Source organism: Juglans microcarpa x Juglans regia, chromosome 8D (assembly GCF_004785595.1).
Source record: "Juglans microcarpa x Juglans regia isolate MS1-56 chromosome 8D, Jm3101_v1.0, whole genome shotgun sequence".
NCBI lineage: Eukaryota > Viridiplantae > Streptophyta > Magnoliopsida > Fagales > Juglandaceae > Juglans > Juglans microcarpa x Juglans regia.
In genome coordinates this window covers 11485563-11557651 of record NC_054608.1, presented here as the reverse complement: position 1 = coordinate 11557651, position 72089 = coordinate 11485563, and the positions used below count along the sequence as shown (strand labels likewise).

Here is a 72089-nt window from a genome sequence, read left to right as displayed (position 1 = left end):
CGAGAATAGTCCTTAACGATTGTTAAAAAATATTTGGTGCCATCATACGCTGTAATGGAATGGGGTCCCCATATATTGCAGTGTATGAGTTCAAAAAATGGTTTTACTTTGATGAGTACTATCAGGAAATGGGAGGCGATGATGCTTTGCAATTGGGCAAACAAGACAAGGATTTTTATCAGAAACAGTAGAAATATGATTACTAATGCAAGGATCTTTGATTACATGTATTTTGGAAGTAGGTGTGTGATCCAACCTACAATACCAGTGATCAGAGATCAGATTTACATCCTTGAAAATTGCTGAAACAAAAATGTTTTTGTGTAATGAAATGGAAAAGTGGTCGAAAAGGGCTGAAGGAGGAACTTGAGCAGGAATCAAATTGTAAAGTCCAGCTTTCATCTCACCCATGATTGTGTGAATTAACCAAGGAGTGTGTGTGTGTGAAGGTGAGGAGATACCATTCACGGTGGGTGAGTGTGAATAATCTGCTTGGACATTATTGATTGCATGCGTAGCAATGGAGGCCTCCGTTGGTTGTAGTAGAGCCAACAACTTCTAGTATTGATCCTTAGTGAGGGTCATCTTGGCATCTGAAATTTCTTCTTCTTGGTCAAGAGAAGACATGTTAGTAGATGCATTGTATTGCTTGGTTTTGCCATGAAACTTGTGCCCTGGTGGGTACCTTTGCAGTTTATAGCACTTTGCAGCTATATGTCCTGTCATATGACAGTGGGTGCAAGTTGGGGGTTGAGCATTTCCAGCTTTGAAGCAAACCTCAAGAGTGTGGCCTTGAATTTTGCAATGGGTACAAAATGGTCTTTCTCGTTTGGATGATTGGAGAGATTGAGGTAAGGGTTTGTATGATGAGTAAGGTCGGTTAACAGCAAGCGCCATAGTTTCAGTAGAAGGAAGGTTCGGCACCATGAGATGTTGCATTTCCTGTTGTTGAACCATAGAAAAAATTTTGTTGATGGGAGGTAAGGGGTCCAAGATCATAATCTGATCATGAGTGGCATTGAATGAATCATTAAGGCCCATAAAAAATTGGATTACACAATCCCTTTGATAGCGATCAAGAAGAACAGCTAGCTTGCCACAAGAACAGTCAGGCAATGGATCATACAGATGGAGCTCATCCCATAGAGTCTTAAGTTTGCCAAAATAAACAGAAACATAATCATTGTCTTGAGTCAAACCTGTTAATGCCTTCTTGAGTTGGAAAATGCGATGACCATTAGATTGAGTGAATCGTTCTTGGAGTTCTTTCCAGACTTGAGCAGCATTGTCCACCAAAGCAATGCTGGATTTGAGAGAGGAATTTATGGAGTTATGCAACCAAGAGACCACCAGGTCATTGCATCGCTCCCATGCATCAAAAAGGGGGTCTGAGGTTGATTTTGGTTTAGGGAAAGTGCCATTAATAAAACCGAGTTTATTTTTGGCACGGAGGGCCCTGCACATGGCTCTCGACCAAGTAGTGTAGTTTTCAGAAGTAAGAAGATCGGGGACTAAAGGAAGAGATGGATTATCTCCATGGTCAAGTCAGTAAGGATTGGTTGGGTTGGAGAAATCCAGAAAAGGAGATTTGGATGTGTTGGAATTTTCACCAGCCATTGAGAAAAAAAAATTCTTACTCTGTATCGAGCTCTAGTACCATGTAAGAATTACAGGAGAAAAAGCACGAAAGAACAACTGAGAAGAATTGCTGAAGATGCTATCGCGTAAAAATTGTATTGCTCTGTACATGATGCCGTTGCGTTATACATGAATGAAGCAAAACAAATCCTAACTAACCAAAGAATATTCTAACGTTATACAGCTATCTTAACAACCTGTAAATTTACATAATAGTACAAAATACTTCAGCTATGAATGGGACTATTTAGTAAATTGCCTGAACAATTATCATATGAGATGTGTCCGTTGGATATAGGATCTGGCTGCATATCAGCATCTTGGAGGATGCCACAAGTTGCTGCATTTGCATGAGATAAGTTGATGTTGGACTGCTCTAATAAGAAAACCGACCATATGTAGAAAAGTAACAAAAATTTCTGAGAGTCTTCTGCGAGAGATTGAATGAGATGTAAGGGGAACTGTAGCCACCTATACAAAAGAGGAAATTGATGGTTGTAACATATGCCTTGAATGAGAAATTAATCCCATAATCTTTCCCACCTATGTTGTTAAGTTCCACTTTGTTTTCTTCTTTCTTTGATTGACAAAATGGCATGAAAGTAGTAATCAATTGTGACTTTGTGACCAGCTAATATTTTTTCACAATAGACTGCATCATTTGCCTACAACTTGCAAATATATGTTACTTTTCAATGTTTCCACTATTGCATTTTAGTACGTGTACTAAGGATTGCCACCTTGGATTCACTTCCCATCAAAATATGTTACTTGCAAGTATGGTATCAAAAATATGTTTCCACCATTGCAAAATATGTTACTTGCTTTATGGAGGCAGATTGTGGATGTTAAATATGGGAGGATGTGGGTGGAATTGGTGTACTATTGAAGTAAAAGGTGTGTATGGGGTGGGTTTGTGGAAGTACATTCGGTTGGGATGGGGTTATTTTATCAGAAACATTAATTTCAAAGTGGGGGAACGGGACAAATATTTATTTCTGGCTGATACGTGGTTCGGGGATTTAGCTCTTAAATTTGTATTTCCTAATCTTTTTAGGATTGCTAGAAACAAATGGGCTGCAGTGGCTGACTCTTATCAGTTATATAATAATATGTTGCATTGGAATGTGGAATTTACTAGGGAATTACAGGACTGGGAAGTGTGTGAAGTTGCTGATTTCCTTGTAAAATTTTATGATTCGAAGATCGATCAGAATAGGGAATATAGGCTGCTGTGGGTGCATGATTATAATTCGAGATTCTCAGTGAGATCTTTCTACAAGGTGTTAAATAGTCACGGTGATAAAGTATGCCGCTGTAGATACAAGGGTGCCTAGTAAAGTTGCATTTTTTTGTTGGCTGGTGTCTCTTGAGAAAATATTAACCATGGATAATTTGAGGAAGCTGTGGAACGAGAATTTTGCAAGGGTAGGCTTTGCTTGGGTGATGCCTTTGCATGTGGTGGACTTTTTGGCTAGCTGGCAAGGTTCAGTGGGATGTGGAGTCAGTGCAGCAGCGTGGAGGATGATACCCATGTGTTTGTTTAGGTGCTTGTGGTTAGAGAGAAATGGGAGGTGTTTCGAAGATTGTGAACAAACCATGGGGGAATTTAGGAATTTTTTCTTTAGCACCAGAAGTTTTTGGGTGAAGAACCTTGTAAGGGATGGGAATATTTGTAGTGTTTTGCCTTAGTTCTATTTTGCTATAGCTTGTATCTAGGTGTACTCACTTGTACACATCCTGTATACTTGGGCTATGCCTATTTACTTGGAATAAATTCTATTATTACCTATAAAAAAAAGTATGGTATCAATATCCAGCAAATTTGTTTTTTACTTATGTTGGGCGAATACTTTGGGTTGCATCTACTACGTGCACAGAGAGAGAACTTTCAGTGGTTTGTGACATAAATAGTAGAGAGATGGAGAGGGTACAAGAGAGGAGTTTCATTTACAAGGGTTAAGGGTCACGTAATAATAGTAAAGCTAGTGTCTACTTTGAGTTGTTTTTTTTTTTTTTTGGGTAGAGATATTTTGTGGGTCTCTGATTTCTGATTTCCTTGATCATTTTGAGCCAGGATAAAGCAGAAGATAATAATAATTGATTGAAACTTTTCTTAAAAAAAAAAAAAATCTGGGGAGCATCTAGATTATAGTTGTACTTGTGTTATTGAGACGATCAATTTACTGCTGTTGGATACTATTTATTGACAGTCTAATTATTTTTCTCAACGGTATCTTTGATTATGTTAATCATCTTGTAGCTAGAAGGTGTTAAAAGCAGTTGTACATATAACATGTGTTTGTGCACCTTATCAGGCTGCTTGAAGCTACTTCCTCCCGAAGAACTTGAGCATCTGGATGTTCCTGTGGGTGAAGAATCCACCAGTCCTGTGAATAAAGTGTTGTACATATCAGAGAATGATACACTATCTTTAGTAGGGAACACTGCCCTGTCTCAACATCGCACAGAAGCCACACGATTTAATTTGTTTACTGGAAACCAAACTCTTGATCAAAGAGACAAAAGTTTCAAGGTTATAAGCTTCATTTTAATAGATTTGATGGCATCTAGAATAGATGCTCATAGTCATGTATAAGCTGGATTGAAATTTAGTTCTCTTGACTTTTCTGTAGAAACTGTTTTGACCATAAAGCCTGATGAATTTTTGGACCCTACACTTTAAACTTATGCTTCTCTATATGCTAGGCATTGCTCATTTTAGTTAGAATCTTGTTTCTTTCAGGCGAGTGAAACTCCTATGGTACATTGTGGTTTTTACAGTGACAATGGAGGCTTCAAAATTTCTAATGAAGACAAAGAGTACATGCAAACTTGCAGAGCAGTGGTGTCTACTTGTGCATTTGGTGGTGGAGATGATCTTTATCAACCTATTGGAATGTCAGAGGCATCATTTAGAAAGGTTATGTCTATTTTATAGAAGTCAGAATTAATCACCCTATTTGGATTGCCATTTCACTTTGCTTATATGTGAAATGTTTTGAATGGAAGCAGGTTTGCTATGTTGCTTTCTGGGATGAAATTACTCTGAGTGCGCAGGAATCAGTGGAAAATAGAATTGGTGAGAATGGCTTTATTGGGAAATGGCGCGTTGTGGTTGTCAGGGAACTTCCTTTTGCAGACCAAAGGTTAAATGGTAAAATCCCAAAGGTAAGAATTCCTAGTTCCTAACTAGGTGTAATCACATGTATACTTCCTGTGTAGTTGGGCTATACCTATTTTTATATCAATAAAATATCTTCTTACTTATAAAAAAAAAAAAAAAAAAATCCCAAAGGTCAGAAGTGCGAAAATTGGCTCCATTATTTTTTTTATATTTTATTTATAGAAATAAATTGTATATACATAGTTTCATTTCTTTGTTGATACCTGTCACTTGGATCTTCCTTTGTTTTTTTACAAGTAAAATCATCACGCTTTTACATAGCGGGGTCAAACTTCCTTTGTCATGTTTCTTACATTGAAAGGCTATTGAATATAATATCTGTTTATGGTTACAAACACATGGCCAAACCTTTTTTGTGATAGGTGAACAAAAGTTTATTGATAATGACAGTAGGCGTAGCCCAAGTACACATAATGCTTTCTATTCGGTGTTTCATATTTATTTCATTCCATCTGGTGCTCTTTTTTTCTTTTTTCATTCTCTCCTTCAGGAAATTGATATGCATATATTTAATAAATTGACACTCAGAATATGACACAGGAGTCATGAAGTAGTAAACCATATTCCCTATGATATGAATGTTTTACTGCATTGCATCATGCATTCCTGCTTTCTAAACCAGGCAATAATGAAGTTTATTGATCTTGATACCTCTCATTGGTTGGCTACATTTTTGTTTTTGGTATCAGTTGCAGAAACGGTTCTAGATATCAATTTATATTGTAACATTTGATGCAGCTTAATTGGTCTCAACTTCTTTATTTTTTGAAATTTTGTTAAACTTCTTCCCTTAATAATGCTTTTAAATAGAATGGAATAGGTCAACGTGTGCTGTCTTGTTAAAATCCATGGATAGATTTAAGTTTCATTCCTTCCTTTTCTCCTTTGGATCCTCCGTCTGCCTTTCTCTCTTCCTTTTGCTGAAGTGATGGCGGGTTGCATCTTACTTATAAGAAAAAAGTGATGGCTGGTGCATCTCTGCTTATGGTGTGTGGAATCCTTTGAGCATCATGATCCCAATCAAGTGTTGTTCCAAGTTTATGAATTTGGTTTCATTTTTCAATTATTAGAATAAATAAATAAATTAGGTTTTGCTTCGAGGGTTGTGCCTGTGACTTCTTTTTCATCCGTTTTGGTTTCCTTTGATCTGATTAGACTTCTGTATAAGGTAGAAATTATAGATGAATGTTGAGATGTGTCTATTTAAATATCTTTCTTAGGACCTTTTGTACTTCTGTTGTCTTCAGATGTTGGGTCATCGTCTTTTCCCTCGTGCAAAATACTCTATCTGGGTAGATTCAAAGTCCCAATTCAGGAGGGACCCTTTAGGTGTGCTGGAAGCGCTTCTTTGGCGTTCGAATTCGGTACTTGCAATTTCAGAACATGGAGCTCGCAGCAGCGTCTATGATGAAGCTAAGGCTGTTGTCAAGAAAAACAAAGCCACCCCAGAAGAAGTAGAGGTGCAATTGACTCAATACCGCCGTGATGGCTTCCCTGAGGACAAGAGATTTAATGGAAAGAAAGGTATTTCTTTTGTTCCTTGTTATAAGGGCTATAGAAATAGCAGCAATAGGAAGAATAACTATAATCTAAAAGGTGACTGAAATTTACAATTTCTCTTGGATGTTTAGATATGTTCAAGGGAAAAACAATTTGCAGTTTGTCTTGAAATTCCTTTTTTCTTTTTAACTTTTCCTTTTGATATTTTCCACTGCATCTACGTTGGTATATAGCTGTCTTCAATTTTCTTGCCTCCTACCTCCCTTTTTGCCTTTCCTCATAATTCAAGGTGAAAGATGGTTTCGACCCCCTTGGCCTGGGAGGCTTATACGAGAATACCTTAACATTAACTTGGATAAACCCAAACTGTGTTCTTAATGTTTGGGACCAATCTCTAAGAGCAAAAATCACCTGCATTAACCAAATTTGGACTCCAGAAATTTGAAACCCAAATAGTTTTTGTGCTCACTCATAAAATTATTCTTCTGATGCAGCTCTAGCCGAGGCTTCTGTCATTGTGAGAGAGCATTCGCCATTGACGAATCTGTTTATGTGCCTATGGTTCAACGAGGTTGTCCACTTCACATCTCGGGATCAGCTAAGCTTCCCATATGTTCTATGGCGGTTGAAAGTGCTCAAGAACATCAATATGTTCCCTGTCTGCACTCGCAAAGACCTTGTCAATAGCATGGGCCACATTCGCAAAGCTAAACCCTTGATTCATTAGTGCTATAAAATCTAGTTCCATTTACTCATTGTTAGCTGCATCCATTCCTTTTTTTCATTTCTTTCTTATTGAATTCCTTATTAGCAGCATTGGTCTTCCTACTACTTTTTTTTTTTTTTTTTAATTCCCACACCCCTTTTTTTTTTTTTTTCTGTTTACAGATTCAAACAAACTCATCTCTAGATTTGTTTATTAACTGCACAATTACCTCTTCTGGAGGACTCCTTGTTGCTTGGTCGTTCCCCAAGAGATTTTTCCCCCTTTTTGGGTCTGAGCCTCAGACTGTCTACAAAATTGGAACTAAACATAATGATGGCTAAAGAAAAGCCACTGGAATAGACGGTAGTTAGAAGGCTCAAAGAATAATTTTCTCTAAAATAATGTTATTTTTATCCTTTTTATTCTGAAAAGGCCCTTGATTCCTTACAAGAACTAGACGTGAATAAAATTACTTTATTTTAGAGTAGGTGTGCTTGTTAATTTCAACGGAGTTGGGGAAAAGATGAAAGCAAAATGTCTGTAACTATTTGAGATTTTTATGGATGGTATTTTCGCCCATTACAATCTTTTCTAAAATTGAAATTAAGTTCGACACTCTCCAGTTTGGAAAAAACATCTAATGATGGATTTTCTGAAAGCGTATGTTTTTTTAGGCTACGTTTGGATAGTAAGTTGATCTTAGATGATTTGTGAATGATAGTAAAAAAAATAATGATAAAATATTAACTAGTATCCAAACACAACCTTAATCTATTTTGAGGCTTGATCCTACTTCAATATATAAGAACCAAACAAGTCAAACAGCTTTTGGGCTATTTAAGAACTTTTTCATCCTTTTTCTAACAATTTTGACCTTGCTTTACTAAATTGAGCATCAATATATTATTTTTCCATCAACTAATACGTTTGAATATGTGCTAAGTGCTTTATTTTTGGTAAATTAAAAAGGACAAAATAGCCAAGCTTATTGTGTTGTCACTGCTTCCCAATTTTCCATCTCACAACTGGGTCAAGCATTTCTTTCTAAATCTATTTTTAGTATTTTATCTTTATCGATTTTTAGTACTTTATCATTTACTAAATCTGTTTTCATAATAGTTTTGGCACCATTGACCAATTTGGATGGAGACAATAAAGAAGATGAGCAACAGCAACAGTTTGACTCTTTGGAAATATTAAGAGATACAAATATTCCTAACTTTGTTTATATTGGAGGCAGATAATCATAGCATTGAGTGTTATATATTGATATTGTTGTTTGTATTATTATTTATTTTGTTTGTAAATTGATGCTTTGCATTGTGATGTAAACAACAATGTAATATGCAGTGTATTGTGTGTGTTGATGTTTATTATTAATTAGTTTGTTTTATAAAAATTTGAATGGTCAATAAAAAGTTTAAAATGCCTATAAAGATATTCATTATATAAAAAAATGCCTATAAAAAATAATAAACATAATGGCTTATTAAAAAAAGCCCTATAAAAAGTGTTAAAACATTTTTTTTTTTAAAAAGGCTTTTAAAGTCTTTAAAAGATATTTTTTTAAAAAAACAAAAGCCTTTCAAAAAGTGCTAAAAGAAATGTTTTTTTTTAGAAAGTGATAAAAAAAAAAACCGTTTACAAAGTCTTAAAAAAATAATTTAGGAAAAAAAGCATTAAACCGGATATTCGATCCGAATATCCGGACCCCAATTTGATACCTGCCCAAACTTTTCCTGAAATTATCTGGATGAATATCAGTCCGATTTTAAAAAGTCAGATCTGGATCTAGATATTCCCAAATATCCGGATCTAGATGCACAGTCCTGAGTCCCATAAACAATAAAAAATTATTCTCAATGTGCAATTGTCAGATTTTTTTATTTTTTTTTGGGGTTATTTGATAAGGGATATAAAGTTTTAGATATCAGACGTTTTTTTTTTTAATGTAAGTTTGGATAGCTAAATAAAATTTAGGAGTTATTTATTTTTGCTTTTTGGCCTTATTTCTTTCCGAACATCCAAAAGCTCCTTAAAAAAAAAAAAAAAAAAAAAAAAAAAAAATTCCCTTTTATAAAGAGTAACATTAAAATCAATCAACTTAAAAGCGATTAACTTCAAACTAAATGCGGTGAATATTAGGCTTTTATATCCTCCAATGAAATTTTGAGACGGATGCATTCTAAGAAGGAAATAATGGAACTGCACACCATGCAAACAAATCTTTTTTTTTTTTTTTTTCTCAACAACCAGGCAAACAAATCTTACTCTCTCTTTCTCCCCTCCCTCTTTCTCCCTTCTCTCTCTGCTTGACCGTGCTTTGTCTCTCTCCCAGCAAGGCATCGTAGCCCCCAAAATTGAAAACTCTCACGGTTGAAGCTATAAAAATTGTACAAAGTTGAAAGAAGAGAAAGACTTATATCCTGTTCACTGAATCGACTGTATCTTGATCAATGTTATTTGGAGTCCTGATAATATTTCGATGCGATTGTACAGTGATAATGCATTCGTCCATGACAGTAGATAGAACATAAGTGCAAAGAAAATAAATAGAGATGGACCAAAAAATTTACATGATTCAACACTATACCTACGTCCACGGAAATTTGAGGAGTGGAGTCTCCACCATAATATATTAGTTTACAGCCACTCATCGCCTCCACTGTAGAGAAAGTTGGAGCTCTTTCTGTTGAAGACATTATATTTTACGAGAGGTTGCTGAAGAAAAAGAAGAAGATCTGATCGAAATAGTGAGTCCTTTTGTCATCTGGTAGTAGGCTTTTTATATATCTTTTTGTTACGTATGTCGGTCTACAGTGATGGGACCTGACCCCTTTGCGTGTATCAGCTTCCCTTCTCTTCCTACTTTCCTTCTGACATTTGCATGCTCTCGTGTCCCTCATTGTCTCTTTCTGATTTGTCTTCTTGTCCCTAGTAATGACTTGGTGGGCTAAGCCCAATTATGGCTATGGTATTTTGTCCCTTCACACTCACTTTCATACATGTCTGATTTTGGCCTATCGCATCCAAAACCCGTCTTTCTCTGTTGCCAGTTGATGCTACAAATTCGTTTGGATGTGAGTTGAGTTGTGAATAGTAATATTTTGTGAATTTTATTGAGATAAGTTTAACATTTTTAAGTTGAGATGAATCTAATTTTTTAGATTAAAATGTATAAAGTAAGTTGAGATGAATTTAATTTTTTTATATAAAATTAAAAAAGTAGTGGATCCTATCAATAATTAATTTGAGATAAATTGAATTTAGTTCAACAATCAAATACAACCTTAAATGTGAAACTTCTGTTGTTGTTTTTTTTTTTTTATTTAAATAATTAGAGAATGTTGCTTATAAGTTGATCAAAACTTTCTCACAGGAGCAAAAAGGCTTTCGAACCACAGAAGAATTGGTTTTGGTTATTTTCTCCCTTTATCTTCTGTTTTTATACGTATTACTAATGAGAAAAAGCTTGCGCAGGGATTTGCTTGTTTGGTGTGCGGTTTTATTAGGATTAGTTTGTTTTTACAAACGAGATAGGATGTGATGAAATAAATTAAGATTAAAATTAAAATTTAAATAAAATATTATTAAAATATATTTTTTTAACATTATTTTTATTTTATGATTTGAAAATATTAAATTATTTATTTTATTTTATATAAAAATTTAAAAAAATTATAATGATTAGATTATATTAGATTAGATAAGATAAGTTAAAAATAATTATGAAAACAAACGAGATCTTATTTTTTTTAGAGTGTATACTTGTCGAAATTCTATTAAAGGGTGTAAAATCTCATTATCCACGTGTCCCGTCCCTAACCTCTCGAATAAAAAAGGGTTATGGTTGAACTAGAGGGATAAAAGATTACTTAAACGTAACTAATAAGTAATAAGCACCCAATAAGAAAGAAATGAATAAAAGTAATGCATACAGTTAAGGATGCTTGTTTGTTTTTATAATTATTTTCAATTCATCTTATTTTATTTAATTATTATAATTTTTTTAAATTTCTATACAAAATAAAATAAATAATTTAACTTTTTCAAATCTTAAAATAAAAATAATATTAAAAAAAATATATTCTAACAATATATTATTTAATTTTTAAGTTTAATCTCAACTCATCTCATTTTATCAATGAAAATAAACGAGTTATAAATGCTTATCACCCATATTAGATACTGTTTGGGTTGTGGTTGAAGTCTTAAAAAATACTTAAAAATAGCCTTAAAAATTATTTAATGATAAAATTAGATTGTTTGATATTTTTTTCCAAACCTGTTTTTTAAAATAATTCATAATGTAGTTATAATTTTAAGTTATAATTTTAAAAAATCTATGAATGAACAAAAATATCTATATAACTTTAAGATAATTGTAAGATAATTGTAACTTTTAAACTATTAAGATAATGTCATAATTTTTAAAAAATCAAGTAATCTTTTATGTTATTTTTAAACTATTAAGATAATGTCATAATTTTTAAAAAATCAAGTAATCTTTTATGTTATTTTTACTTCAAAATACAATTTTTTAATTTATTTTAAAAAATGTAAAATATTTAAAATTAAAAAATTATTTTAAAAAACCTCTTCCGGAAGTTTCCCGTCGTTTCTTTCATTCACCAAAAAGTTTGTTTTTAAATATAAGATTAAATAAAATGAAATAAATTGAGATTAAAGTTAAAAAATTAATTAAAATATTATTAAAATATATTTTTTTAATATTATTTTTATTTTGAGATTTGAAAAAATTAAATTATTTATTTTATTTTATGTGAAGATTTAAAAAAATTATAATGATGAGGTGAGATGAGATGAGATATTTCCTGAAAATAAACGAGGCCTAAGTCAATGTTTATCTATATAACAAATTTTACAATATATTTTATAACATATATTTTAAAACAGTAGTTTTAGGGGCAATCGGGGTTGCGTCTCCGCCTCGTCCCCATATGATGTGGCATATATCACGTCACCTTTTTTAATTAAAAAAAAAACCGAAGAAAGTGAGAAGTGAAATGAAATGGATCTCATTTTCGTACGAGAGCTACTGGATCCCGAGCTTCAAGGCTTCAAGCTCTCCTTGTCTGGTCTGTGGTCATCTTTTTTTCTCTTCGTCTCATTTTCATGCGAGAGCTACTGATTTTCAGCCACTGGTAAATCTATTTCCTTCGGCCGTTCATCGTCGTGGAGGAGAGAGCGACTTCAGCATCTGCTTTAAGGTATATTATTCGAACGAAGTAGCTAGATCCAATAGGTAGATCTGCTAAAATCTCACAAATGATTCTACATTAAACTGTAAACATCATGTGAGTTGTTCCCAGTGAAAGGAGACTCACGTTTGTTTGCTATAGTTTGCATAGATATTGTATAGAAAAATTATTGGCTTTGATCGATGAACAAAATGGAGAGAGATTGTGAATTGTAAACACCAAATGCTCGAGTCAAAATTCAAGAAAATATTCTCAAAAGAAAATGGGGTGCAGTGCGTACGAGAAAGAGAAAGACGAATAGGGTTTTGAAGTCCAAACGAATGAAGGAGATTACGAATAATTTTTTTTTCCCTATGAGCCACAGTAGCCGAGTCTTCATCAACGTGGGTCTTCGATGCCGTTGACTAATAGTGGTTGTCGTGGTTTAGTAGTGCTGCGGCTTGGAGCAGCAGTTCCATTATTTCAAATGAAACGAACTGTTTCATTAACCCTCCAACTAGGACACGTTTATGCATCGGTTACTCAAGTCGGTTGTATTCAATATTTTTTATTTTACAATAAAAGTATTTTTATAAAATAATATTATTTTTATAAAATATTTTGTTAAAATATCCTAAATTTTAAAATTTGTAAAAAGTGTAATGTGTAAAAAGTAATGTGTGTTATTATTTTTCATAAAAAAAAATTATATCTACTCTTAAAAAACACAATAGAAACGCGGGATGAGAAGGGTAACGATGGAAATCTACTAAATTTTTTTATTTGTTTATTTTTTATTTTTTTGATAGATTATTTCATTTGTTTATTTTAAACATTGCGTAGAAGTTGCAAAAATTACGGCACAAGATTTGACGACGCGTAACTGAACAGCTATTATAAAGTAGTATTAACCGACTTGGGATACAATTACGTGTTTCCACCGCCTTTCCTGACCGACTCCCCACATTATCTATAAATACCCACCTCTTCCCCATTCAGATCCTCGTAGTTCTAACTTTTTGGTTTCTTCCGTTTTAGGTTTTTAGGTATAAGATCCGTATTGGGGAAGATCTTCGTGTTGGGCTTTGTGCCTTGTGGTGCGACTCCGATCATCTTCCTTGTGAAATCCGGGTTCTTTTCTCCTAATTATTTTGTCCGTTAACTGAAAGGGAAGGTTTTTTTTTCGTTATAGATTTCTTCCAATACTTCGGTGATGGTTTTATGTTTCTTGCGCATCCGTTCCAATTCTGCGGAGAAGAGCGACGGTTTCATAGCCGTTCGGATTTATATTATGCTTTTGGATTGTGCTTTTATTGAGGATTGGTTTCGAGATTCTTGAATTTTTGAAAGGATGTGGTATTCTTTGCGTTAGGTTTTTTGTTGCATCGCCGATCATCTTTGATGTGAAATCCAGGCTTTTTCTTCTGATTGCGTTGTCCTTTGGCTGAAAGGGAAGAATTTTCTTTCCCGTTAAAGGTTCGGATTTTCCTTCAATACTTATCGTTTGTCGATGGTGTCGGTAATATTTTTTGCTTCTTGCTTATCCATCCTAATGCTATGGAGAAGAGCGACGGTTTCATAGTCGTTCTGTTGGGTTGTGTTTTTATTGACGATTGGTTTCGAAATTCTTGAATTCTTGAAAGGATATGAGCTTCTTCGTGTTTGGTTTTTTGATGCATTGCCGATCATCTCCGCCGCGAAATCTGGGTTTTCTCTTCTAATTGCGTTGGCCGTTGGCTGAAAGGGAAGAATTTTCTTTACCGTTAAAGATTCGGATTTTCCTTCAACACTTACCATTGTTGATGGTTTTCTTAAGATATCGTTTATCGATGTAGAAAATTGATTTCAGATGGTAACGATAAAGGTTTCTGTGTTTCTTGTTTTCCTTCAATCGTTACCGTGGGTGATGGTTTTCTTATGATATCGTTTGTCGATGAAGAAAAGTGATTTCAGAAGGTATCGGTAATTCTTTTTTGCTTCTTGCTTATCCATCCTTATGATATGGAGAAGAGCAATGGTTTCATAGTCGTTCTGTTGGGTTGTGTTTTTATTGACCATTGGTTTCGAAATTCTTGAATTCTTGAAAGGATATGAGCTTCTTCGTGTTAGGTTTTTTGATGCATCGCCGATCATCTCCGCTGCGAAATCTGGGTTTTCTCTTCTAATTGCGTTGGCCGTTGGCTGAAAGGGAAGGATTTTCTTTACCGTTAAAGATTCGGATTTTCCTTCAACACTTACCATTGTTGATGGTTTTCTTAAGATATCGTTTATGGATGGAGAAAATTGATTTCAGATGGTAACGATAAAGGTTTCTGTGTTTCTTGTTTTCCTTCAATAGTTACCGTGGGTGATGGTTTTCTTAAGATATCGTTTGTCGATGAAGAAAAGTGATTTCAGAAGGTATCGTTAATTCTTTTTTTGCTTCTTGCTTATCCATCCTAATGCAATGGAGAAAGCGATGGTTTCATAATTGTTCGGATTTATATTATGCTGTTGGGTTGTGTCTTTTGATGGATCGTTTCAGAATCTTGCATTTTTGAAAGGATGTGATTTTCTTCGTGTTAGTTTTTCCTTGATGCATCGTCCATCATCTTCTTTGTCAAATCTGGATTTGTCTCCAAATTACGTTGTCTGTTGGTTGAAATGGAATTTTCTTTTTCATTAAGGTGCTGTTTGGATTCAGTTGATCTCAACTCATATCATTTAATATAATTGTTATAATTTTTTAAAATTTCTACACAAAATATAATAAATAATTTAATTTTTTCATATCTCAAAACAATAATAATATTAAAAAATAATATTGTAATAATATTTTATAAAGCTTTCATCTAAATCTTATCTCAACTTACTATCCAAACCTAACCTAAAGATTGAGATTTTCTTTCAATACTTGTCATCGTTGGTGATGGTTTTCTAATGATGATGTTGTCGATGAAGAAAAATCGATTCCTGATGGTAACGGTTAAGTTTTTCCCTTTTTTGTTTTTTGCAGTTATGCTTCCCGCATATCCGGCTTGATGCTTTGGAGAAAGACTGACAGATTCATATAATACTTTTGGGTTGTGTTTATTGATGATTGGTTTTGAAATTCTTGTATTTTTTATTGGATGTGGTTTCTTATTCTTACAAGTGTTAATTTCAGCAATACGAATATTTACCTCGTGGTTAATGCGGAAGAAAGGAAATCCAATATGAGTATATATACCTCAAATCAATCCTGCCAATTTTTCCTCATCTTTAAACAATATGTTGATATTTACCTCATTGATATATCTTTCATGACTCCGGCATTTGGCATGAAGTCTTTCTGCATGTTTCGATAATTTTTCTTGGTTCATTTTGTGGCATTGGATTTGCATTTTCTTCTCTTAGGCCTCCGATTTTAAGAGGAATATATATTTATAACTTATTCTATGATTTGCTGACGGCTTTGGTCATTTTTGTTTGTAACATAATTTCCTTTTTGGATGCCAATTTGTCAGAGTTTGTGATATGGTTATGGCTGTCGGGGGCAAATCGTCTTATGGCATTGAAAAACAGGTTTTTGGTTTATTCATCTTTGATTGACATGAGTTAGGCTTTCAAAGGTTTGTGTCTGCAAATCACAACCGATATTTGCTTACATCATTCTTGGTTAGGTAATTCTTCTTACGTGTCCAAAGCTTCCACAATTCTCGATGCATTTCAGCACCAAGTAACCTATGCTTCAATATATTCTTGTGAATATTGCTTGTGGTTTTCTAATATGGAATTCTCGATTGAGTGCATGAAATACTATGTTCCTGATCCACAAGGCTGTTGAATTCATCAGGGTTTTTCTTGTGATTTGAGCAACAGAGCCCTATTCTTATGTTTATTTTTTCCTTCAAAATCCACTGCGTAGGAGCTGCAGAAGCAAGGGAACTCTAGTTTTTCCTATCATCATGTCACATTTGCTTGGGCTTTTTAACGTTTAAGAGCGGTTGCTTTATCACCTGGATTGCACGATTGCAGAAAAGCAAGGCGACGGTTATTTATCTGCTCTATTTCACATTCCGGTCAATTCATATTCACACTTCAACAGTAAATCTGTTTAGTATACGATCCAGCGAAGTATTTTTTGGTCCTGATCAATATGGTGCCCCTTCTACAGGATTAAAACTGAAACACACCACGGTTGGCTGGCTGGCTTGCAAATCTGCAACACTGAATTTTGCTTTATGGTTGACTGCCTTGGAAACCACAGGGTTAAAACTATGATTCAAACTACGGTTGGCTGGCTTGCAATTTGTATCGCTGACTTTTGCTTTATGGTTGACTGGCTTGGAAACCATGAGGCCAAATAAGTTCCTCCCAGTGTCTGCAGAAACAAGAAAACTGTTATTTACTGTGTTGGGTTCGAGCAAAGCTTGTTTGTCTAGATCAATTTTGTTTCTTCTAGAGGAGTTTAAATATATAGCTGTTCTTTACTTTCTCTGCTGCGGGTTTCTTCTAGTGGGGTACAAATAAATCTATCTCCGTCAGCCACGATAATCCTTGAATTAATTTAAAGTCTCTTGGTATTTAAAAAAAGTGGCGTTTCTGTTGTGAATGATTAATCCATTCCAGAACCAGTTAAAGTCAGATGCTTTAACGTGTTTTGTCTAAATTCCATTAAAGTGTAGGTTTGGATTTCCTTTCGAAGTTGCATCTTTCATGGAGTCCCCCATTCTTGATCTTGGGTGATAATGTTTAACTGGTACGTGTGATCTCTCCTGATTTGAGCTCTTAAAACTGTAAAGAAAATTGAATTAAAAAAAGGAGAAATTTTCTGCTTGTACATGCATTTCTTGCTGGTTTGCCTTGTAATTGATGCCGGTATTAAGAGGCTATTTCGTCTAGGGCTTAACAAGGGGTCATGCAATGGGTTTGAGCTAGCCTACATGATTTTATCTTTTATCTTCTCTTCTGCTTCTCAATTTCCTACATGTTTTTGAGTAGTCTTGCTTTTCATTTGTTTATCTACACTGTGTATGTTCTGCTCTGCTTCTTAATCTTTACATGCTTTTGAATACTATTGCTTTTCTTTTCATCTGTTTCTTTTACAATTACATTCCTTTACTTCACAACTACCATGAAATAGAGCTTGGATTTTTGTCTCTTTCAGTGAAATTTTGCAAGGAATTCAATGCGAGCAAGAATTGGATTTCCACTTTCATGTGATGCTCGTTTCTATGTTGTAGTGTCTTGTTGTATTGCCATGTTCTTCTCTTCCATATTCTAGTATTTGTGGTTTTATAGATAATTTATGAAATCCTTATGGATACCTGGTGGGGATAATGTTTGAAACCATCTCATTGGTAGTTCCTAGGGGCTTGTTTTGATACTATTTCTTTATCATTTTGTGGCGTTGGGTTTGCATTTTCTTGTCTTAGGTGTCATTTGGGAACACAAGCCATCTCATCTCAAAATTTCTCCCAATTTTCTTCTCGAATATCACTCAAAACAGAAACACTTTTCAATTTCAAATATTTCATCTAATCCTAATTTTTACAACTTTTCCCAACTTTTTCAAATTTCAAATTGTAACTTTATAATATATTTTTATTCAACTTTTTGTCTCATTTTCTAAAATTCAATAAAACATCTTAATTTAAACTATTTCATTATTATTAAATTTTCATTTTATCTCCTTCCCCATATATTCCCCTAGATATCATAGGGGAATATACAATTTTAATTTATTGCATGATTTTGTTTGTAATCTAATACTCTTTTTGGTCGGTAATTTCAGAGTTTGTGACTTGGTTATAGCTGCTGAGGGAAAATCGTTTTATGGCATTCATTCTTGGTTTATATAGAGGGAAAACCAGAAACCAGGTTTTTGGTTTATTCGTCTTCAATTGATGAGTTAGGCTTATTATGATTTGTGCCTGCAAATCAGAACCTCAAATATTTGCTTACATCACTCTTGGTTAGTGAAATTGGAGGGAAAATTGTCTTATGGCATTCAGAAACCAGGTTTTTGGTTTATTCATCTTTATCTTGGTTAGGGAAGTCAATGAGTTCTGATTTCTTATGTGTCCAATCAAGTTTAGTACTGGTCCAAAGCTTTCACAGTTCTGGACACATTTCAGCACCAAGTTACCTATGGGTATATATATATATATATATATATATATATATATATATCCTTCTGATTATCGCTTGTGTTTTTCCGATACGGAAGTCTCGATCAAGTGCACTCGAAATACTAAGGAATCTGACGAGCAAGGTGTTTGAAACTATGTTCCTGATAGGTCCATGAGACATTGAATTCGTCATGGTTATTCTTGTGATTTGAGCAACAGAGTTTATTCTTATATTTCTTTTTCCTTCAAAATGCGTAGGAGCTACAGAAGCAAGGGGAACTATTATTTGTTCCTATCCTCATATCACATTTGCTTGGGCATTTTAACGTTTGAGATCAGAGGGCCTTGTTTATCGTCTGGATTGCACGATCCCATAGAAGCAAGGCACCGGTTATTTTTTCTGCTCTCACTTGTCGCATATAAGTCTAGTCATATTTTCCCCCTCGACCGCAAACCTGTTTAGTATATGGTGTATCTCGTAGAATTTGGAGTCGTGCTACAACTTCTACTGCAGTTGGTTCCAGCTATGATTTCTTGTCCTGATCAATATGGTGCCTTCTACAGGATTAAAACTACACTATGGTTTGACTTGCTTGGAAACCATAAGCGCAAATAAGTTCCTCTTAAGTGCCTGCAGAAACAAGAAAACTGTTATTTTTCCTTCTCTTTATTCCACTTTTGCTGAGATGTCACAATGATGTTCCTTATTTGATTTATTTACGGTTGGTGCTTCACAACTTTTTCCCTTCGAGCAATGTTTGTTCGGCCAGATCAATTTGGTTTTCTTTATACAGGAATACAAATACATATCTGTCCTTAACTTTCTCCACGGCGGGTTTCTTCTACAGGGGTATTAAGATATCATCTGTCCATTACTTTCTCCACAGCTGGCATGTTAAGTATAATTATAAGTATAATTATAAGTGATGGTGTATTTGAAAAAGTGGCATTTGTATTGTGCATTTTTAATCAATTCCCGAACTAGTTAGAGTTGGATGCGTTAACGGGTTCTCTAAATGCCAGTGGAAGCGTATGTTTGGATTTCCTCTTCCGCATTTTCGAGTAAGAGTTAAGTTTTTATAGTTAGATCTTTCATGGAAGCCCTGCATTCTTGATCTTGGGTAATAATGTTGGACTGGCACGTGTGATTATAAGCTCACTGTATCATGTGATTTGAAATCCAGAACTGTTATTTTTCCTTTATTATTCCACTTTTGCTGTGATGTCACAATGATGTTCCTTATTTGATTTATTTATGGTTGGTGCTTCACAACCTTTTCCCTTCGAGCAATGTTTGTTCGGCAAGATCAATTTGGTTTTCTTTGTACAGGAATACAAATATATATCTGTCCTTTTACTTTCTCCATGGTGGGTTTCTTCTACAGTGGTATTAAGATATCATCTATCCATTACTTTCTCCACGGCTGGCTTGTTAAGTTTAATTATAAGTCACGGTGTATTTGAAAAAGTGGCATTTGTAATGTGCATTTTTAATCAATTCCCGAACTAGTTAGAGTTGGATGCGTTAACAGGTCCTCCCTAAATGCAGTGAAAGTGTATGTTTGGATTTCCTCTTCCGCATTTTCGAGTAAGAGTTAAGTTTTCGAAGTTAGATCTTTCATGGAAACCCCGCATTCTTTATCTTGGGTAATAATGTTTGACTGGTATGTGTGATTATAAGCTCACTGTATCTCGTGATTTGAAATCCTAATATTTTAAAGAGATCCTAATTAAATAAAGGAGAAACTTTGTGCTTGTATATTTGCTGGTCTTGATGGTTTGACTCTTAATTTGATGCCTTCGGTTTTAAGAGGTTTATATGTTAAGGGCTTAAGAAGGGGAGGGGTCATGCAATTTCATGAAATGGGTTTGAACTTAGGCTTTGTGATTTTTGTTCTCTTTTGCTACTCAATTTCCTACATTCTATTGATTAGTCTTGCTTTTGTCTATCTACAATGTGTATTGTCAGGTTGCATTTGCGCGGTTTAAATAAATAATTCCAAGGGGTCATGCAATGCCGTGAAATGGGTTTGAGCTAAGCCTACGTGATTTTGTTCTTTATGTTCTCTTCTGCTTCCCGATTTCCCACATGCTTTTCATTCGCTTATCTACTTTGCGTCTATTGTCAGGCTGCATTTGGGTGGTTTAAATAAATAATTCCAAGGGGTCAGGCAATGCCATGAAATGGGTTTGAGCTAAGGCTACGTAATTTTGTTCTTTGTGTTCTCTTTTGCTTCTCAATTTTCCACATGCTTTTCATTTGTTCATCTACACTGTATTGTCAGGTTGCATCTGCATAGCCTAAATAAATAATTTTAAGGGGTCATGCAATGCCATGAAATGGGTTTGAGCTAAGAATGCGATTTTGTTGTTTATGTTCTCTTCTGTTTCTTGATTTCCCACATGCTTTTTGTTTGTTTATATACTTGTGTATTGACAGGCGGCATCTGCGTGGCTACAGTTTGTTCCTTGTGATCTCTTCTGCTCCTCAATTTCCCAAATGCTTTTCATTTGTTTATCTACATTGTATTGGCAGGCTGCATCTGCGTGGCCTAAATAAATAATTCCAGGTTGTCAGGAAATGCCAGGAAATGGGTTTTAGCTTATGTGTTCTTTATGTTCTCTTCCTGCTTCTCAATTTCCCACGAGCTTTTCATTTGTTTATCTACATTGTGTGTATTGTCAGGTTGCATCTGTGTGGCCTAAATAAATAATTTCGAGGGGTCATGCAATGCCATGAAATGGGTTTGAGCTAAGGCGTTCTTTATGTTCTCTTCTGCCTTCTCAATTTCCCACATGCTTTTCATGTGCTTATCTACATCCTGTCTATTGTCAGGCTGCATTTTCGTGGTTTAAATAAATAATTCCAAGGGGTCAGGCAATGCAATGAAATGGGTTTGAGCTAAGGCTACATGATTTTGTTCTTTATGTTCTCTTCTGCTTCGCAATTTTCCACATGCTTTTCATTTGCTTATCTACATTGTGTGTATTGTCAGGCTGTATCTGCGTGGCCTAAATAAAAATTTGAAGGGGTCATCCAATGCAATGAAATGGGTTTTGAGCTGTTTGAGCTAAGACTACGTGATTATGTTCTTTGCTTCTGCTTCTCAATTTCCTACTTTACAATTTTCCACATGCTGTTCATTTGCTTATCTACTTTATATGTACTGTCAGGCATGGTTTAAATAAATAATTCAAAGGGGTCAGGCAATGAAATGGGTTTGAGCTAAGGCTATGTGATTATTTTTTATGGTCTCTTCTGCTTGTAAATTTCCCACACGCTTTTCATTGGTTTATATACATTTATTGTCAGGTTACATCTGCTTGGGCTAATAAATAATTTCAAGGGGTCATGCAATGCCATGAAATGGGTTTGAGCTAGGGCTACACAATTTATTTTTTTTTTTAATTTTATTTTTATGTTCTCTTGTTATTCTCAAATTTCCCACATGCTTTTCATTTGCTTGTATACTTTGTGTGTAGTGTCAGGCTGCATCTGCATGGCCTAGATAAATAATTCCAAGGGGTCAGGCAATTCCATGAAATGGGTTGTGATTTTGTTCTTTATTTTCTCTTCTACTTCTCAATTTCCCACATGCTTTTCATTTGTTTATCTACATTGGGTGTATTGTCAGGATGCATCTGCGTGGCCTAAATAAATAATTCCAAGGGGGCAGGCAATGCCATGAAATGGGTTTGAGCTTTGATTTTGTTCTTTTTGTTCTCTTCTGCTTCTTTAATTTCCCACGTGCTTTTCATTTGTTTATCTACATTGTGTGTATTGTCAGGCTGCATCTTGTTGGCCTAAATAAATAATTCCAAGGGTTCAGGCAACGCACGAAATGGGTTTTTGAGCCAAGGCTACGTGATTTTGCTCTTTATATTCTCTTATGCTTCTCAATTTCAGTCTTTTCATTTCTTTATCTGCATTGTCAGGCTGCATCTGTGTGGCCTAAATAAATAATTTCAAGGGGTCAGGCAATGACTTGAAATGGGTTTGAGCTGAAACGCTCTTTTTGTTCTCTTCTGCCACTCAATTTCCCTCATGCTTTTCATTTGCTTATCTATGTTGTGTACTGTGTATTGCCAAGTTGCATTTGCGTAGATTAAATAAACACTTCTGGGGGGTCAGGCAATGCCATGAAATGGGTCTGAGCTAAGAGTACTTGATTTTGTTTTTTTTTTTTTGTTTTTGTTCTCTTCTGCTTCTCAATTTTCCACACGCTTTTCATGTGTTTATCTACATTGCGTGTATTGTCAGGCTGCATCTGGGTGGGTTTGAGCTAAGGGGTCATGCAATGCCATGAAATGGGTTTGAGCTAAGGCTACGTGATTTTGTTCTTTATGTTTTCTTCTGCTGCTTAATTTCCCTCTTGCTTTTCATTTGCTTATCTATGTTGTGTGTATTGTCAGGCTGCATTTGCGTAGAATAAATATTTAATTCTGGGGTGTCAGGCAATGACATGAAATGGGTTTGAGCTAAGACTACTTGATTTTGTTTCTTTTTTCTCCTCTGCGTCTCAATTTTCCACATGCTTTTCATGTGTTTATCTACGTTGTGTATTGTCAGGCTGCATCTGGGTGGCCTAAATGAATAATTTCAAGGGATCATGCCATGCCATGAAATGGGTTTGAGCTAAGGCGTTCTTTATGTTCTCTTCTGCTTCTCAGTTTCCGACATGGTTTTCATTTGCGTATCTACTTTGTGTGTATTGCCAGGCTGCATTTTGCGTGGTTTGAATAAATAATTCAAAGGGGTCAGGCAATGGCATAAAATGGGTTTGAGCTAAGGCTTTGTGATTTTGTTTATGTTCTGTTCTGCTTCTCAATTTCCCACTTTCTTTTCATTTGTTTATCTACATTGTGTGTATTGTCAGGCTGCATCTGCGTGGCCTGAATAAATAATTCTGGGGTGTCAGGCAATGACATGAAATGGGTTTGAGCTAAGACTACTTGATTTTGTTTTTTTTTTTTCTCCTCTGCGTCTCAATTTTCCATGTGCTTTTCATGTGCTTATCTACTTTGTGTGTATTGTCAGGCTGCATCTGGGTTGGCCTAAATGAATAATTTCAAGGGATCATGCAATGCCATGAAATGGGTTTGACCTAACGCGTTCTTTATGTTCTCTTCTGCTTCTCAGTTTCCCACATGGTTTTCATTTGCCTATCTACTTTGTGTGTATTGCCAGGCTGCGTTTTGCGTTGTTTGAATAAATAATTCAAAGGGGTCAGGCAATGGCTTGAAATGGGTTTGAGCTAACTAAGGCTTTGTGATTTTGTTTATGTTCTGTTCTGCTTCTCAATTTCCCCCGTGCTTTTCATTTGTTTACCGACATTGTGTGTATTGTCAGGCTGCATCTGCGTGGCCAGAATAAATAATAACAAGGGGTCATGCAATGCCATGAAATGGGTTTGAGCTAAGGCTACATGATTTTGTTCTTTATGTTCTCTTCTGCTTCTCAATTTCCCACATGCTTTTCATTTGCTTATCTATGTTTTGTGTATTGCCAGGCTGCATCTGCGTAGGTCAAATAAATAATTCTGGGGTCAGGCAATGCAATGAAATGGGTTTGAGCTAAGACTACCTGATTTTTTCTTTTTGTACTGTTTATTGCCAGGCTGCATTTGCGTAGATTAAATAAACACTCCTGGGGTGTCAGGCAATGCCATGAAATGGGTTTGAGCTAAGAGTACTTGATTTTGTCTTTTTTTTTTTTTTTGTTCTCTTCTGCTTCTCAATTTTCCACACATTTTTCATGTGTTTATCTACATTGTGTGTATTGTCAGGCTGCATCTGGGTGGCCTAAATGAATAATTTCAAGGGATCATGCAATGCCATGAAATGGGTTTGAGCTAAGGCGTTCTTTGTGTTCTCTTCTGGTTCTCAATTTCCCACATGCTTTTTTACATATCTACTTGGCATGTATTGTCAAGCTTGCATTTGCATGGTTTAAGTTAATATTCCAAGGGGTGAGGCAATACCTTGAAATGAAATTGTGCTAAGGCTGCGTGATTTTGTTCTTTTTGTTCTCTTCTGCTTCTTTAATTTCCCACATGCTTTTCATTTGTTTATTTACATCGTGTGTATTGTCAGCCTGCATCTTCTTGGCCTAAATAAATAATTCCAAAGGTTCAGGCAATGCCACGAAATGGGTTTTTGAGCTTAGGCTACGTGATTTTGTTCTTTATGTTCTCTTATGCTTCTCAATTTCAGTCTTTTCATTTCTTTATCTGTATTGTTGCATCTGCATGGCCTAAATAAATAATTTCAAGGGGTCAGGCAATGACTTGAAATGGGTTTGAGCTGAGGTGTTCTTTATGTTCTCTTTTGCTTCTCAATTTCCCACATGCTTTTCATTTGCTTATCTATGTTGTGTGTATTGACAGGATGCATTTGTGTAGATTAAATAATAATTCTGGAGGGTGAGGCAATTCCGTGAAATGGCTTTGAGCTAAGCCTTTGTGATTTTGTTTATGTTCTGTTCTGCTTCTCAATTTCCCCCTTGCTTTTTATTTGTTTATCTACATTGTGTGTATTGTCAGGCTGCATCTGCGTGTCCTGAATAAATAATTCCAAGGGGTCATGTAATGCCATGAAATGGGTTTGAGCTAAGGCTACGTAATTTTGTTCTTTATGTTCTCTTCTGTTTCTCAATTTCCCACTTGGTTTTCATTTACTTATCTATGTTGTGTGTACTGTGTATTGCCAGGCTGCATTTGTGTAGATAAAATAAACACTTCTGGGGGGTCAGGCAATGCCATGAAATGGGTTTGAGCTAAGAGTACTTGATTTTGTTTTTTTGTTGTTTGTTCTCTTCTGCTTCTCAATTTTCCACACGCTTTTCATGTGTTTATCTACATTGTTTGTATTGTTAGGCTGCATCTGGGTGGCCTAAATGAATAATTTCAAGGGATCATGCAATGCCATGAAATGGGTTTGAGCTAAGGCGTTCTTTATGTTCTCTTCTGCTGCTCAATTTCCCACATGATTTTCATTTGCGTAACTACTTTGTGTGTATTGCCAGGCTGCATTTTGCGTGGTTTGAATAAATAATTCAAAGGGGTCAGGCAATGCCATGAAATGGGTTTGAGCTAAGGCTTTGTGATTTTGTTGTTTATGTTCTGTTCTGCTTGTTAATCTCCCCCTTGCTTTTCATTTGTTTATCTAGATTGTGTGTGGTGTCAGGCTGCATCTGCGTGGTCTGAATAAATAATTCCAAGGGATCAAGCAATGCCATGAAATGGGTTTGAGCTATGGCTATGTGATTTTGTTCTTTATGTTCTCTTCTGCTTCTCAATTTCTCACATTCTTTTCATTAGCTTATATATGTTGTGTGGTATTGCCAGATTGCATTTTGCGTGGTTTGAATAAATAATTCAAAGAGGTCAGGCAATTCCATGAAATGGGTTTGAGCTAAGGCTTTGTGATTTTGTTTATGTTCTGTTCTGCTTCTCAATTTTCCCCTTGCTTTTAATTAGTTTATCCATATTGGGTGTATTGTCAGGCTGCAGCTGCGTGGCCTGAATAAATGATTCCAACGGGTCATGCAATGCCATGAAATGGGTTTGAGCTAAGGCTACGTCTTTTTTTTCTTTATGTTCTCTTCTGCTTCTCAATTTCCCACATGGTTTTCATTTGCTTTTCTATGCTGTGTGCATGGCCAGGCTGCATTTGCGTAGATTAAATAAATAATTCTTGGGGGTCAGGCAATGCCATGAAATGGGTTTGAGCTAAGACTACTTGATTTTGTTTTTTTTCCTCCTCTGCTTCTCTATTTTCCACACGCTTTCATGTGTTTATCTACATTGTGTGTATTGTCAGGCTGCATCTGGATTGGCCTAAATGAATAATTTCAAGGGATCATGCAATGCCATGAAATGTGTTTGAGCTAAGGCGTTCTTTATGTTCTCTTCTGCTTCTCAGTTTCCCACATGGTTTTCATTGGCCTATCTACATTGTGTGTAGGTTGCATTTTGCGTGGTTTGAATAAATAATTGAAAGGGGTGCGGCAATGCCATGAAATGCGATTGAGCTAAGGCGTTCTTTGTGTTCTCTTCTGCTTCTCAATTTCCCACATGCTTTTCATTTGCTTATCTACCTGGCGTGTATTGTCAGGCTGCATTTGCATTGTTTAAGTTAATATTCCAAGGGTGCGGTAATACCATGAAATGGATTTGAGCTAAGGCTGCGTGATTTTGTTCTTTTTGTTCTCTGGATCCTTCTCTAAAAGTTTCAGCCCTGATGATTCTGGGGTTCTCTCGTGATAGTTCCGATGGCAACCTCCCATTAATGCCCACTAGCTCCGGCCATGATCTCTTACCTGTATATTGCATTAAAATGAGCATTCATCATGAACCCTTGTATTATAGACAATTGATCAGCACAAGCAGAGTTATATATATATATATATATATATATATGTAGTTTGTGCAATTGATGGTACAGTAATCTCACCGCTGCATGTTGCCATCCTCGCAGCTTCTCTCTTCTTTGCTGAAGCAGATTGATGTGTGTGGAATTGTAGTGACTGTACGATGTTGTCAGGCTGCATCTGCGTGGCCTAAATAAATAATTCCAAGGGGTCAGGCAATGCCATGAAATGGGTTTGAGCTAAGGCTACGGGATTTTGTTCTTTATGTTCTCGTCTGCTTCTCAACTTCCCACATGATTTTCATTTGCTTATCTACTTTGCGTGTATTGTCAGGCTGCATGTGCGTTGGTTTAAGTATATAATTCCAAGGGGTATTCCAAGGGGATGTGCAATGGCATGAAATGGGTTTTGCGATAAGGCTACGTGAATTTTGTTCTGTATGTTCTCTTCTGCTTCTCAATATGCCACATGCTTTTCATTTGTTTATCTACGTTGTGTGTGTGGTCAGGTTTCATCTGCGTGGCTTAAATAAATAATTTCAAGGGGTCGTGCAATGCCATGAACTGGGTTTGGATCAAAGCTATCATTTCAATTTTTATCATCTGTTTTGCTTCTTAATCTTACAGGATTTTTAAAACTCTTCCTTGATGATTATTTTACAATTATATTCTTTTACGTAACAACTACCATGAAATAGAGCTTGAATTTTTTCTCTCAGTGAAAGTTTGCAAGGAATTGAATGCGAGCAACAGTGGGGTTTCCACTTTCATGTGATTTTGGTTTCTCTTTCCTAGTGTATGGTTCTATTGCCATTTGCACAAAGCAACTTCAGTAGCTTTGCCATTGCTACAATTTCCTGCAAAACTTGACTGACCAGCCTTCATTATCCTAATATTTGTAGATTTATAGTTAATTATGAAATCCTTATGGATATGTGGTGGGGATAATGTTTGAAATCATCTCGTCTGTAGAAGGACTTGTTTCGATATTTGTTTTTTCATTTTGTGGCATTGTGTTTGCATTTTCTTTTTATAGGCATCTGGTTTTAAGAGGAATATAAATTGATAACCTAGTGCATGGTTTGCTGAGGGTCTTGGTCATTTTTCTTTGTATCCTAATACCCTTAATGGATGGTAGTTTGTCAATGTGACTTGGTTATAGCTGCTGAGGGAAAGTCTGTCTTTTGGCATTGATAAATCAGGTTTTGGTTTATTCATCTTGTATACGGTGTCGTGCTACAAGTTTTTACTGCAGTTGGTTCTAGGAAGGTTTTATCGTCCTGATGAATATGGTGTTGTCTGCGAGATTGATTTGGCTTTATTCTACTGGAGCACAAAGATGAACCACAGTCCTTCCCTTTTAGGTTGGCTAGCACATTCACTAAGAAGCACATTTGTCCTGTTTCATGTTTCTACCAGAATCCACTTGCACATTCACAACTCTTAGCATCATATTGCATGAACAAACCCATCTAACCTTAATGTTTCACAATTTGTCCTGTTTGAAACTTTCTCTGCTCCGACCAATGTTCATTATAACTTGCTCCGTCCCAACTTCATGTCAAACCCGTTGTCTCCTTTTATTTGATCGTGATTTGATTCCACTTCTGTTTTATTCTTATAAAAATACCTTCTTATATTTCTTTTATCCATTTATATATAATTAGCACTCGAGCTAAATTATTTTGGATATCTGAATCAAATATTTTTTATAGTTCTAAATATAACACTGTTTTTTCGTTTTGAGTGATCCCATTATGTAGCAATCCATATGGGATTTATTATGTTAATGGTCTCAGCAATGTCTGCCATACAAAACTAATTCTCTCTTCTACTCCAGTGTCCCTATCTAATCTTGCTGCCATGGCCCATCTCATCTGTTGTTGCCTTTCCAGCAACTTTTGATTACACCCACTCGCCTTCTTCTCCAATAAACGGTTGTTCTCTGCATTACAACCTCATTGGACGTTGGCATTTATCGGTGTTTGGTAGTTATCTAAGAGATTTGGATATGCTCAATTGTGATTGCGCTCTGAATGGGAGGATAGTATAGTTTCCTTCATGCATTCTGTATATGAGTTTGGGTTTTGAATTCAGAATGGATTTGAATTGTTGGATTGTGTGGGGATATAATGGTTTGATAAGACTTCAGAAAAACTTATTGAGGATAGTGACCTCCTATCAAGGATTTCTTGTACTGGGTTGCAAATATGGAGCACTGCCCTTATTTTTACTTAATGGTTGGCATGTTACCGATTTGTCGCAATTTCTTTCCCTTTACGGCTGGCTTGGTAACTACGATCACAGATATTGTACAGGAAGAACATATTGCACTCTTATGGAGGATTACAAATATGTAGCACTATCCTTTATTTTACGATGGAAGGTTTACTATGATCAGTTTCTTTTACTTTATGGTTGGTGTTATGATGTAGATGGTGTTATGAGAAGACTATGGGAAGAGCTTATTATCGTTGTGATTTATTGCATGGCTTGGAAATTCAAAATTCATTGTGTTTGTAGAGCTGTTCATGCATGTTCACAGCTCATTAGACCTTTAACATGATCAGTTGCACACTTTAGAAGCTGCTCACTTGGGTTCCATTCCTCCTCTTGTATTCTGTGTATGGAAGAGTTTGGATTTCGAAGTTGTATTGTTGGATTGCATGGGGGCATATAGCAGTTCGGCTTTCCTTTTCCGTGGTGTCCAATCTTGCAATTAAATGGTGGCTAAGTTTGATGGGAGGGACCTCTCCATCCCTTCATGTTCTCTCGTTCTAATATCTCAAGGATCATCTTTTGTTATGAGAGGCTTATTTATTTTGTAGTTTTGTGGTTCTGGATTTTCCTTTCAAATTTACATTTATAATTAGGTTTGGACTGCTTGGATCTCATCCGGTGCAATGGAATAAGTTTTCTACCGAGGCTGACTGGATTCTTATTTTTCTTGTTTAAAATTCCTTTTAACTGCAAGTTTATGAACTTTTGTGAGGAAATCTACAAGCACCCTTGTCCGAGTTTATCCCGTGAAAGATGAACAAGGGTGACTCAACGAAGCACTCTAGTGGGTCAACCTACATGAGCCCTACGCCTTCGGGTTTTGGGTCTGGTCCATCGCACACCATGAAACCATTACCATTTTGTTCTTTACTTTTTGTACCTTCCATAATATTCTTAGAACTCTCATACATAAGAGCATTTTTTTGACATAAAATTTAGTATAAGCATTTACAAATCCTTCTGTTTTGTACTTCAATTCAACTTGGTGAAATCGTCGTAAATATTTGCGAACATGTGGACAGATCATAGAACTTTTGCTTTCTACAAATTCCTGTTGTGTTTCTACTCACAATTATGCTTGCAATATGCGGACAGATTATGGTTGCAACACTTCAAATCAAGAGTAACTCTTGGATTCCAAATCATTAACTCTTTAATATATTAATAAAAGTAAAATATTTTATACACAAGGAATTATAAAAGTAAATCTACAAATTGACGTGGTTTAATGTGATATGTCGAAATACTTTCTCCGTGGATGCATGATAATCCTTGAATTAATTTAAAGTCTCTTGGTATTTTTAAAAAAATAATGATAGGCTTACTATCATATTACTACCTATCTATTAATTTGTATTTGATTATTTTTTTTAATTTTTAATTTTACTTAATGATTAAGGAAGTGATTATTAGTGAAGTTATATATATTTTTAATTTTTTTCTTATTGATTAAGAATGTTAAAAAAATACTTAAAAGAAAATGATAAAAAAATAAAAAATTTAAAATATACTTAGATTGTAGATGGGAAGTAATAGGGTAGGAAGCCTTTAAAAAAAGTGGCGTTTCTGTCTAAATTCCATTAAAGTGTAGGTTTGGATTTCCTTTTCGATGCAACCCCCCATTCTTGATCTTGGGTGATAATGTTTAACTGGTACGTGTGATGATGAGCTCTTCATCTCTCCTGATTTGAGCTCTTAAAACTTTAAAGAAAATTGAATTAAAAAAAAGGAGAAATTTTCTGCTTGTACATGCATTTCTTGCTGGTTTGCCTTATAATTTGATACCGGTTATAAGAGGCTTTTTTGTTGAGGGCTTAACAAGGGGTCATGCTATGGGTTTGAACTGAGGCTACATGATTTTATCTTTTATGTTCTCTTCTGCTTCTAAATTTCCTACATGTTTTGGAGTAGTCTTGCTTTTCATTTGTTTATCTACACTGTTGTCATGTGGATTAAATGAATAATTCCAAAGGGTCATGCAAAAAGGCTATGTCATTTTATGTTCTGTTCTGCTTCTTAATATGCAATGAAATGGGTTGGAGCTAAGGATACGTATTTTGTTTTTTATCTTCTCTCTGCTTCTCAATTTCCCACATGCATTTCATTTGCTTGTCTACTTTGTGTGTATTGTCAGGCTGTATTTGCGTGGTTTTAATAAATAATTCATAAGGGGTCAGGCAATGCCATGAAATGGGTTCTGAGCTAAGGCTTTGTGATTTTGTTCTTTATGTTCTCTTCTTGTTAGTTTTCGAGATGCTTTCCATTTGTTTGTCTACATTGTGTTTATTTTCATGCTCCATCTGCGTGGCCTAAATAAATAATTTTAAGGGGTCAAGCAATGCCATGAAATGGGTTTTAGCTATGGCTACACGATTTTGTTCTTTTTGATCTGTTTTGCTTATCAATTTCCCTCATGCCATTGCGCGTAGCTTGTATTTAGGTTCATCTCTTGTATACTTTATGTGTACTTGGGCCATGCCAAATTTGTGGATTAATAAATTCTTCTTACTTATATATATATAAAAAAAAATTTCCCACTTGCTTTTCCGTTGTTTATCTACGTTGTGTTTATTGAGGGGCTACATCTGTGTGGCCAAAATAAATAATTTCAAGGGGTCATCCAATACAATGAAATGGGTTTGAGCAAAGGCGTTCTTTATGTTCTCATGTATTTCTCAATTTCCCATGTGCTTTTCATTTGCTTATCTACATTGTGTGTATTGTCTGGCTGCATTTGCATGGTTTAAATAAATAATTCCAAGGGGTGAGGCAATGCCATGAAATGTGTTTGAGCTAAGGCTATGTGATTTTTATGTTCTCTTCTGCTTCTCAATTTCCCACATGCTTTTCAATTGCTTATCTACGTCGTGTGTATTGCCAGGCTGCACTTGCGTACTTTAAATAAATAAAATAATTTTGGGGGTCAGGCAATGCTATGAAATGGGTTTGAGCTAAGACTACTTGATTTTGTCCTTTTTTGTTCTCTTCTGCTTCTCAATTCTCCACGCACTTTGATTGTGTTTATCTACATTGTGTGTATTGTCAGGCTGCATCTGGGTGTCCTAAATAAGTAATTTCAAGGGGTCATGCAATGCCATGAAATGGGTTTGAGCTAAGGCGTTTGTTATGTTCTCTTCTTCTTCTCAATTTCCCACATGGTTTTCATTTGCCTATCGACTTTATGTGTATCGTCAGGCTGCATGTGTGTGGTTTGAATAAATAATTTAAAGGGGTTCGGCAATACCATGAAATGGGTTTGAGCTAAGGCTTTGTGATTTTGTCCTTTTTTGTTCTCTTCTGCTTCTCAATTTCCCCCTTGCTTTTCATTTGTTTATCTACATTGTGTATATTGTCAGGCTGCATCTGCTTGGCCCGAATAAATAATTCCAAGGTGTCATGCAATGCCATGAAATGGGTTTGAGCTTTAAGGCTACGTGATTTTGGTCTCTATGTTCTCTTCTGATATGGAATTCTCTACCAAGTTCATGAAATACTAGAGGTATACGGTGAGCAAGGTGTTTGAAACTATGTTCCTGATAGGTCCACAAGATGGTTGAATTCGTCGTGTTTCTGTGTGATTTGAGCAACAGAGTTTATTCGTTTGTTTCATTTTCCCTTCAAAATCTCCTTCATAGGAGCTGCAGAAGCAAGTGTACTCTTATTTATTCCTCTCTCCGTATGACATTTGCTTGGGCTTTTTAATGTTTGAGTAAGAGGGGTTTGCTCTAATTATCTGGATTGCACGACCCACAGAAGCATGATGCCGGTTATTTTTCTACACTATTTCACTTTTCGCGCACAAGTTTTGACATATTTTCCCCTCAAATGCAAGCCCTGTTTAGTATACAATCTATCTAATGGAGTTTGGAGTTTTGCTTCAAGTTTTTACTGCAGTTGATTCCAGCAAAGTTTTATAGTCCTGATGAATATGGTGTTGTCTTTATTCTACTGGAGCACAAAGATGAATCACAGTCCTTCCCTTTTAGGTTGGCTAGAGTGGTAATGACTACTTCAAAATTTTAAATTCAATTATTTAGTATGTGATGATACCAGAAGCACATTCACTAAGAAGCACATTTGTCCTGTTTCATGTTTCTACCAGAATCCACTTGCACATTCACTACTCTTAGCATCATTTTGCATGAACAAACCCATCTATCCTTAATCTTTCACAATGTTTCACAATTTGTCCTGTTTGAAACTTCCCCTGCTCCAACCTATGTTCATTATAACTCGCACTGTCCCAACTTCATGTCAAACCCGTCGTCTACTTTTATTTCATTGTGATTTATTGCATGGCTTGGAAATTCAAAATTCATTGTGTTTGAAATTGGAGGCTAAATGTGCACTGTTTATTTTTGTAGAGCTGTTCATGCATGTTCGCAGCTCATTAGACCTTTAATATGATTAGTTGCTGCAATCTGCATTTTGACCTTTTAGCAGTTCAAGAGTAGATTAAAGATTTGATCTTCCACTGATTTTCTTGAGAAACCGTTAGAGAAAGATAGGATTGACAAAACGTCCTGTAGTAAGAGTAGTTATGAACCATGTAGAGCATCCCCATGGGGGTGGTGAAGGGAGGGCCCCAAGTGGTTGAAAAAAATCTGCAACCCCTTAGGGTTTTACTGAAGCAAAATTCACCTAAGCGACCAAAGGGAGGCCCATAGATAGAATTTCTATAAAAGAAATGATATTTGCAATTGTGGAGTGCATAAGCGCCGCGAAATCTCTCTGAAAAGTGAGTAAATATGGGATCCATATGAAAAAAATTAATATTTTAATAGTAAATCCCACTCCTTTTCAAAAGGATTGGGTGTTGCTTGCGCACTTCACGACTGTATCTAGCATTACTCCCTACCTCATCTCAACAAGCATTACTCCCTACCTCATCTCAACATTTAAACACCATTCAAATACAAATATTTTTCAATTTCAAATTTTCAACTTTTTCACCCAATTATTGTCTAATTATTACAACGTTTCCAAACTTTCAAACAAAATAAAAAAAGATAATTCAACTTTTTCAAATTCTAAAACAAAAATAATATTAAAAAATTATATTCTAACCCTCTTTTAACTTGATAGTTTTTTTATTCAATTTTTTTTCTCATTTTTCACAACTGTATAAAAATCTTAACTCAAATAATTTCATTACTATTTATAAATTATCTCACTATTATTCATATATTCTCATCTTATCTCATCTGTGTAATCATATGAAGTCTTAAGCTCTATAAATCGTAGCAGGTATTGATTTTCCAATGATAAACTGACAACTTCTAACTTCTATAGAAAAAATCTGGCTGCCTATTTTTAGGACAAGATGCCCTAAATCATAGGCTTGATCTCTATAGATTAGAGGGGATACATCTGATTTGTCAATCTCTATGCAACAAGGATTGCTAAGTTTTTAATTGGATTCTATTGACTTTCTCTATGAATATGATGATGATAAAGATGACGAAGACGATAATAATAGTAATGGGATTCCCACTACTGCATTTTAGCAGGTTCGGTTGGCTTGTGCTGATCTATTTGTTGTTCTTCTATAGGACTTCTATAGGAGTACAAATATGTACACCCTCTTTTATGCTTGGCCGGCTTTGTTGAACACAAATAATTCTCTCTCTCAAGCACAATCCTTTATTATTTCATACATTTTGGAGGAATGATGCAGCTTGTTTTCAGGTTGGCTTCTTGCAAAGTTGGCTATCCAGGAATGATATGGTATTCTTCTGTGGGAACACAAATAAGTATTACTATCATTTCCTTTGTTGTTGGTTGCTGGCAGGTTACCAGTGCGTAACATGGTCTTTTCCTCTGTGATAGTTTGGCTTCATGACTATAAGTGCAGATATGTTTTTCTCTCACGACGGCTCTTGTTCCATATGGATTTTGCCGTCATTGCTACAGTATTTAAGCGTGGTGGGTTCGCTTGTGCAGATCTATTGGTTTTCTTCTATAGCAGCAGTACAACTGCACTGCATAAATGCTCTTTTAGCTTGGATGTTTTAGTGACCTTAAGAACATAGTAGTTTATCTGAAACACGATGCTGTGTATGACTTCTTTTATAGATTTTGTTGGTGGAGTACTGCCATTTTCCACAGTGGGTTCTAGCGAAGTTGGCGATTCAAGAAGGATTTGGAATTCTTTTTTCAGAACAGAGATATGTATTACTTCCATTTCCTTTACATATTGCAATCATGGTAATTTTGAATACAGCTTATTGAATTTAAATTAATAGCATTTGAAAGCGGCGGCCGCATCCATGTGGTGTATATTTTTGCTGCGACAATCAGTGTGTTGGTCTTGGTTTATGTTTCTAGCTTTTTATCATGGTGCAATCTAGAGAAGTTGGCTTCTCCAGACCAATTTGGTTTTCTTTTATAGGAGCACAAATTTTTATCATTGTCCTTTCTTTTATGCTTGCTAGCATGGAAATCATGAATCCTTGGAAAAGTGTTCGAAAATTGGTGGCTGCACGTGGACTACTTTTTGCAAAGCTTATCAGCTCATATCCTGGCTCATGTTTCTACCAGCATCTACTTGCATGTGCACAACTCGTTATGCCTTAAGATAATTGGAATTGCCATTCAGTATTTTGACCTTTTATGCAGGTTGGAGGTTTATGCAAGATTTTGATTTATTGTGGTTTGGTTGTAGTTCAAGAGCTAGTGGCTTTGGATTGAAGCGGTTTCACACTGAATGTTTTGGATTGAAGCGGTTTCACACTGAATGTTAGGTTGGTATATGCCTGGGATTCTTTCCTCATGCATTCTATATGGAAGAGTTTGGAATTTTCTGTAGCCAAGTTCCTGTGTTAATGATTTATGAATCATGACTGGTAGAAAATTTTGATTTAAGCCTTTGTTTAACTGCAGTGAGAGAGTGAGATTTCTAAGAAGTATTTTTGTTTTCTTCGTTTTCCTTAGGAAGTCTTTCTACTTGTTTGAGCAATTATTTTTTGTCTTGTGCAATTGGTCTTGAGGTTCCTTTTTAGGCATATGATTTTTTGTGGATTATAAATTACGACGTGAGTTTTTGAGGTCTTTGTTCATTCTGTCCACATGCTTTGCCGGCTTAGTTGAGTGCAAATAATTTTTTTTCTCTCTAGCACAATCCTATGATTTATTTCATAGATTTTGGCAGTGTGGTAAAGCTTGTTTTCACTTTAGGTTCCGGCAAAGTTGGCTGTCCAAGAAGAATTTGGTATTCTTCTATGGGAAGAGAGATATGTATTACTATCATTTCCTTTGTCGTTGGTTGCTGGCAGCTTACCAGTGTGTAATATGATCTTTTCCTCTATGGTAGGTTGGCTCCATGACCATGGGTGCAGATATGTTTTTCTCTTAAGACGGCCTGTGTTCCATACTTTATTTTTTCCGTAGATGTTTCTGGCATTGCTACTGAATTTTAGCATGGTGGTTTAGCTTGTACAGATCTTTTGGTTTTCATCTATAGGAGTACAAATACATACACGCTCTTTTAACTTAAATGCCTTAGTGACCTTAAGCACGTATATGTTTATCTGAAACACGATGCTATGTTTGATTTAGGTCATTGATTTTGTTGGTGGAGTACTGACATTTTCCACGGTGGGTTCTAGAAAAGTTGGCATCTTGAGAAGGATTTGGAATTCTTCTGTCGGAACAGATATATGTTACATGTATTACTATCATTTCCTTTACGAATTGCAATCATGGTGACCTTGAATATAGCGTATTGAATTTAAATTAATAGGCCTGACTTGAGCGAGGGCATAGAGCGTTGGGTTCACTAAATATTTCTGCTGACTCGCCAATTCCAAACTATGACTGCGTTATATCTGGCTCTCGAGTCAGGTCTCGCTTCAGAGAGGAGGTCAACGCGTGAGACTGGTTTCACGGAGCAAAGAAAACCTCCTGTTCTCAACAGTGGAAGGATATGGGCACAGCTGCGTGTCTAAGAACCCAACACATTTTGTAAATACTTATAAAAAAAATTAGATTGATAGTATTTGGAAGAGGGTGGCTGCATCCTTGCGGTATATTTTTTGCAGTGGCAATCAGCGTGTTGATCGTGGTTCATGTTTCTAGATTTTCATCATGGTAGATTCCAGCGGAGTTGGCTTCTCCAGACCAAATTGGTATATTCTTTTATAGGAGCAGTAATTTTTATCATTGACCTTTCTTTTATGGTTGGCTAGCATGGAAAGCATGAATCTTTGGAAAAGTATTTGAAATTGGCGGCTTTGTGTGGACTACTTTTTGCAAAGCTTATCAACTCATTTGTCCTGGTTCATGTTTCTACGAGCATCTATTTTACTGTGCCCAACTCGTTATGCCTATAGATGATTGGTTTTGCCATTCAGTGTTTTGACATTTTTTGCAGGTTCGAGCTTTATGAAAGATTTTGATTTATTGTGGTTTGGTTGTTGTCCAAGTGTTGGTGGCTTTTGAAGCGGTTTCACACTGAATGTTAGGTTCGTATATGCCTGGGATTGTTTCCTCATGAATTCTATATGGAAGACTTTGGATATTGCTGTAGCCAAGTTCCTGTGTTAATGATTTACAAATAATGAACTTCTGTCATGTCTAGTAGAAAATTTTGATTATGCCTTTGTTTAACTGCAGCGGGAAAGTGTGATTTTCTGGAATTTTTTCTGGTCTCCGTAGGAAGTCTTTCTACTTGTTTGAACAATTATTTCTCTACTTGTGCAATTGGTCTTGAGGGTCATTTTAGGCTTATGATTTTTTGAAGATTATAAACTACAACGTGATTTTTTGAGCTCTTTGGTCGTTCTGTGTTGGTGACCTCATAACCTTTATTTATGCTTATGCAGCTGAGATGTGTATCTTTTCCCAAGCTTTTCGTTCACTAACTTGTATTGTTGGATTTGTTTCATAATCGCTTTGTGTCGGATATCTGCTTACCTCCTGCCGAGCCATTGAAGAATTGTTTACTAGGTGCTGAGATAGCGATTAGGCTAAGATATGTACTATATATTGAGATTAGACATACCCTTTTTTTGGAAAGAGAACTCTACCGTAGCATTATTTCATTCTATATATAGTGTTACAACCTATAGTAGAGGTGAGTGAATGGATTCTTGCTTCCTCACCGTGTGAATCTTGTATGTAATAATTGATGACCTATATTATTTAGGCCCTTAGGAGACTGTTGACCATGTCACGAGGTTGAGGTTTTAGTTTATGCTACTTTGACATGTTATTTATGACCATGAATAATGCGGTCGAAAGAGACATCACTGGGAAAGCGGTTGGACTAAAACTGGATGACATGAGGGCGAGGGGAAGACTATTTGGCAACACATCAGTATTGTGTTTGTATTCATTGCCTGCAAGTTATGTTGCTTCTTGGAAGTTGCGACATAGTTGTGGGTACATAATGTTTATGGAGATTGGGCATTGCTCTTAGTGATTTGGACTTGAGAGGTATTAAGGATGCTTAATTTGATGTAACCAAATGAGTCGAGGCATAACGAGACACTTTCAGAGATGTTTCTATCTAGGTATCTCATAGAGATTTGATATAATGTTTTCATTTTTCTTTAACATGTGTTTTCGGTGGTTGCACAACCTAGTTTCTATCATGGTGGATACCAGCGAAATTGGCTTCTCCAGACCAATTTGGTTCTCTCTTATTGGAGCACATATTTTTATCAGTCTTTTTTTTATGCTTGGCTAGCATGGAAATCATGAATCTTTGGAAAAGTATTCTAAAATTGGTGGCTACATGTGGACTACTTTTTGCAATGCTTATTAGCTCATTTGTCCTGGCTCATGTTTCTACCAGCATCTACTTGCACATAACTCGGTAGGCCCTAAGATGATTGGTTTTTGCATTCAGTATTTTGACCTTTTTTGCAGGTTGGAGGTTTATGCAAGATTTTGATTTATTGTGGTTTGGCTGTTGTCCTTGTGCTGGTGGCTTTGGAAGCGATTTCACACTGAATGATAGGCTGGAATATGCTTAGGATATTTTCCTTGTGCATTCTATATTGTAGCCAAGTTCCCGTGTTAATGATTTATGAAGAATGAACTTCTCTCATGTCTAGTAGAAAACTTTGATTAAGCTTTGTTTAACTGCAGTGAGAGAGTGTGATTTGCTAGAAGTAAGTTTTTTTTTCTCATTTTCCTTAGGAAGGCTTTCTAGTTGTTTGAACAATTATTTCTCTACTTGTGCAATTGGTCTTGAGGGTCATGTTTAGGCATATGATTTTTTGAGGATTATAAACTATGAGGTGATTTTTTGAGGTTGTTGGTCGTTTTGTGTTGGTGACCTCGTAACCTTCTATATAGAAGAGTTTGGACTTTTTTGTACCTAAGTTCCTGTGTTAATGATCTATGAAGAATGAACTTCTCTCATGTCTTGACTTGTTGGAAGTGTTATTTTTGTCTCGTTTACTTGAGGGAGTTTTTCTGCTTTTTTGAACAATTATTTCTCTACTTGCGCAATTGGTCTTGAGGGTCGATTTTAGGCATATGATTTTATAAACTACAACGTGATTTTTTGAGTGCTCTGGGGTTTCTGTGTTGGTGACCTCGTAACCTTCTTGGACAACTAATTTATCAAAGTTTGTGATCAGATTATGGTCGCCAAAGAAAAATCATCTTTGGGCATGTGTGGTCGGTTTGTGTAGATTTGTTTTATGTAGTTCTATTCTAGGACAAACATGTAGATCCTTTTTTATGCTTGGTCGACTTAGTTGAGTACAAATAATTTTTTCTCTCAAGCACAAGCTTGTGATTTATTTCAAAGACTTTGGCGGTGTGGTATGGCGTGTTTTCACGTTGGGTTCTGGCCCAATTGGATGTCCAAGAAGGATTTGGTATTTTTCTATGGGAACACAGATATGTATATTACTATCATTTCCTTTGTCATTGGTTGGTGGCAAGTTACTAGTGTGTAACATGATCTTTTCCTGTATGGTAGGTTTGCTTTGTGACGATGGGTACATATATGTTTTTCTGTTAGGAAAGCCTCTGTTTCGTACGAGATTTTTTCTGTAGGTTTTTTTGCCATTGCCACATAATTTTTGCGTGGTGGATTTGCTTGTGCATATCTATTGCTTTTCATCTATAGGAGTACAAATACGTACACTGTTTTAGCTTAAATGGAAGCACATATAAGTTCTCTGAAACACAATGTTGTGGCTTGTGTGCGATTTAGGTCAGATCTTTTTGGTGGAGTACTGCCATTTTGATGGTGGGTTCTTGCGTATTTGGCATTTTGAGAAGGATTTGGAACTTTTCTATCTGAACAAAGATGTGTATTATTAGCGGTATATGTGCTGGCCAGACATCATACGACTTCCCTTCTTTAGCTGTACAGACCTTGTAATTAGTCATAGTATCTTTATTTAGATAGATTCTATTGCTGTAAATGGCTTGATTCTAGCCTTGTAATGTGCACTGTAGTGCCTTTATAATGAAAAAAAATCCTCACAAATGAGGTATTCAATCGGGTTGACATGGTTTCAGAGCCATCATTTAGAAATCCCGTGAGAAACTGTTTTTCGTTGGTGGGTGATAGTTTTGAAACTGTTCGCACTTTTTGTGAGTTTTTTGGTTGTGGCTAGGCAGTGACATTTTTTCGTTGGTGGGTGACTGTTTGACACTGTCGGCACTTTCTATGAGGTTTTTGGTTGTTGTTGGGCTAGGATCTCAGTGATCTCTTTTTTTTGTCGGTATTTTCTGTGAAGATTTTTGGTTGTCGACATCCTTCTTTTGGTTGGTTGTGGTTCTGTCGGCATCCTCTGTTTAGCTTTCTGGTGGCTGGCACACATCTGGTGGCTCGATTTGTAGGTGCTAGGCTTCTGTTGGCACATTATGTGGTGATTGGGCAGGTATTCTTCTTGGCTGGACTTGTGTTTTTTTTTTTTTTTTGTTACGAGCATCATGTCTTTAGACTCATTTGTTGTGAAATTCACGGGTAAGAACTATTTTGTCTTGGATTTTCAATTTTGCTTATTTGCTATGGGGAAAGAGTTGTAGGGTCATATAGATGGGTAGTGATCCCGCTCCTACTGAGCTTCCTAAGTTGGCTTAGTGGAAGATCAAAGATGCTAGGGTGATGACGTGGATTTTAGGATCTGTTGATCGTCTTCTTGTTCTCAATCTGCGGCCGTGTAAGACTGCTAAATCTATGTGGGAGTACTTAAGGAAAGTGTATAATCAAGGACAATTTTGTCTGGTGTTTTCAGTTGGAGTACGAGATTGTCAGTTACACTCAGGGCGATCTCTTATGACCTAAATTTGAGGCCACTTGCTCCAATTTGATGAATCATAATCCATTGCCTTTTGGATGTTTGTTTTGAGGAGTTACTTCGTGAGGAACATCGTCCTTCCACACATGCCACTTACTAGCAAGAAAAAATGATTCGAAATGCTGTGGCTTATGCTGCGCACGAGAAAGGCAAGAGACGAGACATGTGAAAAGGTCAATGTTTTAGCTGCAAGCAATACGGCCATATTGCTGCTCAATGTGCGCAAAAATCTTGCAACTACTATAAGAAGCCAAGGCATATTATCAAAGAATGTCCTATTTGTCCCCAGAATCATATCGTCAGTCTAATGCTTATTAGGCTACTGTAGGTCCTCCTTTTGCTAATTCTGCTATTGCTGGTGATGCATCCGTTCTTACTCCTGAGATGGTCTATCAGATGATTATTTCAGCCTTTTCCGCCTTAGGGCTCTAAGGTAATAGTTCACTACCATCTTTATCTTGGCTTGTTGATTTTGGTGTGTCTAATCACATGACTAGTTCTTCAGCTACTCTTAGCAATGTTAGGACTTATAATGGATCGTCGCGCATTCAGATTGCTAATGGTAGTTAGTTACCTATTCATGTTGTTTGTGATATTAATTCCATAGTAAGAGATATTTTGTATCTCTTGAGCTTTCTACTAGTCTCATATCAATAGGATAGTTGGTTGATAACAACTGTGATGTTTTTTTCGTGATGGTTGTCTTGTGCAGGATCAGGTGTCGAGGAAGAAACTCGTGAAGGGGCCTAAAGTTGGACGATTGTTTCCTCTGCATTTCTCCATTCTTGCTCTTATTTCTTTAGCTTGTCTAACTGTAAACAATAAGGGTAAGTATGGCACAAATTGGGTCATCCTAACTCTGTTGTTTTATCTCATTTAGTAAACTTTGGACAGTTGGGCAATAAAGATCAATTTTCATCTCATCTTTCTTTTGATTGCTCTACATGCAAATTAGGTAAAAATTAGGTAAAAGTAAGTTGCTTTCATTTTCCTCTCATGGTAGTCATGCCGAACGTTGTTTTGATTTGATTGTTAGTGATGCGTGGATAATTTCTCCTTTATTTCACATGTGAATTATATATACTTTGTCACTTTCATTGATGATTATACCAAGTATACCTGGATTTGTTTTCTTCGTTCTAAATCTGTGGTTTTCTCTGTCTTTCAACAATTCATCGCCTATGTTGAGACTCAATTTTCTTTAGGGATCAAAATTTTAAGGTCTGATTCAGGTGGCGAATATATGGTTCGAGAGTTTCATAGAGTTTCATGATTTTCTCCAACAAATGCATTGTTTCTCAATGTTCTTGTCCTTATACACCTTAGCAAAATGGTGTTGCTGAACCTAAGAATAGACATTTGTTGGATGTTGTTTGTACATTGTTGCTTCAATCTTCTGTTCTAATAGATTGCCTTTCAGTGTCTTGAATTTTGAAACTCCTAACTTTCGTCTTTATCATCAGCATCCTAGTTATCTTGATATGAATACTTTTAATTTTGTTTGTTTTGTTCGTTTGCCATCCCATGAACGTCATAAATTATCTGCTGAATTTGTTCATTTGAAAATTAGTCGTTCTTTTCTACTCATGTTGAGTCTTTGCATGAGATGCATGTTTTGTCGCATTTTGATAACTTGGCTCCTTCCTTGACTGATTCTAACTTGGACTTGTGTATGAAAGATGACAACCAACTTTTCCCTCTCCTGAGCCCAATCCGCCATCTGAACCTGCTCAGACTGTATCTTCTACGGGTGATCCAGACTCCCACTCCGTTCCTCGACGTTCAACTAGAGTATCTCGTCCCCTTGATCGGTTCGCATACCTCACTCCATGCTAGTTTATCTTCCATTCCCATTCCATCAAGTTATTCTAAGGCTGTTAAAAATGAATGTTGGTGTGAGGCAATGGTTGAAGAACTTTGGGCTCTCCAGGACAACTACTCATGGGATGTTCCTTGTCGTGCAACTGTTAAAGCCATCGGTGGCAAATGGGGTTACTCGATGAAGGTACGTTCTGACGAGACTCTGGATCTATGTAAGTCATAGTTGGTTGCACTTGGCAATAGACAAGAGTATGGTGTGGACCATGAGGAGAATTTTCTCCAGTTGCCAAGATGACTATGGTGCAGACTATCCTTTTATCCCAAGGTTGGCCCCTTCATCAAATGGATGTCAACAATGCATTTTTTCACGGTGACCTTCAAGAAGAGATCTACATGATCATCCGAACTGGTTTGTCGTCCTCTTCTTCCTCGGATGTCTGTAAGTTGAAACGCTCGTTATATGGGCTTAAATAAGCTCCCAAGCATGGTTTGATAAATTTAGATCAACCTTGCTTTAGTTTTCCTTTAAGCAGAGTCAATATGACTCCTCTCTGTTTCTCTACAAGACATCCACTACCATTGTTCTTCTGGTTTAAGTTGATGATATTGTTATTACTGGGTCAGATTCGGCCCTGATTACTCGACTGCAACAACATCTTTGGGCCTCGTTTCATACGAAGGATCTTGGTTCTCTACGTACTTCTTGGGGTTGGAAGTTCATATTGACCCATTTGGCATCTTTATGAATCAACATAAATACATTCAGAAGTTGATTACTTTGGCTGGCCTTTAGGATACTTCTTCTGTGGATACTCCTTTGGAAGTAAACATGATGTATCGTTGTGAGGAGGGTGATCTCCTTTCTGACCCTATTGTGTTTCGACAGTTAGTGTGTAGCCTGAACTATTTGACTATTATTCGACTTGATATTTCCTTCCCTGTCCAGCAGGTTAGTCAGTACATGCAGGCTCCACGTCATCTATATTTAGTTGCTGTTCGTTTCATTATTCGATATCTTTGAAGGTCCCCTAGTTGTGGTTTGTTCTTCCCCAATGAGACTTCTCTTTGCCTTGTCGCTTACAGTGATGCTGATTGGGCCGGATGTCCTGATACGCAACGATCTGTCACGGGTTTGTGCATGTTTCTTGGTGACTCTTTGATATCTTGTACGAGTAAGAAACATGATTGTCTCTCTAAATCTTCCACTAAATTCGAATATAGTGCGATGTCGGCTGTTGTTCTGAGATTCTGTGGCTTCGTGGGCTCCTAGTTGAGATTGGTTATGCTTGGTCGGACCCTACTACTCTCCATGCTTACAATACTAGTGCCATTTAGATTGTTGTCAATCCCCTTTTTCATGAATGAAAAAAACAAATTGTGGTGGATTGTCACTCCATTCTCTGAGATTCTCTAGCTTCGTGGGTTCATAGTTGAGATTGGTTATGCTTGGTCGGACCCTACTACTCTCCATGCTGACAATATTAGTGTCATTTAGATTGTTGTCAATCCCGTTTTTCATGATTGTCACTCCATTCGGGAAGTCTTAGACACTCGTATTATTTCTCCCTCTCGTATTTCTACTGACCTCTAGATAGCTAATGTGTTTACAAAGGCTATGACACGACAACGTCATCAGTTTCTGGTGGGAAAATTGATGCTTCTTGACCGATTGACATCAATTTGAGTGGGGATGTCAGTGGGATATATGCTGGCCAGACAGCATACGACTTCCCTTCTTTAGGTGTACATATATGACATGTATTTATAGCTGTATAGATCTTGTAACTAGTCATAATTTCCTTATTTAGACAGATTCTATTGCTGTAAATTGCTTGACTCTAGCCTTGAAATGTGTATGACAATGCCTTTATAATGAAAAAAAATCCTCACAAATGAGGTATTCAATCCAGTTGACATGTATTGCTATCATTTACTTTACGTATTGCAGTCATGGTGACCTTGAATATAGCCAATTGAATTTAAATTCATAGGCCTGACTTTAGCGAAGGCATAAAGTGTTGGGTTCACTAAATACTTCTGGTGACCCGCCAATTCCAAGCGGAGATTGGGTCAGATCTGGCTCTTGAGTTAGGTCTCATTTTAGAGAGGAAGTCAATGTTGAGACTGATTTCATGGAGCAAAAAAAACCTCCTATCTCAACAGTTGGAAGATAACGGGCACGGCTACATTTTTAAGAACCCACACATTTTGTAGATACTTACGAAAAAAAATTTAAATTAATTTTATGTGACACGGGTGGCCGAATCCATGTGGTATATTTTTGCAGCGGCAATCAGTGTGTTGGTCCTGGCTCATGTTTATGAGTTTCTTTCTATCACGGTGGATTCCAGCGAAGTTACCTTCTCCAGACCAATTCTCTTATTGGAGCATGGATTTTTATCACTGTCCTTTTTTTTAAATGCTTGGCTAGCATGGAAAGCATGAATCTTAGGAAAAGTATTCGAAAATTGGCGGCTGCATGTGGACTATTGTTTGCATTGCTTATTTTGTCTTGGCTCATGTTTCTACCAACATCTACTTGCACGTGCACAACTAGGTACGCCCTAAGATGATTGGTTTTGCCATTCCGTATTTTGACCTTTTAGGTAGGCTGGAGGTTTATGCAAGAGTTTGATTTATTGAGGTCTAGTTGCTGTCCTAGTGCTGGTGGCTTTGGAAGCGGTTTCACGTTGAATGATAGGTTGGTATATGCCTGGGATATTGTCCTCATACATTCTATATGGAAGAGTTTGGACTTTGCCGTAGCCAAGTTCCTCTATTAATGATTTATGAAGAATGAACTTTTCTCATGTCTAGTTGAAAATTTTGATTAAGCCTTTGTTTAACTGTAGGGAGAGATTGTGATTTGCTGGATTTTTTTTTTCGTCTCGTTTTCCTTAGAATTGTTTGAACAATTATTTCTTTACTCGTGCAGTTGGTCTTGACCCGGTCATGTTTAGGCATATGATTTTTTGAGGATTATAAACTACGACGTAATTTTTTCATGTCTTTTCTCATTTTGTGTTTTTGACCTTGTAACCTTTTTATATAGAAGAGTTTGGGCATTTCTGTAGCTAAGGCCTTGTTTGGTTATGCAGTTCAGAAGAGATGAGATGAGATGTTTTGTTGAAAGTTGAATAAAATATTGTTAGAATATAATTTTTTAATATTATTTTCATTAAGCCTTAGTTTACCAGCAGCGTGAGAGTGTGATTTGCTGGAAGTGTTATTTTTGTCTTCTTTTTTATGCTTGGCTGGCTTAGTTGAGCACAAATAATTTTCTCTCTAGCACAAGCCTATGATTTATTTCAAAGATTTTGGAGGTGTGGAACAAGATGCTTTCACGTTTGGTTCTAGTTGGATGTGCAAAAAGGATTTGGTATTCTTCTATGGGAAAACAAATATGTATTAGTATCATTTCTTTTGTGTTGGTTGCTGGTTGGTTACCTGTGTGTAACATGATCTTTTCCTATATGGTAGGTTTGGTTCGTGACTATGGGTGCAGATATGTTTTCTCTCAGGACGACCTCTGTTTTGTATGTGATTTTTTCTGTAGATTTTTTTGGCATTGCCACATAATTTTTGCATGGTAGGTCATATTTTGTTGGTGGAGTACTGCCATTTTCCATGGTGGTTTCTTGCGAAATTTGCATTTCGAGAAGGATTTGGAATTTTTCTATCCTAACAGAGATATGTATTACTTTCATTTCGTTTAAGTATTACCTTCATGGTGAGCTTGAATATAGCCTATTGAATTTAAATTATTGGTCCGACTTGAGTGAAGGGATATAGTGTTGGGTTCACTAAATACTTATGTTGACCCACCAATTCCAAGCTAATATTGGGTCATATCCGGCTCTTGAGTCGAGTCTCGCTTCAGAGAGGCGGTCAACACGTGAGACTGGTTTCACGGAGCAAAGAAAACCTCCCAATGGAAGGATAACGGGCTCGACTGCATTTCTAAGGAGCCAACACATTTTGTTGATACTTGTGAAAAAAATTAAATTAATAGTATTTGAAACAGGTGGCCGCAACGCGGTATATTTTTGCAGCAGCAATCGGCGTGTTGGTCCTGGTTTTTGTTTCTAGGTCTTTATCGTGGTGGATTCCAGTGAAGTTGGCTTCTCCAGACCAATTTGGTTTTCTCTTATCGGAGCACTAATTTTTATCATTGCCCTTTCTTTTAATGTTGGCTAGCATGGAAAGCATGATTCTTTGGAAAAGCATTCGAAAATTGGTGGCTGGGTGTGGAATACTTTTTGCAAAGCTTATCAACTCATTTGTCCTGGCTCAGATTTCTACTAGCATCTACTTGCATGTGCATAACTCGTTAGGCCTTAAAATGATTGGTTTTGCCATTCAGTATTTTGATCTTTTATGTAGGTTAGAGCTTTATGCAAAATTTTGATTTATTTTGGTTTGGTTGTTGTCTGTTGGAGCCTTGGAGGCTTTGTAGTGGTTTCCCATTGAATGATAGATTGGTATAGGCCTGGGATTCTTTCCTCACCCATTCTATATTGAAGAGTTTTGACTTTGCGTGTGATTTGTTAGAAGTCTTTTTTTGGTCTTGTTTTCTTTGGGAAGTCTTTCTACTTGGTTGAACAATTATTTTCTTCTTGTGCAATTGGTCTTAAGAGGGTCCTTTTTAGGCATATGAGTTTTTGAGGATTATAAATTAAGACGTGTTTTTTGGGGTCTTTGGTCGTTCCGTGTTGGTGACCTCGTAACATTCTTGGACAACTAATTTGTTAGAGTTTCTGGCCTAATTATGGTCACCAATCATCTTTGGGCAGAGAAAAAGCATGTTTTTGATTAATGCTTCTGTAACTGAGATGTGTATTTCCCAAGATTTTCTTGCAATAACTTGTATTGTTGGATTTGTTTCATAATTTGCATGTCATATATTTGCTTATCTCCTTCCGGGCCATAGAAGTTGTTTACTTGCTAAAATGTTTACAAAATTGCAATGGTTGGGTTGTACAGGAAGACACTGAAATCCCACTCGAGAAAGACACTGAAATCCCACTCGGGGGGAGGGATAAGCATTTTAGCATGTTCCATTGGCTTGTGCAGATCTGTTTGGTGTTCTTCTATAGGAGTACCAATATGTATACCATTTTTTATGGTTGGCCAGCTTATTTGAGCACAAATATTTTTTTCTCTCTAACACGCCCCTATGTTTTATTTCATAGATTTTGGCAGTGTGGTCCAGCTTGTTTTCACATTGGGTTCCGGCAAAGTTGTTGTCCAAGAAGGATTTGGTATTCTTCTATGGGTACACATATATGTATTACTATCATTTCTATTGTGGTTGGTTGCTGGCAGGTTACTGTGTATAACACGATCTTTTCCTCTATGGTTGCCTTTGAAACCTCCCTTCCCTTTGCTTTCAATGACTTGTGCCACTCCAGCTTTCACTCAAGCTATTCTTTGAACTTACTTAATATAGGTGATACCCTGTATAAGCTATGTGCCACTCCAGCTTTCACTCAAGCTATTCTTTGAACTTACTTAATATAGGTGATACCCTGTATAAGCTATTGAAGCTGCTACTCGTACTAGTTAATCCATAATGAAGGTACGAGTGCTAAAGAATTTGTCGTTAGCTCTATTAATACTATAATGAATTTACTAATGTTCTCATGCTTTCCTTTGGGATTTGATGTTTTAGCTTTAGATGGTTATAACTTTTTGGACCACTCTTTAACAGCCCTTCAACTTACCATTTGTTAAAAAACAACCTCGTGTCTCATTTCTATCTTTATGCTGATTTGCTTTGTTGCCTCATGCTGACTAGCCGTAAATTGAGCCCTGGAAGTCCTCTCCTTGCGGCGCCCTGTGTAGATATTCGAGGAAGTAGCTCTCAACACGAGAGATATACAGGAAACACCTGTTCTAGATCTCCAAGTCTCTGTGGTCGTTCTTTGGATGATGATACTATGAGAGATAGAGGTGGGGCAATTGCGCCATATATATGAACCGTTTTATTGGTACTTGAGGCTGACCCGTAACATCGACTGTAGAAAAATAAGGTTCAAGTTGACGAATAGGATAAGGTTGCAATACATCTCCTTCCCATTCTCCCCTTTTTTTTTTCATAAGTAAGCCTACCTTGGTAGGACTAGTGGGATGATGATAAGCATGTAAATCAATAAAGACCAAAAAGAAGAAATGACAAGAGATTCCCTTCCAGACCAGAGGTCTTCTTTCTTCTGTCGTCCTTTCTCTTGAGTGAGAATTTTCGCTTGATTTCTGTCCAGAAGTTGTAGAAGATGGAGCCGGATTGGATTTCCAATGCCTCAGGAAACTGGAGACTTATCATAGAATAGGTCGGTAAAGACCTTATTCTATTTATTTATTTCTTAAAAGAAGGAAGAAGGGTAGAAGCTTACTTTTCTGATTACAAGAACACGAAAGCACAGGTAACGCCAGTTGGTGAAGTGCCGTTAAGCATCCCTAGCAGTACAACCGTCCTAATAGAAAAAAGAAGAGCTTGTTAATATGGAACGAGCCTCTCTTCCCTTGCTAGCTGGATAAGGTGGGTTGCTTTGTCATAGTCTCCATTTTGAGATGTCAGGCTAATCTGACTTGCTCAAGTTGGAGAGGAACTATAGCACGTAGAGTCTCTTCACTCGTTGTGGAGCGGGTCTTGCCTCCTATATTGCAAGTTTTCTAGTAGTGACTTGCTCATGGAAAGTGAGAGTATCTTAAGTACTCTTACTACTATTCTTTACTTTATTATTACTTTTTACTTATTTTTTTACTATTCATTACTTTTCACCTACTTTTTACTACTATTTAATATTTTATTATTATTTTTTCATTACTATTCACAAACATTCTTAACACTTCTCAGGTATTCTCACTATTCAAAACAAGCCGGGTGTTGGATGAGTATTCATTGCTGCTCTATTGTCCCCTTATCGATAGTGGCCATTGATTGAGCATCCGTAGAAAGTGATCAGTGGGCGTGGAGGGTTGCCATCCGATGGGTACATGAAAGTGGGCGTGGAGGGTTGCCATCCGATGGGTACATGAAAGTGACGAAGTTGCTTTGACTACAGAACCATGCCTGTCTATTGGAGCGGAATTGGACTGAAGTCACTAACCAGTGCTATCTTTTCCTGCTAAAGCTTTCCCAACATTCTTGGGGTCAAATAAAGACGAGATATGTCAGTGACCTAGCATGACAAAGCACTCTTTGAGATGTCTAATTTTTCGGTTAGAATCTCATCAGTAATGTCTCTGTTAGATTCTTCGGTCGAAATACAGGAAAACTCCATTCAATTCTCGATGGAAACGAAGTTTTGCAAATTCTCCCCGAAAATGGAAGATCATTTTGAGATTTAGGGGCCGATGAATAATTTTGAAAGCAACAAGAGAAAGAAAAAGGCTGCCATTAATTAGTCTAATGCACAACGATTTTCTAAAGCTAAATCCCTTGCTTGTCGCGCTCTAGCAGTTGAGCTTTATATCTGTTTACTCAATGGATATGGTACTCTTAAGGATTGATTAATGTACCGGATCCTTGGCTCTAACCTTAACTAACTGCCTAACTTCTAGTGGAGAGCTCATGAACTTGTGAGAGAAATTGATAGGCACACGTATTGAGGCAATATCATCTTCAAACTTTATATGATGAAGGCATACGATCGTCTTGAATGGTATTTATTGTTTGCAGTCTTGGGTTAGTTTGGTTTCTCAAATTCAATGATCTCATAAAAGAATATCTCGTAAAAAGAGGCACTTTTCTGTATTGGTCAATGAATCATCTTATGCTTTCTTTAAAAAAGAACTTCGTCAAGGTTTGGAACCTTAATGTCTTCATTATAGTGGAGAAAGCACTTAGCAGGGGTTTATCTTATCTTCTGATTAGGGCAATGCCATGATTGGTCCATACGTCCTCCTTTAGGATATTTTTAAGTGGAGCAACCATCTTGAGTAATTTACGATGAATCTTCGATAATGGTTCACGAGCCCTAAAAGTCCAATGTCCTGAAACTTAATAATACTTTCCAAGTGGAAAGAAGAAAAACCTTGCACCCTTACCCTTACAGCTAGGGGAAAGTTGCTTAAAATCAAGTGGTTTTGACATTGCATTTTTAGAGAAAGAGTTAAGAGTTAAATCCTCTTGAATGCATGGTATTCCACCAAAAGAATTGAAAGCTAAACTGAAAACACACTAATCGAACACGCACCTTCCATATCAATCTCGAAGGACCTTTGGGTATGGAGCCAATGTCGATATAATTGTAGCTGTGAACGAGGCTCAGGCATATGTCACTACTCCCTGTCCCGATTCCAACACGCTCAATGTCAGCATTTGGAATCAGGTATGTGTAAGGTATGGAGCCAATGTCGATATAATTGTAGCTGTGAACGAGGCTCAGGCATATGTCACTACTCCCTGTCCCGATTCCAACACGCTCAATGTCAGCATTTGGAATCAGGTATGTGTAAAGCAAATCCTTCCTAATAGGCGCAGGAGATCAAGCAAAGCATGACGGTCTTTGGTCTAGCATTCTTGTTGTTCAAAAGCGAATAAGGAAGTGCAAGGCTAGCTGGTAGCTGTCTAATGATTTCATTGCTCTCTATGGCCATTTGTCTTTAAGCTTCAGGCCAATTAAACAGAGCTGATAGGCAGATGGAAGCAAGAAAACTCCTACTTATAAGTGAGGCACACTGGCTCACCAAGCAAGAAAACGGCTGGATTGACTATCTACCTCATGCAATCAACGACAAATTCCAGCACAATCTAGTCTTAATGCCCCTACTACTGTTGTGCAACTTTTTCTCGAGTTCGTAAAGTTAGATTTCCTATTTACCCACAACGGAGGCGCTACCCCTACTAGGCAGGCGTCCATGGGTCATAACGTACTCTTTGCACAACAAATCCGCTTTAAAGTTGACTTATTCACTCGACCAATAGTAGGTGTCTCCCTTTCTAAAGGGGAAGAATTAGATTCAATTCCCGGGCTTATAACCAACCTATGAACAATGTATCGAAAGAGAGGGGACCACAAGCTGCTGTACAAGAATAGACAGATTGTGCCTATGGATTGGAGTCTCACATCAGCATCTGTTGATTCGAAAGAGCTTGATAGATTTTAGTCAAATTCCTACTGAATTGAGAGATCTTGATCAGCTGCGTTTGCTGATGAGTTTGAGAGCCACTTTCTAGCTTTTTCGAGTCTTACAATTCGAGATTTTGAAATCTCAAAACTAGTGGAAAAAAAAAATTAAGCTGATTGGATTGATTCGTGACAGGCATTTCGAATGAAAAATCCCTACTTTCCTACCTGATTCCACTTTTCGAGGAGCTATCCGGTTTGAACATCAATCAATCAATAGAAGTAGGAGCAGTGCAATTCAACCACCTACCCGTTTGAAGTGAAAAACATCGACTTTCTCAAATTTTCTTGTTCAAATTTGACTTCAACGAATAGAAACCTTCTTTTTGCATCCTTAAAACTTGAGTTTGATCCTATACGTTTATATCCCTCGTCAATGACTTATAAGCCCTTCTATCTACCCCTCTCTTGCTAGTAGCCGTCTTCTTTCCTAGTAGCTAGCTATCGCTTCCTCTTGTAGTTCGGTTGTTAGGTAGCTGCTTCCTATCCTAGTAATAGTAGTTCTCTTCTTTCTTTAGCTAAAGGGCAAGTAGCTTGATTGGTTCGAATAACTTCTTACTAGTAAAGGCTAATCACAAGAAGAGAGTCTTTGAAATAGAGCTTAGTCTCTCCCCATAGCAGTATACACCCAGGATACTGAACGGAGCATTGTCCAATCAAGAAACTCTAAAGGATCATGAGCGATAATAACTTCATCTAGGTACATCCGAATTTCTTTCGGTCTCTTTTTATGTTGTAAGATATTGATTAAGAGACCACTATTGTCTAAACTCGTTGGAGTAAGCATGACGGTCTTTGGTCTAGCATTCTTGTTGTTCAAAAGCGAATAAGGAAGTGCAAGGCTAGCTGGTAGCTGTCTAATGATTTCATTGCTCTCTATGGCCATTTGTCATTAAGCTTCAGGCCAATTAAACAGAGCTGATAGGCAGATGGAAGCAAGAAAACTCCTACTTATAAGTCAGTCACACTGGCGCACCAAGCAAGAAAACGACTGGATTGACTATCTACCTCAAGCAATCAACGACAAATTCCAGCACAATCTAGTCTTAATGCCCCTACTACTGTTGTGCAACTTTTTCTCGGGTTCGTAAAGTTAGATTTCCTGTTTACCCACAACGGAGGCACTACCCCCACTAGGCAGGTGTCCATGGGTCATAACGTACTCTTTGCATAACAAATCCGCTTTAAAGTTGACTTATTCGCTCGACCAATCGTAGGTGTCTCCCTTTCTAAAGGGGAAGAATTAGATTCAATTCCCGGGCTTATAACCAACCTCTGAACAATGTATCGAAAGAGAGGGGACTACAAGCTGCTGTACAAGAATAGATAGATTGTGCCTATGGATTGGAGTCTCACATCAACATCTGTTGATTCGAAAGAGCTTGATAGATTTCAATCAAATTCCTACTGAATTGAGAGATCTTGATCAGCTGCGTTTGCTGATGAGTTTGAGAGCCACTTTCTAGCTTTGTCGAGTCTTACAATTCGAAATCTCAAAACTAGTGGGAAAAAAAAAATTAAGCTGATTGGATTGATTCGTGACAGGCATTTCGAATGAAAAATCCCTACTTTCCTACCTGATTCCACTTTTCGAGGAGCTATCCGGTTTGAACATCAATCAATCAATAGAAGTAGGAGCAGCACAATTCAACCACCTACCCATTTGAAGTGAAAAACATCGACTTTCTCAAATTTTCTTGTTCAAATTTGACTTCAACGAATAGAAACCTTCTTTTTGCATCCTTAAAACTTGAGTTTGATCCTATACGTTTATATCCCTCGTCAATGACTTATAAGCCCTTCTATCTACCCCTCTCTTGCTAGTAGCCATCTTCTTTCCTAGTAGCTAGCTATCGCTTCCTCTTGTAGCTCGGTTGTTAGGTAGCTGCTTCCTATCCTAGTAATAGTAGTTCTCTTCTTTCTTTAGCTAAAGGGCAAGTAGCTTGATTGGTTCGAATAACTTCTTACTAGTAGGGCCTAATGACAAGAAGAGAGTCCAATCTTTGAAATAGAGCTTAGTCTCTCCCCATAGCAGTATACACCCAGGATACTGAACGGAGCATTGTCCATTCAAGAAACTCTAAAGGATCATGAGCGATAATAACTTCATCTAGGTACATCCGAATTTCTTTCGGTCTCTTTTTATGTTGTAAGATATTGATTAAGAGACCACTATTGTCTAAACTCATCAGAGTGTTTTCCGGTGTAGTATTTGACTTTTGTGGTCGGATTTGAGTTTACTAAGCCCACCAGTGTTTGCAGCTGCCGGATCCGAGTCTGCTGTCATCTTCCATGCATCATGGTGGTTTTTTCTCCTCTTCGTCGTCGGTGGCCCGTAGGTATTTGAAGTGGTTTCTGGCAAGTTTCTAGTGTCATCCTCGGTACTGGGCATAAGGGTTGAATTCGCCCTCAATTTCTGTGAGTGTCGGTAAGTTTTCCGTCGTCATTAGCCGCAAGAAAGGGCTTCCGTCGCCGGCAAAAGGTTGAAGCCTGCATTGTTTGGTTGCAGGTATAAACTATCAAATCCTTGAGTTTGAATAGCCAAAACATGGAGTAAGAGTGTATTCCTATCCGGAATAACACCTGTTTGGTAACACGTATATGGTAGTGTTATCCTCGTTTAGGATAGCTTATTCCTGTTTCAGCTCAATTTTTACATCGATTTTGGTCCAAACCCAAAACACAGCTGATATAGCTCGAAACAAGCCAATACAGACTCGAAACAGGCTAGTTCAGGCGGATATAGACTCGAAAATCCTGGTTTAGACCCGAAACAATCCGGTTTTGGAAGATACAGGACCAAAATTGTGGCATTCGAGTTGTTTTTCGGGTGTAGCAACATTTTAGCGTGGTGGCTTGGCTTGTGCTGATGATCTATTTGGTTTTCTTCTATAGGAGCACAAATAAATCATGCTCCTTATGCTTGTCTGGTTTAGTGACCATGAGCTCAAATATGTTTTTTCTCTAAAACTTGACCCCCTCCCGCGGTTTAATTTTTTCGTTGATTTTGGTGGTGTGGTGCAGCTCATGGCAGATTCCCGCAAAGTTGGTGGCCTCAAGAAGGTTTAGGTGTTAAGCACTTGATGTTGTCAATCTCTTTCTAATGTATGGTCTTTCTATTTGTATAAATTCTTCTCTATATGCTTTGGATTTTAACTAAATATTCTTCGATTTTATGAGGTTTATTAATCAAATGAGTAGCAAGATGTTAATTGTTAGGTAAAATATGCACTAAGGGTGAGGAAAGGTTGATAGGAAACCAAAGAAATGTATTGACGCCGGATAGAATAAGGATGATTATCTTAACAATTAGTTAATCAACAAAAATTAGAGCAACTATCGCAGGATAGAATAAGGATGGTTATCCTTAACGGCTAGTTAATGAACAAAAGTTAGGGATTGAGATTGAGAAAAGATGCAAAACACCTAAACAAAGAAAAAACTCTGAAATATATTCACAAATGATCCCAAGTAAAATCTGGGGGTGTCACAATATTGATACTTGAAAAGTTATAATTTTGCAATTAGCCATATCCGTCAATCTACTAACGAACATAACTATGAAGTGGCTAATGCGAATCGTGAATCAAGTTCCACATGTATATTTAACTGTCCACGTGTAACCTTGAGAGTTGTCCTCACATATTATAAAAATATAAAAATGTCGAGATCATTTAAATCGTAAACTTCTGAAATCATCTCCTACCCCAAACCTCAACTTCCCGAAAACCCATCCCCTTCTTATTACTTGATTGTCGATGCCTATGGTAGTCGAAACCAAATGAACTCATTTTCAACTCTCAAATCGGATACCACCCTCAAATCCAAACCTTTCGAGAACCAGTCTGATTGTCTCAATTCCTCCATCACCAATGATTATGGTGGCCAAGAATCCTTCATCGATGGCTGCAATTTAGGTTTTTCTCAACCTTTTCAAGCTGTATCAATAGAGTCCTTAAATCAAGAAAAAGGTAATATAAAACTAATGTAGATATTGTTATATATGTGTGGATTCTCCATGCATTAAACTTGTAGTGGTTGAGATTCAAACTTAAAGAATGTATTGTGCAGCTTTTGTTGTTCGGTAACTCAAACCATTTGAAACTGAATTGCTTCCTGTTGTTGATAGAGTGGTATTCTTCGCCCCATGTCAAGTAAAGTAGAGAGAGAACTGGAAGAGAGAAGGAAAAAGTACAAAGTATTTACAAGTCTAATGGGTGAAGAATGGCTGACACGTTGACTGCCTTCGAGACTTTCAAATATAATACAAGTAGTCTAACCCCCAAGGCAGACCCCAAGAAAGGCGTCTAACGGACTAATGACTAGCTAGATAAAGAAAGCAGCTAGCTCTATGTGTAAAACCTTGCTATGGGAGTCTCTCTCTAATGAGAATAAAAAATTTTTTGGGCAAGACAAGAAAGGAACTTGTCCTTTGACACCAAGGGATAAGAGAGGATTTCTGGTGATGACTTGGTGAAGGGAATCTATGAGAGAAGGTTCTTGAATCAAGTTCTGACCAAATAGAATGCAAAGCCAATGAGAGTATAGTCGAACATCGTAAAGAGTCTAAGGGTGGGATCAAGCTTGAAAGGAATGGATGAGCTTAGGATTAATAGTGAACGCAGACCCCTTTGCTTAAAGATATGAGATTAATGACATAAAAGACAGATGCCCAGAGAAACTGCTAGACTTCTTTATTGCATTGTGAAGAGAAATCAAAGATGAAGATTTGCTAATGCAGTGCAGGCACTGGCTGAAAAAGATAGAGAAGAGAACAACCCACATACCTTAGGATACCCACATACCCCCAGCAAACATCTATCTACACATGACCTATGGATAGAAAGAAAAATGTAGGAAAGTAAAATGAAATAAAATAGATGCTTTGGGACTGTGAGATACGCAGACATGGAGTAAGTAGACGAACAACCGCAAGGGCTTCCAGCAGTAATAGCTAAACTAACTAGATGGGCTGCCCAAAACCTAGAGCTAACATTTCAATCGGAAATCAACGTTGGATCTCGGCTATCCAAAAAACGCAGACTGAAGCAGAGGATCACAAAATGCAACACAACAAGGGGCAAACCAAGCGCTTGCATGGAGGAAGAAATGAATCAACCAGAATGGATATAAGGAGGAAACGTGAAAGACAGATTTTCGAGCTTGCAAGCAGCAAGCAACAACGACTGAAAAGCGGTTGCATGCTAGCTTGTAGTGGAAGGGTATAATAGGGTTGCCCCTTTCTAAAACTTATACTTAATATAAGGTAAGTTTTTTGGAACCCTAGTTTTGGAGTTTTCTCCAACCTGTATCAATCTAATAAAAAGGGGCTTACGTTTTTTAGCTGCATCGCACTGCCACATAAACAGTGGATTCACTAGCTGGATAAGCTGCCTTCTTTGGAAAAGAATAGTGAAAACCCATGTCAGTTGGGTGGGGTTGCTTATTTACTTTTAGTAAGACCACTTTGGTGAGCAAAACTCAATGATATAGGCATGGTTGCTTACAAGACAAAAGCAAGCTTCTAGATGTTCTTTTTGGGACAAAGGCACTTTGGGAGTGAGTTTGATATGACTTCATTCAGAATTAGTTTGAGCCTATAGAGGAAGCAACCTTCTTTCTGACCTTTGTACTAGTAGTGGAGTAGCTTACTACTTTCAATTAGAAAAGGAAAATTGAGCAAGGCGAGGGAGAAAGAAGTTGTCCATTCTTCTCTAATAACCCACCGCTGGTCATATATAGTGCTTCGCTCGCTACCGCATATGGCACATGAGGTGGCGGCTTTGGCTAGGTAACATAATGGAAATGTATTGGACTGCAAATCCTGGAATGGTGATTCGACCCCATCCATGGCCTTGGGGAGTGGCGAGCAGTAGCACTTTGGGAGTGAGTTTGATATGACTTCATTCAGAATTAGTTTGAGCCTATAGAGGAAGCAACCTTCTTTCTGACCTTTGTACTAGTAGTGGAGTAGCTTACTACTTTCAATTAGAAAAGGAAAATTGAGCAAGGCGAGGGAGAAAGAAGTTGTCCCTTCTTCTCTAATAACCCACCGCTGGTCATATATAGTGCTTCGCTCGCTACCACATATGGCACATGAGGTGGCGGCTTTGGCTAGGTAACATAATGGAAATGTATTGGATTGCAAATCCTGGAATGGTGATTCGACCCCATCCATGGCCTTGGGGAGTGGCGAGCAGTACGAAACTTTAATTAATCAAATGGCATAAGGGGACTTTTCTTCTTTAGAAATCCACAAACAACATTCTGGAACTTCCAAACCAAAAAGATGCAACATGAGAAGTAGCTTTTTACGTAACGCTTCAATAGAATGAATTCGGTAAGGGTAGAATATGCCCCATGGTCGATCAAAGGTCTTGTGCCATTGGAACTTAAATCTATCTTACATTCAATCCATCTTTGTTGAGCCAGCTCATTACAAAATATTAGACCAATCTCAGGATTGACGCAACTGAATTGGTTGAGGAAAAAGGGAACCCCAATGACCAAGCACTCTTGCCCCAAAAGTGGAGATCGAACAATCGCTGGGTTGTCAAGGACACGCCTAAAGAGAGGCGGGAACCCTCTAAGTTTACCACGCTACCCACAATGCTTATGAATAAATTGTTTTGTATAGGGTCATTGGCACGTGGCAATTAAATTATTGAACATGTCGTTGCTTTGAATACACTGTATTGTGATAAAAGTAACATGTGACATGTCAAAATAATTGAATGTGATAAAAATGTTGTGCAGTTTTTTTCATAATAAACATATCACAAGTACATCGTAGTACATAGAGCAACAACTACAAAGTTAATGAGATTCTAGACTGAATAAAATCTGGGCACTGATTGTGACCAACCACTCATTTTCTTCTCGATTGGTTACGAGTCTCGTCTATACATTTGAAATCTCGAATCTTATTTTTAAACTTAACAAATGATTTTTAAATCGAGTAAATTGTTTTACAATCTTCTCAATATTTTTATGAGGCCAAAACTTATTTTAATGGGGTATTTTAGTGTTATTGGACCAAACGTAATTTTCAAGTAAGCCTCTTTAATTATTGGCGTCCTGAAAATAATAAAGTTTTAGAAAATTATTTTATTTAAAAAAATATTATTTTTGGACAAAGAAAAAAAAAGTTGGATTTTAAATAAATTTGGTCCCATTGCATTTCTATTTCATTTTTCTATTTGTTTAGTTTGGTTTATATTTTCATATTTAATCTCCACCATTGGATTGAAATTAGGAACTCCAAAATGTAAGGCCTGGATTAATTACCCAAAAACTCTAATTTCTCTCCTCCCTCAGCGGACTACCACAAGATACACAAACATGAGCTAAGCCACCTCCAGACCCATAAGCGATTGTGAGCCACCCGAAATCAAAGAAGGCGGCAGATGGAGGGCAACAACCACCGGTAGCCCGTAGCCTCCATCCACAACCAACAGCCACCATCACCTTTAGCAGAAGCCACGATCTCCTCCGCAACAAGCCTTTGTACACCACTGCTCAGCTAGAACCCTCGTTGCTGTCCATGGCCAATCACCACCGAATAGACACCGTAAGGTACACACACATAGGCTCTCTCTGCTCTTTTTTTTCCTTTGCCGCTTTTTGCCTCTCTTGCTCACCCCTTCAGCCTCACGGCAGCACACAACCATGACAGCACACCTCGACCTCCCTCTCTACACTGTACATGGCCAAAGATGCCCCTATGTCCAGCCAAGAACCCTCATGAAGAGCTCTCGCGGTAGCCATCACTGCTAGTCCAGTCACTCTCTCGGTATAGCTCCTTATCTCTATATAATTCCTTCTCCCTCTTGTATGGATGTTTAGATGATATTCAAGTATTGTGGGAAGGCCTAACTGAGTGAGGTATAGTTGTCATTGAATAATGTGTTGTTTTGATTTATGGACTAAGAGAGGTTATGATTAGAGCTATAGAGCCATGTAATTTAGGAGTTGGATGCATGTTTAGTTTAAATGTGCAAGAATTTGATGGTATGGAAAGATGGATTGAGAATATGCATATGCATCAAATCAAAGCTCTTTCCTGTTCAAATAAAGCAAGCAGTTAGAAAAAGCTGGAAACTTTGGTTTTTGAAGAAGAGTTGAATATTCAGAAATTCAGGAAATTCTTTCTGATGTTAAATGTCGGTAAGATTTCAGCTTCCCTTTCTCAACTCATTTATATCCTTAGCCGCAAAATTCATATTATTCTAGGCTACATTAGGAGATGTTTTAGCAACCATATCAAGCCTTGTGCAGCACCCCATATTAACTAGGCTCCTTGCTTCACTTGTGAACCATTAGTTTAGCGCTAAGACAACTTACACAACGCTTTGTTCATTCCACTTGCTCCTCCTTTCCTTCTCTGTTTTGTTCAAACCACAAGTCGAAAACTTATGGCCATTAATTGGTCTCTCTGTGCCACATATTGAAGATGTTCAACCACACTAAATGCTAAACTCTTGGCCACAATATTTGCTAACTACTTAACTCTCTACCTCACTCTTATATGGACTGTTATATTCATTTGGTTAGATGATATGTTTTGAGTGTATGAGTAGAGGAATATCATGGTTTGAACTTATGAACTAATGAGTATGCGGCCTTATGAGTTTGAGAAAAGTATTTGTGAAGGTAGAAACAAGAGAAATTAGTTCAACCTATTGCTTGATGAGGTAGAATAAAATTGTACCCTATTTTTGGTCTAGGCAATTCAGTTTCTTTTACAGTTTCTACTATAGATTTAGCTCTATCATTTCCTTCACTTAAATCCCTTTTCAATTAGGTTTAACCTCCCTTTTCAATTAGGTTTAACCCTTCATTTTATACGTCAAACCATTAGAAATCAATGTTTGCTTGTGAGCCACCTTCTCATACTTAAACCAATGTGAACTACCATAGATTACACTAAACCAATAAAATCTGCAGTCGTGAACTAACAGCCTATTTGTGATATCCCATATGATACGAATAAAGGTAGGTAGTGTATGAGATCTCACATTGTTTGGGAATAAGAAGTTATTGCTCTTTATAAGATGCTAATGGAGCTCCAATTGTATTATTGATTAGTCCTTTTGGAGTATAAGCCATGTGGTTTGGGTCTTTTATTGGGGCATTATAAATGGTATAAGAACCTATCCAAACCAGAAATTTGGAACTTGAGCCGTGCCACCTACAATGAATTGGCCCGACGAGGATGTCGAGAATTTAAGGGAGCAGATTATGATACCCCATATGTAACATATGGGCCCAAATTTAGGGCTTAAAACTAGTATTTTATATTTTTATTTATTTTTATTGTCTTTATTATTTTTATTATCATTTTAGGAAATATGCTATCTGTTAAGACGGTGATTCTTTTCCTATCAAAACTTTTGTATATTTATCCATTAGTTTCCATATTAGATTAGTTTCCTAGTTTGAAACTACAACTCGACTCTTCAAAATTCTCTCAGAATCCTTACCCTCGTAGGAATAATTTTCCAAGTGTAGCCAACCTCAAACCCTAGCATATCTGAGGACTCACGCCGCTTCCCTCCCCATCGTCTATAAAATCTCACATAAACCCTCTATTTTAAACACACAAAATTTACAAAGAACTCACTTTCGCATAAGCTGTTTACACACTACCCAACCACCGCCGACCACCCTAGGACGTTGAAGCACTACCCCGGCTGGCCAGAAATCGCCGACTAGCCCAATCCCGTTGAACCCACTCCTTTTCGGTAAGTCCCCGATGAGATCTCTCTCTCTCCCCGCGACTTTCACTTCTCGGTCTAACTCTCTCTCCCCGTGGTTATGATGGTTATCTACGCTATGCTAAGAGACAAGTTAAGGTTAGATCCCCTTCACGATCTTGATGAAATATAAGATTATGATTGAATGAATGAAAATGTTTGATTGATTGAATGGTATAAAAATCATATGAAAGTCATGAGATGTTCATGTAGTAATTCAAGTCAAGTATGCCATGTAATAGAATAGTCAGATTATGCAAGCCATGTTCATGTAATATTTAGATTATGTATGCCATGTTCATGTAATACTTAGATTATGTATGTCATGTCCATGTAGTACTTAGATCGTGTATGCCATGTTAATATAGTACTCAAATATCATGTATGCCATGGAATGTCATAAAATGTTCAGATCATGTTACGTTATGTCATGTTATGCTATGCCATGTACAAGAATATGCATGTTATGTTATGCCATGAATAAGAATATGCCATGTTAAGAAAGTTCATGAAGCCTAAGGAATTCTCATGCATTAAGAAAGATAAGAAGTTTTAAGATAGTGCCACAGACTCAAGCGTGGTTAACCACAAGTAAAGTGAAACACGGACTCAAGTGCGTTTCACTCCATGTTATTCAGCTAAGTGAAACACGGACTCAAGCGTGTTTCACTCCATGTTATTTAGTTAAGCGTGATTCACTCCATGTTATTCAGTTAAGTGGAACACGGATCCAAGCGTGTTTCACTCCATGTTATTCAGTTAAGTGAAACTTTTCACTCTATGTTAAGACAAGATAAACAAGTTATTATGCATTCACGTTACATGTTTGTCATGATTATGTATGCTTCCGCTCATGTTAATGATGAATATATATATGCTATGTGAGTATGTGATGATATATGTATATATGTGAAGTTTTTCTGAAAGTTATGTTACGTGTATGATTGGGAATCAGTGATGCTATATGTATGTTGTTAAGAGTCTTTAGAAATTAAGTCCATGTTAGGCCAGATTATATTTTACAGTATGATGTGCTACCTACTAAGTATTTCACTCATTTTTGTTTGTCTTCCTCTTTTCTTCCATGTCTAATTTTTACAGATGGTGTTTATGATGATGTATAGTTGGATGGCCAGGAGTAGATCTAGTATGAAAACTTAGGAAGAAATAAGTGGTTTTTACACAAGGACTATAATCCTTTTATGTCATTCGTAGGATGAGTTTATTTATGTCTTTCCACTTTATGTTTAGTTTTGAAACAATTATGTTCATTTCCCTTTTTGATGCTTTTCAATAAACGAGGTAATTCATGATATGAATCTCTTTATCTGGATTTATGTTATGAATGTTAATAACATCTCTATCTTATGGGAACAGAGTGTTACAATTGGTATCAGAGCCCAGGTCGAGGGATTCTGTAGACTTTTTTTTTCAAAGAAAGAATTCTAGGATAGGAAACACCTATGATGACTCTTGGCCAGCTCAAAGTTAAAAGAGGTTATTTACTATTATGTTTGATGTTTATTGTCATGTTTTGCTTGATTACATGATTGAATTATTACTTGCTTATTGCATGGATGATGTTGTTAGATAATGGCACCAGGTACTTGGCGTAATATGCATCCTGAAGGTTCCTCGAAACCTTCACCGCACAAACCAGAGGTGATAGCAGCTGCTGCTACTAGACTGCTCCGGTATTTTGCTGATGATCAAGGCTTGGGAGCCAGGAATCCCAGGGTCGGCTGTACCCTAAACCAGTTTACACAGCAGCATCCACCGCTTTTGATGGCAGGGCAGAAGCACTGGATGCGGAAAGCTGAATCAAAAGAATGGAGAAGATTTTTAGGGTTCTTTTTTGTACGGATGAACAGAAAGTGGAGTATGCAAGTTCTATGCTGGCAGATGAGGCGGACGAATGGTGGACCTCTACACGTGAACTACTGTGGCTTGATTTTGGCGAAGGGGTACCCATCACTTGGGATCGTTTCAAACGGGCCTTTTTGGACCCATATTTTTCCCCAGCACTTTGTGAGGCAAAAGCTAGACAGTTTATTGACCTAGTACAAGGAACCATGACAGTGGAACGCTACATCGTGACGTCTGTGGCATTATCGTGGTTTGCAAGTTATCTAGTACCAGATGAGGAAAAGAAATGCGAAAAGTTTGAACGAGGCTTGCAACCGAGAATTTGAAGTCACATGATACCCTTGAGGATCCGTAATTTCACCGACTTGGTCACATGAGCCACCTTGATAGAAGGAGACATGAGGGCGAATGCGAAACTATTCAATCAAAGGTAACACCAACAACCTCTACCTGAGCCCAATAGAAACAAGAAGCCTGCCCCCAGCTACCGACCACAATCACCTTAGAGTATTCCAACGAATCTGGTTTGCCAGAATTGCGGAAAGAGGCATCAATGAAGCTGTTTAGTTGGCCATAATGTTTGCTTCAAATGCGGGCAACCAAACCATATGGCTCGAGATTGCCCAAGGAACGCGCCATCTCCAGCTACAAAGAATGGTCAGAGGACTACCGCACTAGCCAGAGTCTTTGCCCTTACCCCAAGAGACGTTGAGACATCTAATGATGTGGTTACAGGTACCCTTATATTATTTTCTCGTCATGCTACCACTTTATTTGATCCGGGTGCCGTACACTCTTTTATAGCACGTGCTTATGCTTGTTTGAATGAAAGGGTACCAGAAAGTCTTGTTTGTTCATTATCTGTTGCAATACCTACCGGTGAACATATAATTTGTGATACCATACTTAGGAATTGTCCCATAGAAATTAGTGGGAGACATCTCCCAGCAGACCTGGTGATATTTGAGATGTTGGGATTCGATATAATCTTGGGGATGAACTGGTTGTCTTGAAACCACGCATGTGTTGACTGTTTAAAAAAGAAGTGGTATTCAAACCTCCGGGCAAGGAGGAATTCAGTTTTTGCGCAAAGAGAAGAAATGCCCCACCTCAATTGGTATCGGCCTTGTAAGCGACCAGATTACTAAGACAAGGATGTTTGGGATTCCTAGCTAGTCTTGTAGCACAGCCTGTAGAGGGACCCAAACTTGAAGATATCCCCATTGTCAAGGAATTTCTGGATGCGTTTCCTAAGGATCTTCCAGGGTTGCCTTCGGATCGAGAGGTTGACTTTTCAATCGACATCCTACCGGGAACGACACCTATATCAAAGGCACCTTACCGTATGGCCCCAGTAGAACTAAAGGAACTTAAGGAGTAATTGCAGGAGTTGTTGGAGAAGGGTTATATTCGCCCTAGTGTGTCACCATGGGGCGCACCAGTCCTGTTTGTGAAAAAGAAGAACGGTTCTATGCGACTTTGTATTGACTATCGAGAACTGAACTGGGTGACAATGAAAAACAAGTACCCACTACCCAGGATTGATGATCTATTTGACCAGTTACATGGGGCCCAAGTTTTCTCCAAGATTGATCTACGATCGGGTTACCACAAACTTAAGATCAAGCTGGAAGATATTTCGAAGACGACGTTTAGAACATGTTACGGACACTATGAGTTTTTAGTCATGCCATTCGTTTTGACGAACGCTCTAGCAGCTTTCATGGGCATGATGAACAGAGTGTTCAGGGAGTATGTTGATCAGTTTGTTGTTGTTTTTATCGACGATATTCTCATATACTCCAAAAGCCAAGCAGATCATGAGGGTCACTTGAGGGTTGTGTTGCAGATATTAAGAAAGGAGCAGTTGTTCGCAAAATTCAAGAAGTGTTATTTTTGGTTGCAAGAGATTACTTTTTGGGACATGTTGTGTCAAAAGAAGGAATTTCAGTAGACCTGGTGAAAATTGAAGCGGTTGTGAAATGGGCCAAGCCAACCAATGTGAAGGAAGTCAGAAGCTTCGTAGGACTTGCAGGATATATTATAGGAGGTTTGTCGAGGGGTTCTCCAGTATCGCAGCCTCGATGACTAAGTTGACAAGGAAAAATGAGAAGTTTTTGTGGACAGAAGATTGTGAAAGAAGCTTTAAAGAGCTAAAGAAGAGGCTAGTGAGAACACCTATACTCACTGTTCCCTCGGGCAATACAGGATTTGTTATTTACAGTGATGCTTCTCTCAAGGGATTGGGTTGTGTCTTGATGCAGCATGGAAAGGTTATCGCTTACGCTTCTTGACAACTCAAGAGTTATGAAGAGAATTATCTGACACATGATCTAGAGCTTGTAGCAATTGTGTTCGCCTTGAAGTTATGGAGACACTACCTATATGGGGAGAAGTGCGAGATTTATATAGACCATAAGAGCCTAAAGTATTTCTTTACTCAGAGAGACTTGAATATGAGACAGCGCAGATGGTTAGAACTTTTGAAAGATTTTGACTGCAACATCAACTACCATCCGGGTAAAGCTAATATAGTGGCAGATGCTCTAAGCCGGAAGTCTTCCGGCTTAGATATGTATACCCACAGAAGTATATTTTATTAGATATGGAGCGGGCAGGGATAGAGAGCATTATGGATACACAGGCTGGATTGAGTAGTTTGACCTTGGGATTGTGGTTGATAGACTGAATAAAGGCTGCCCAAACTGATGATTCAGACTTGGTAAAGATCAGAGGAGAGGTTCAAGAAGACAGAAGCCCCAAATTTACAGTATTTGAGAATGGCACCTTAAGATTCAAGGGAAGATTATGCGTTCCAAATGTTAAGGAAATTAGAGAGGTAATCTCAAGAGAGGCTCCCCGCTCACTCTATACCATTCACCCAGGTAGCACTAAGATGTATAGAGACTTGAAGCAACAGTTTTCGTGGAGTGGTATAAAGTGCGAGATAGCTAGCTATGTGGCTCAGTGTTTAACATGCCAACAGGTCAAGGTGGAGCATCAGAGGCCTTATGGGTTTTTACACCCACTCCCTATACCTGTTTGGACGTGGGATGAAATTGGTATGGATTTTGTGTCAGGTTTTCCTAAGGCACCAGGAGGTCAAGATGTAACTCCCCGGACCCGCAGGGGTCGGAGAGTTACTTTCTGTCACTAACACTCACATTTCAACAATATAATTATAGATTTCAAATTCCTAACATCGTAAAGAAATTTCAATTCAAACTAGTTTCCTCAATATAACTAATTTTCCAAAATGCCAAGTCACCATAACACAATAAAAGTTCTTAATAAAAATCGCAAATACTCATCGAGAACTTTCTATACTTAATCCACTACTCTTAAATCATTTTACCCAGAGCTTCAAAATCTTGATCCCTAGTTGAAATATCCAAAATCATCTAAAAAAAATATTGTGGAGATAAGGGGTGAGTTATCAACAACTCAGTAAGTAGAAAACATATACTTGTATATAAACATGAGTCTTTTCAGAAAGTTCAGTATGCAGAAACAAAACATTTCATTTTCATATGCAGATCTCAGAAATGTGTTTTTAGAAAACCAGAGTGACTTTTCATACTCAAAAACTAACTGTTTATATATAAAGACACTTCATATTCAAAGACCATTTTCATATTCAAAAATGCTATGTCATAATATAACTGAACATCTTCATCTTATCTTATCATATCGTATCGTATCATATCATGTCATATCATACACCATGTTTAATTCTCGAGGTAGGGTTGTGCTATCTCCGGTGGCCAAACCAGACAGTATCGTATTGTGAAACTTTTCCTTTTTCAATTTCGGAGTCCCGAGTGTGCACACAGGAAAGAACACATAAAAGATCACTTTGTTTCCAAAGTAGGTGCACTCATGTCATATCATATCATGTTGGTACCAACCATATCACGTGAACCAGTATCATCATATCAGAACCATACTTAGAATCAGAATCAAAACAGATAAGTATGCCAAAATATCAAAATATGTGCTAAACATATTCATATTATTTCCATTTGATAAAAAAAAATCCAAATCATTTCATATCACATGTATAAAATCTGAATGATATCATATTCGCTCTTTTGCATATTCTAGAAACATGTCAAATATTGCTCAAGTCTACACTATTCATGTCAAAAACATTTCTTTTCTTTTTCATACAAATCTTATGAGTGAATGCAAAACATATACTGAGGTTGTTTTTTACCTTTTTTTTTTTAAAAAAAAACATGCATATTTTTACAAACCAACCTCAGTTCATTTCTTTTTATGTAAATCAAGCATATGAATCTCGCTTACCTGACTCTTGCAAAGAGTTACTAGAGCCTTGAACTTGAGCTCTATCAATATCACGACCTAAACAAAAAATTATTCACTAATATGTTAATACTCCATTTAAATGCGAATTCAATAAAACTAGCTAACTTATGTGATTCTATTAAACCCACACATGACATCATTTTGTTTCAGTTTCAATACATGGTATAGGCATACTCACACACAACCTCTAAAACATCAACCCTACACGTCATGTCCAACCAATCAGCTCACTTTCATAACTCGTTATGACAATGATAGTCCACAATTGTCGCAACCCAACACGACCCTCCATAACACAAGCCTAACAATCAACATTAACTCAAATTGTAACACCTAACCATTACAAAATTGCCACACCATACAGTCTAAATAATCATATTTATCCACCTAAATGACCATTTATCAATTCCAATAGTAACTTAAACATCCACCATAAATGACGTCAAACCCAAAATTCTAATATTTAAACCCGAAACAACCAACAAATTTCAGCATAAACCAATCACACAAACAACTCTATCCTATAATCCAACCGACCCCCCGTTACTCCTTGGACTCAGTCCGGCACAACCAACTAATTCACAATAAATATGAGTTAGTGCAAAAGTACATTTAAATCTCAAACGTTCTTTGGAAAAATACTTATAGTACTATAATATAATTTTTGAAGGATCACAAAGGTGCTAGAAGTGGCGACACAATAATGTAACAATGAAAAATGGACTAAGGCCGTGGGTCTAAAAAATTCAACTTTTGAACGGGGACAAACGAAGACTTGAGATTACTAGGAAATGGCTTAGGGATGTTGGTGAAGCTAATGGTGGTGGTGGTTGGCCGTGGACGGTGGTTGAAGTCCAAAAAGCTCAAATAAGAAATGGAGATAGATGGACTTCACCAGTGGCGGATCGGGGTTGAGGATGGGTGGGTTAGCTAGTTGGGGGGTCGCCAGTGATGTGGTGAAAATAATGTGGCCGATGGTGGCTCGACGGTGGTGCTGGAGCACAAAGGCTGTGCGGCTTGAGGCCGTGCGGCTTGAAGCCGTGCGTAGAGGCTCACGGCGGCGCGAGAGGGGCTGGAAACGGAGGGGTGAGGTCGCCAGCCGGTGGGGAGAAGAATGGGAGAGGCGGTGATGAAAATGGACGGTGCACGGCGGCGCTGTGGAGGACAACACAAACGGATAGGGGAGAGGGAGGGTGTCGCGCGAGCGGAAGGGAAAAGCTGGGGAGGAAGAAAGAAAAAGGAAAGGAAATAAATGAGATCTAGTTTTTCAACTCGAGGTCTCGAAATTGATCCAATAAAAATGATTTCAAAATGACAATTTAAATAATGAACAATAATTAATAACAAGAAAACACATTAAATCAACAGTTAAAAATCTTAAAATAATACCACGTAAATCATCTAAAATTTAAAACAAGAATGCCCATAACCTTAAGAAATGCAATAATTCCTTAGTCAAAATACACCTAAATACGGGGTATCACACATGATGCAGCTTGGGTAATTGTCGACAAGTTGTCCAACACAACTCACTTCATTCCGATTCAGATGACGTATTTTACAGACAAGTTGGCAGAATTATATGTATGTGAAATCATTAGACTGCACGGAATCCCCTCTAAGATTGTGTCAGACTGGGACACTCGTTTCACTTCAACATTTTGGAGGAGTGTACAGAAAGAGTTAGGGACAGAGTTGACTTACAGCACGACCTTTCACCACCAGACAAATGGACAGTTAGAGAGGACAGTACAAATATTGGAGGATATGCTTAGAGCCTACGTAATGGACTTCAAGGGCAGCTGGATTACCTTTGATCAAATTTACGTACAATAATAGTTACCAAGAGAGCACTCAGGCGGCACCATATGAAGTTCTTTACGGCCGCAAGTGCCAGTCACCCCTCTATTGGTACGAAGTGGGAGAATGAAGAATCCTTAGATAAGAGATTATTCAAGATATGCATGAGAAAATAGTGGTCATCCGGAAGAAGTTCGCCAATGCACAAGAGTGACAGAAAAGTATGCGAATCAGAGGCATCGAGAGTTGCAATTTGAAGTAGGAAGCAAAGTATTCTTGAAAGTGGTGCCGATGAAGGGAATTATGTGGTTTGGTAAGAAAGGCAAGTTGAGTCAAGATATTTAGGCCCTTTTGATGTAATAGAAAGGATTGGAGCTGTAGCATACAGGTTGGCCCTCCCACCACAATTGTCGGCTATTCATGATGTTTTCCATATCTCTTTGCTTCGAGGGTATGTTTCAGACCCTACACATGTACTAGAGTACGAGAGATCTCCAAGTCTACGAGGATCTGACCTATGAGGAATTTCCAGTCGGAATTCTTGCACAAAAAGCTCAAGCACTCTGCAAGAAGACCATTCCGATGGTCAAAGTGCTTTGGAGCAACCACACGGAAAAAGAGGCCCCCTGGGAGTTAGAAGAGGACATGAGGATCAAGTATCCATATTTATTCGATTGAGGTACATTATCTCGAGGATGCGATTTCTTTTAAGGGGGGAGATTGTAACATACGAGTCCAAATTTAGGGCTTAAAACTAGTATTTTATATTTTTATATTTTTATTGTCTTTTTTTTATTTTTATTATCATTTTAGGAAATATGCTATTTGTTAAAATGGTGATTCTTACCTATCAAAACTTTTGTATAGTTATCCATTAGTTTCCATATTAGATTAGTTTCCAAGTTTGAAACTACAACTCGACTCTTCAAAATCCTTATCCTTGTAGGAATAATTTTTCAAGTGTAGCCAACTTCAAACCCTAGCATATCTACTGAGGACTCAACCATTTATACTCTACCTAGCCACTGCCGACCACCCTAGGACGTCGAAGCACTACCCCGGCTGGCCAGAAATCACTGACTAGCCCAATCCCGTCGAACCCATTCCTTTCTGGTAAGTCCCCGACGTGATCTCTCTCTCTCTCTCCCCGTGACTTTCACTTCTCGGTCTAACTCTCTCACCCTCTCTCTTGCATCGCACCACTGCCCAGGGGACCCAATCACGTCCCCGGTCGCTTCCAACCACCCCAGAGCCACCGTCGCCTCAGCCTCCTTCTCTCGGTGAGATATCGCACGACTCTCTTCCACACTCTCCCGTAAGCATGCCTTCCCACTTTTTGTTTCTTTTACTTCAGCCTTTTTAAAACACCCATGGATTACTATTAGTTTTACACAAATACCCCTCCATCTAGTCTTGCGGTAAGATGTGTTTCCCTTTATGTGTTTTGTTTTCAGCCTTTCCCAAAAAGCCCCTCTAGTAATTCTGTAATTACTTACATGCCTTTTTGACCCTTGATTGTGTAACCTGCCTTAAGCCCAATTGGCTAGTATTTTCTTTAAGGGGTACTGGGCCTAGTTTCAAATAAACTTGTTGGGCTTATTTCAAAAACTATGGTAATTTAAGTGGGTGAACTTGGGTTGACAGAAACTTGTTTATGGTTTTAAAGTGGGCTGGTGGTGCTTTACAAAAACATGTTTTAGTATTTTATTGGGCTGGTTATATTTTCAGAAAAAAATTACTCCTCCATGAGCTTTATCTATTTGAATAATTATGAGCCCATAGAAGCAAATTTTATAAAGAGTATTTAAGGGATTTTAAAGTATGTTTTTAGAGTTTGCTATGAAGCCTATTACTTTAGTTAAGTTCCATTATACGTATTTAATTACTTGGGGTATTACGACACGCTTTTCTAAGAAATTAGTAACGTCTAGTACCTCGTATAGGTAACGCACTACAAGTTAGAAATCAAGAAGCAACGCTAAGAGGTAAATAGTATGATCATATAAATGCATGCGTACTGTGAATATTATTGTTATGTATGAAAATATGATGTGCTTATGATGGTTAACTACGCTACGCTAAGAGACAAGTCCCTTTTACGATCTTGATGAAATATGAGATTATGATTGAATGAATGAAAATGT

The 72089-nt window shown here is 37.3% G+C and overlaps 1 protein-coding gene and 6 long non-coding RNA genes across 9 annotated transcripts in view; 5 read left to right on the top strand and 2 right to left on the bottom strand.

The window, feature by feature from the left end:
• The window catches only part of LOC121242781 (probable hexosyltransferase MUCI70), an 11969-nt gene extending 4831 nt beyond the window's left edge, over positions 1-7138 (top strand). The window contains exons 2-6 of the mRNA XM_041140730.1: positions 3957-4174; positions 4385-4561; positions 4654-4809; positions 6073-6349; positions 6820-7138. Of these exons, the coding sequence (XP_040996664.1) occupies positions 3957-4174; positions 4385-4561; positions 4654-4809; positions 6073-6349; positions 6820-7052 (1061 nt within the window). The 3' untranslated portion in view covers positions 7053-7138. The remainder of the gene's footprint in view (positions 1-3956; positions 4175-4384; positions 4562-4653; positions 4810-6072; positions 6350-6819) is intronic.
• Positions 7139-13198: 6060 nt separating this feature from the next.
• On the top strand, positions 13199-19149 carry LOC121242785. Of its 3 annotated transcripts, none has more exons than XR_005935972.1 (3): positions 13199-13708; positions 17988-18073; positions 18215-19149. It is a non-coding gene; the product is annotated as an uncharacterized LOC121242785 (long non-coding RNA). The 3 variants fall into 3 exon arrangements; XR_005935971.1 differs by lacking the exon at positions 13199-13708 and adding an exon at positions 16677-16952; XR_005935970.1 differs by lacking the exon at positions 13199-13708 and having other exon boundaries at positions 17782-18073.
• Positions 19150-20974: 1825 nt separating this feature from the next.
• Positions 20975-22312, top strand: LOC121242784. The gene is made up of 2 exons (XR_005935969.1): positions 20975-21010; positions 21960-22312. It is a non-coding gene; the product is annotated as an uncharacterized LOC121242784 (long non-coding RNA).
• A 707-nt stretch (positions 22313-23019) lies between these two features.
• On the bottom strand, positions 23020-23297 carry LOC121242788. Its single transcript, XR_005935975.1, has 2 exons — positions 23252-23297; positions 23020-23217 (listed from the first exon to the last, which is right to left on the bottom strand). It is a non-coding gene; the product is annotated as an uncharacterized LOC121242788 (long non-coding RNA).
• A 76-nt stretch (positions 23298-23373) lies between these two features.
• On the top strand, positions 23374-26514 carry LOC121242783. The gene is made up of 3 exons (XR_005935968.1): positions 23374-23422; positions 24746-25408; positions 26474-26514. It is a non-coding gene; the product is annotated as an uncharacterized LOC121242783 (long non-coding RNA).
• LOC121242786 lies at positions 24795-32411 on the bottom strand. The gene is made up of 2 exons (XR_005935973.1): positions 32219-32411; positions 24795-24882 (listed from the first exon to the last, which is right to left on the bottom strand). It is a non-coding gene; the product is annotated as an uncharacterized LOC121242786 (long non-coding RNA).
• On the top strand, positions 27709-47460 carry LOC121242787. Its single transcript, XR_005935974.1, has 3 exons — positions 27709-27922; positions 43308-43313; positions 47448-47460. It is a non-coding gene; the product is annotated as an uncharacterized LOC121242787 (long non-coding RNA).
• Positions 47461-72089: the final 24629 nt, after the last annotated feature.